Source organism: Sinohyriopsis cumingii, chromosome 5 (assembly GCF_028554795.1).
Source record: "Sinohyriopsis cumingii isolate HCF-2022 chromosome 5, ASM2855479v2, whole genome shotgun sequence".
NCBI classification, from domain to species: Eukaryota; Metazoa; Mollusca; class Bivalvia; order Unionida; family Unionidae; genus Sinohyriopsis; species Sinohyriopsis cumingii.
In genome coordinates, this window is record NC_142965.1 from 114,026,914 (window position 1) to 114,099,002 (window position 72,089).

A 72,089-nucleotide genomic window follows, 5' to 3' on the forward strand; every position below is an offset into this window, starting at 1 on the left:
CTTTTATTAATGTTACAAACGTAAGGGAATTTTGTATCTATTGAAAACAAAAACATAATGACATTATCTATACCATTTTCGAACAGGAATTGTAGGTAAGATAACAGGTGAAATGTAATAGAGAATGTAACACATGAAGAACGATTGATAATATATTTACTGCAACAGAAACTCTACTTTACTGTCTGTAAATGCGCGAACAGCCTTTGACATTCGCAAGCGTTTCATCATTACAAAGGGGTTGATGCGGGCAGCGAACAGTATATAGCCTATTTCATGCAGACTTCGGTGAACTTCGTAATTTGCTCGGAATTTTGATCACGTGGCGGGTGGTCAGCTCACCGTAATAGCCACTCGATAGGTGGTGGGCAAAATATGGCTAACGCTTCAGCATCAGCATAAACTTCTGTAATTACTTCAACATCGCTTATCGAGTTGAAAAATGCATATTCAACAGAGATGCTGCCGCAGATATTGACGAAATTTAATATTGCAGCCATCCTTTCTTATTTTCTGGAAACCAGGGCGGATTTCAAACCCATACGAGAGAGTAGCTTTGAGCCGTTTAAATCTGGACATGTACATGTAAGTAATTAAACGGTGTCGAAGTAAACAAATGTAATCATGACAATCAAAGAGCAAGCTGTTCAAACTATTTCTGTGCATCCGAAACGTCACTGTAATAAAATGCGTTTCATATGAGTTTATCAGATTTGTTTTTGAAAGTCTGTGGATAATTTACATATAAATTTCAGTCATTTAATTAATTTTATTTCTGAAATATTTCTAAACAACCATGGACGCCATTTTGTTATGTATTTGTACCCACCAGCGTTTGATTGGCTGGAGTATAAAGTAACTCGGGAAGTTATTCGGATAATTACGGAGCAAATCGGTTAAATGCGGTATGAAATGGGCTATTGCGTCTGGCTATTATTCAAGTCAAAACGTGACCTATAAGGCAATTTAGCGCACCAACAAGAGATTCGAGTCGAAGGCAGTCGCACATTTGAATTGCAAGCGTCGACTCAAAACAGATTGGTGCAAATTTTCATTATCAATGATTACACCTCAAATCAGTTGTTACACCTCAAGGAGCACTGTTCGTTAAATATTCATACATCTTACATGACTTTCTGTTTGATTCTAAATGTATAACGCTCGTTGTTAAATCTGAAACACAAATTGCATGGAGACCTTAAGATGCTTTCAAGTTAATTTATCTGGTAATGCGAGACTATGTACTGCTGTCAACGACGTGATGAAATTGGCTTAATGCACAGATAAGCATTTTGCAAGCAGTACTACCGTTCATTGTTTCAATCATTATAACATTAGGAAAAAAGCATGCACAATGCTGTGTACAGGGATATAATTGATCGAAGGCGTCACTCACTGTACTGCTGTGTGATAGTTTACTGTATAACATACTCTCTCTCTCTCTCTCTCTCTCTCTCGCTCTATCATATTGAAGTTGGACATGTATGCCAGTTGCTTTTAATGCTTTTAGAACTGATTCCAGATCACTCGAGCATGTATGGTCATGACAGTTAAGATGACTGACTTCATGTCTTATGCAGTATTTCACTCGTGTGCCATTTCTAAATTACCGATGTTATTCTAGTCTCATCTGTAATGATCTTGTAATGCAGTCTGTCCCTTTACCTTGAGCCATTACCTCCTCACTAAATGAGGGCTGGGTATCGTAGTTTGTGCCAGTCCGCGCAACAGTGCACAATGTTAGTAGCTTGGCAAGGTTCTAGAGGAACATGAACTGTACATATTGAGACATTAGATACGCGTGGTAGAGTATTATTGCTGTTGTTATGAAACGTGTAACAACCATCTCTATACAATGTTCCCGGCATGTGTTTTAATAAAATTGAAATATTCGTAATATGTTAGTAAATATATCAAATGATTAGAAAAATTATTTTTGTTCATTGTTTGACCTACAGTGATATGAATTAATTAAATAAGAGCTTGGCGTGCCTTACTGGTTTTTCCCTTCTAATGGGTAATCAAATGCGTGTTTGGTGTATTACTTGCCGTGTCTTTATCCTCAAACCCTGTAAAACCAAAATCTTTCTTTTATCTCGCCGACGTACAATGGGTACAATGATATATCAGCTATTGATTGCTAATGTAATCCTGAAATTGTCTATAATGAATTTTATAGGAAGTAACGTTTAACAATTAAACTTGCATAAATCTGTTTACTCTCTAACTAGAACTAAGTGAGAAATATTCGAGTAAATTCATGCCCGCATTCCGTGACAATTATTTCCTAACTGTAACGTAAAAAGTATGATTTATACTTAATTACAGGATTGTAAGCATTTGATCTAACAATACCCAATATATTTTAAAGCTAAATTGTTGAAAGAATCTATTGAATTTTGTATGACATACTTTCTACATTATGTCTTTATATCATCCAACGAATATGCTACGTTTAGGTCTGATTGGTTTAAATGGCTTAAACAATTCCCCTATAATCCAGTGAAAACAACAACAACCAGTCCCAAATGAAATAGCCTAATCACAGGGGTACAGAGTTATGCATCCACCAAATCGAATCTATGCTGACAATGCATGAAACAACGGAGATACTTTGCTTAAAAGCAGTAATGACTAAAGTCTTAAAATTGCACATAGGGAAAACGTTAGGAATATAACCACTATGTTGATATAAGTTATGAGGATTTTATGGCCTAATTAGAAAATTAGTCATCATGTGTTGGTTGGCAGAAGTCAGGCTGATTTAGATATTGTTCCCCTTTTGTTACTATAAAAACTGTGTGCCTGCTGGTTCTGGAGCTTGGATAAACTAGTCATTATGTAGACTAACGACTATTCGAATATAAATTTTCTTTCTGACTATTCTGTTTTCAATGTTCTGTTTTTCGTATTAGACCTAATAGGAACAGACAGGTGCTAATGCATTCATTAGAAGTGTATGTAGTATTTTTCTGATTGACAATTTGGCATATCGTGAGTTGATTCGGAGTGGCTTTTAAAAACACTAATTCAAATGGAGTACGTGACAACATTGAATATTCTGAATTTATATGTTGTTCTATGATAATAAGTAGGCTTGGTTATCTTTACTTTGGGGATATGACTAATGTATTGATAGTCCCAGATTAGTGTAAAAGGATTTCCATTTCAAACATTATTATGATCTTCATTTGTATTATGACAAAGGTCCTCGATCCATCTCTTAAGTGTAATTCATTCATTTTTAATTCTTTGTTTTGCAATTCTTAGACAGACAAAAATGCAATGATATGTATGATTATGGTTATGATATTTGCTATTACCATGATCGACGTCAAATGGATGTCTCTGTTTTTTGAACATACTAAAGCGAAATGTCCTCTAGCATCAATACTGACCACCTAATTGACATAATTGCAACATATTACACACATATGAGACTTCTTGATTAGTCTATATTATTACTGCTGGCGTTATTATAAAAAATTTCACTCGAGATGTCCAAAGCAATACACAGTTCCAATGGTCTGAAAGGCCCTCACAATGAATCGAATGTGGTCTTCGTTCAAGGAAGGTTACATTCCCCAAATTCGCTTAATCTGTACGCTTGCATAACACACATACCCGTACGTCATTGCTACAAAATGTGTTCAAACAGTAGTAGTTATCAATATATTTTGGTTGTTGTGCCATCACTAGTGCTACTACTCCTACTACTACTATTACTACTGCTATTAATGATAATAAAAATAGTGTTCATTTTGGCGTATTCTATCAACCATATTTAGCAGAGTTATTAAAAAGAAGTTTATTTTATCGTGTAAACTCCTGTACATTTATGCAAATAATAATAGTTTGACTTGCACGAGAAACTAATATTTAAATTTATAAATATCAACCCCGGAAAGTGAATATATGAAACAAATTGATTGTTTATTCTAGGTTTTAGCAATATTACTTAAAATGCTTGATCAGAAACTGACTTTTGTTTCTGAGGGTTATAACTTCGCCCTCTTAGTAAGAGGGGTGGTTAATTGGATTTGGGTGGCATTAAATAGGGAATTACCTTCCTTGATTCTATACCCCAGTTGGAGTGCACAGAGAGAAGATACACAGAGAAATGAGACAAGAATATTGGGAAGAAATAATGCAATACGAGCCCCCTTAGACAAGACAAATAACAAAATTTAATCAATACCAATTAATATCACCAACTCTAACTAGTCTAAATTATGTCAACATAATTTAATAGCAGTGTCTAATTTGGATGTATTTCATCATAATAATGAGTAGTGAAAAGAGAGCAATATCCATGACTGATTGCATCACCTTCCTCTTGTGACCCGTGTATCACGTCTTCCTTTTCTCTAGTCTTCATATTCCGAACGCTTAATATGTTCCTGGACACCATCTAATTCCAGACTTCTGACTTCCGTCTTCGGACTGTCCTGTCTCTCCCAGAAAGCCGTTTCTTTAAATGACACAATTACCTGTAAATCTCTATACGTATCACTTTATATACGTACATACAATTTCGTCACTTATGTTACTCAAAAGCATATATAGCTATAACCACTACATACATTCTGACCTAATTCGATAGATATCACTCTCGCTTCACAGCGACGGACCATAAATCAACACGTGAGCGGTGTACCTAACATCACCGTATTGCTTTACCTACTCTACCATATGCTCGATTCCTATCGCACAAAATTCACAGAAATCTACCTCAAAGCAATCCCTAACTTCCAAGATTATTTAAAGATTACACAATCAGAAATAAATATGCGATTATCGTTGACTCACTATAATCAGTATCATCTTAACAGAAAAAGGAAATTACTTTATATAACTCTATGAAATCCTACACATGAAAACGTGGATAACATGCAATCGTTAATTCTGTCAACGAGCTAGTAACTTAAAATTAAAGATTTAAATTGCGTATCATCTCTAGCATTAATCGATGTACATGAAATTGAATAAATGATACATAATATGGACACTAGTCATGTCAAACACATTTTGCGCAAAACAAACAAACATAGAAAATTACGTAAAAAAATTAAAATTCTATACATTAATGCTGTCTTCTTTCAGAAATTGTACATCCTAGCACTAAAGCCTATCATTTCATACAAGACAGCCACCTGCTCCCATTTTTGTGTTTAACGAGAAAAAAACCCAACAATTCTTTTCAGGCTTCCTCGGAACCAAACTTATTCTTTTTCAGGATTTCGACATAAGAATTTCGACCCAGGTTGTCACTTTAAATTCACATTCCTTCTAACGTGTACGCCTTAATTTACTCTGACCAATCGTACGAATCGGTTCATTATTTTCGCAAGATAATCATTCCCTTGGTCAGATTTTGTAGAGCCTAGAATATCTGAACTACGTTGCAAATCAATTTCACTTTGAAAATGATAATAAATAGTGAAAGGGGGCGATTCAGCGACAATGGGAATTAGCATTAAAATACCCCTTGGGCCTGTTTAGCGACAAGGGAAATTTAACATTAACCACCCTGGGCCTGTATAGCGACAAGGGAAATTTAACATGGGCAAAAATCCCTGGGCCTGTATAGCGACAAGGGGAATTAACATGGGGAATATATTTTGGGTCTGTATAGCGACAAGGGGAATTAACATGGGAATAAATTGTGGGTTTGTATAGGGACAATGGGAATAAATCGTGGGCCTGTATAGGGACAAGGGGAAATTAACATTGGATTTTTTTTTTTAAATTTTTCAAAAAAGGGTAGGCAATGGAAAGTCAATCTCTTTTCGAGACCTATGAGTGGCCCTGAAAAGGGCCTTTGGATTTATCTTAAAAGGGCCTTTGGATTTATGTTAATATGCCCTTAACATAAAGGACATCTGCGGCATCTTCTTGTCCTCAAGCTGCGTCTTACTCGAGGGCCATAAATCAGTGTCCTCTTGAGGCAACCTTGTCTCTCCACGTACACTCTTTGTATCCACAGACTGGTGTCTGACTTGTGGACAACTGTCCACTTGGATCGGACAAAGGCTTAAGGCAGTTAAAGTTGATTGCTTAAACTCACCCCTACACCAAAAAAGGCCCTTTTCAGGGCCACCCACGTCTCTCGAAAAGAGATACACTTTCAATTGCCAATAACTCATAAAAACAAAAAACAAACCATTTTACCCCTGTAGGACGTGTATTATGAAGTGCGTGAGTGTAGCTTCTTATTTAAAATCAAAACTCAAAGACACTTACCTTATATAATTAATTTATTCTTTTCTTAATAGTTACAATCCAATTCACAATTCACAACAGAACACTTTAAAAAGTTCATAGACTTCTTCTGCCTCATTGTTTAGTCTCTCTTTTTTTCAATTTCTTCACCTTCACAGTCTTTTCCTCTTCTTCCTCCTCACTTTCTTCCCTTCTTCTCCTGTTTCTTTTTCTTCACCTGGCTGCTTTCTTCCTCTGAAGAATCCCTCTCTTATGAAGAAGAATCCCTCTCTTCTTCTGAAGAATCCCTCTTTTCTTCTCACTCCTCTTGTTTCTTTTTTGGGCAATCTGGAGACCAATGTCCTTTTTCTTGACAATAATAACAGGTATCTTGACTTTTGTCTTTTCTAGCCCCTGTTTTTCTTTTTTGACGGTCTGGACACTCTGAAGACCAATGCCCTTTCTTTTGACAGATGTAGCAAGTATCTTGACTTTTATCTCGAAAGGAAGGAGAGTAGTCCGTCGGCTGGTCTGAAGAGAATTTTCTAATGACCCCTCGCAAAGCTCTGATGAAACGTTCGATTTGGCTAGTCTCTTCCATCGTTATGCTCGGTTTGAGAGTGAAATGAATAGTGAAAGGACAAGACACACACCCTTTTATATACGCTGGTTTGCCATGACTATAAATTAGTCTATGGTGTTTAAAGTTGAGTCATTGGACGTTTTGCACTCAAGATGAAACTATCCAATTCATTTGAGAAGAAAGAAGAAGAAAGTAAGAGGCAGAAACGTGATCTATCGCCTCGTACCAGGGCTGAAGTCAAATTCATGCCAGTGATTTTGAAGAGGACATGAGTGAACCAGAATCCGAACCCTCTAAACAAAGTTCACCACCCTTAGTCAACCCTGAAAAGTACTATTCCATTCAAGAGACGGAAAAGCGCTCCTCTGGAAAATTTAAAACCACGGCTTACAAATACACAGTGAAGTTTAAAGATTTCAAGGCTGAAGTACCGTTAGAGAAAGCAGAAGGGTTCATCACTGGGGTGTCGGATTCCTTGCTCACCGCACTCAAGCGGCAATGTCAACCCAAAGTTGACGATCGCTTGAGACTTTCCATACAACACGACGGTCTGAAATCCGTTTGGATCGAGTTTAGCAGACCCGCAGAACTAACTGCTTCCAAAGTCATGGACAAGATTCAACACGTGCAACAATCTAATGACCAGTTTGACATCACCGATGGAAAAGCCACACTGGACATGACCCACGTCTCTCCTCCTCAAGGGACTGGACAACGCCAACGCATTAAGGTGTTATTGGTGAACGATCTTCGAAGCACCAAAAAGAGTCTCGTCCAAATTCACAATTCTCAAGACCAGATGTGTTTAGCCCGAGCCATCGTGGTGGGACGAACCTATGCCAACAAGAACGACACGTTAAAATGGAAAAGAACCTGGAAAACTATTCAACGATCCGACCGAGCCAAACAACGAAGTGAAGCAGAAAATCTTTCGAGGACCGAACACGTTAGCCGATTTTGCCCAATGGGTCTTAGACCCCATCGACAAGACGTGGAGCCAAGATGATATCGAACGTTACGGAGATTGTCATCGTCATGCCACGGTGATGGCTCACAATTTCTCCGGATACGATGGACAGTTTCTTTTGAGATACTATACGGAACATGGCACCGAGCGTCCTAAAGTCAATTTGAACGGAACCAAAATCATTTTCATGCAAGTGGGACAAGTACAGTTTAAAGATTCGATGAACTATTTGGCCATGCCTTTGAGACAAATGCCTAAAACGTTTGGAATGACAGAAATGGCTAAAGGGTACTTTCCACACTTTTTCAATACGGAAGCCAATCAACACGCCGTTCTACCCATTTACCTGAGGCTCACTATTACGACCCCGACAACATGCGTACCGAACAACGAGAAGCTTTCTACGCTTGGTACCAGGCTCACGCCTCGGACCCTTTCGACTTTCAGGAAGAAATGCTAAAGTATTGTCGTTCCGACGTGGACATTTTACGGCGTTGCTGTGGAAAATTTCGAGAACTGTTCATGGAACACGGAGGGGTCGATCCTTTGAAAGAAGCTTGCACCATTGCCAAAGCGTGTTCCTTAGTGTACCGGCAACGATTCATGCCTGAAAACACCATAGCTGTCATCAGCCCTCAAACGACCAACTATGTCAAACGTCAATACTCGGTCAAAGCCCTACGTTGGTTACATTACTTGTGCGACAAGGAAGACAAGTGGATTCAGCATGCCCGCAACGGAGGAGGCGAAAAGACCATCGGAACGCATTCGGTAGATGGCTGGGACTTAGAAAACCCCAAGATCGTGTACGAGTTTAACGGTTGCTTATTTCACGGATGTCCTGTTATCCTGATCGTGGCACTAAAAATCAGTTTTTACAACGAACCATGGAAGACATGTACGAGGACACTTGTCAGCGACGCCTAAAGTTAGAACAGGAAGGATACCCAGTGGTGGAAATGTGGGAACATGAGTACGATCACCGTTTGAAAACCGATCCCGAGTTTAAGCGCCTCGTAGAAAGTGACCAGTTCATGGACCCCCTGAACCCGAGGGATAGTTTGTACGGAGGAAGGACCAATGTCACCTGTTTGCTGTACCAAGCCGACGAAGAGAAAGGAGAAGAAATCAAATACTTGGACGTGTGTTCGCTGTATCCCTACGTGTGCAAATATTGTCGCTTTCCTACAGGGCACCCACAATTGCTGACGGAACACATCGACCTGAAAAACATTCGACAATACGAAGGCTTGATCAAGTGTAAAGTTTTGCCTCCCAGGAACCTATACCATCCCGTCTTACCTCACCATTGTCAAGGCAAACTGATGTTTCCATTGTGCCGTACTTGTGCCGAAACGTGCAACCAAGATCAGCCTTGTCAGCACACCCAGGAAGAACGGGCCTTGACGGGGACGTGGGTCAGCGTAGAATTGGTCAAAGCTCTGGACATGGGATACCAACTGTTAGAAGTGTACGAAATTTGTCACTTTCCCAAGACACAACAATACCACAAGGGTGACCCCACTCAGAAAGGCATTTTCGCTGACTACGTGGATGCCTTTTTGAAACTGAAACAAGAAGCCAGCGGCTATCCTTCCTGGTGTGACAAAGTTCTGAAGACGAAAAGACATTCAATGAGAAATACTATGAACAAGAAGGTATTCCTTTAGACCACATCGAGAAAAACGAAGGCAGGCGATCGTTTGCCAAAGTGATGTTAAATTGCTTGTGGGGTAAAATGGCACAACGTCCGTGTTTACCTAAGACGGAATATTTGACCGAACCTTCCCGCTACTTCCAGATGATTCACGACAAAACCAAATTCATGAAACACGTGGACGTCGTTCGCGAGGATTTGATCTTGGTCAACTACGAAGAAGATCTGGACTTTGTATAAGACGACCCTTTTGGAAATGTCATCATTGCGGCTAACGTGACAGCTCATGCTCGCTTAAAATTGTACGAAGCTTTAGAACTGTTAGGGGAACGAGTCTTGTACTTTGACACGGACAGTTGCATTTACATCCATCACCCGAGTCAACAGCACCCTGACATCGAAGGAGACCGTTTAGGAGCCTGGACAGTGGAGCATCCCGACGACAAGATTCTAAGTTTCGTCAGTAGCGGTCCAAAAAATTACGGCTACGAATACCGGGACCCACAAGGAGAAGTGCACACGACGTGCAAAGTGAAAGGATTGACTCGGAATTATCGTACCAGTCGAGTGGTCAACTTTGGGGTACTGAAAGAAGCCTTGCAATCCGGAGAGGATGAACACTTTAAAGTGACCACCTATCAACCCAACAAGATTGTACGTTTACCCACTCACCACATCGTCAGTCGGCCCTTGGAAAAAGTCTATCAAATCGTGTACCAGAAGCGAGTGCGACTTCCCAATCATTTCACCTTACCGTATGGACACGTCGGTGTTGGTCTGTGTATAAAAAGGAACCCTAGGCAAGATCGATAGTTCATTGTGACTACCAAGACCAAGCGAACAAGATGAATACTTTCAGAGAAACACAAAACAAGTTTAGAAAGGCACAATTCAAGTGTGAGGCTTCTGAAGTGGAATGCGATTGTGAGCCTTGCGATGGGTACGATGCTGTACGTTGTGACCTTAGCGATGCCGTAAAGCATCAAGGGAACTTTAGTGTCACTACTCCTATCATGGAAAGTGATGCTGTGCGTGTCAAACCTGAGGGATGCGAAAGCGATGCCGCTTGTCCTCTTGGACATTTTTACTGGGTTTCGTTTTAAAGGTGGATGTTCACCTTCACGTCTACCCCCCTACGGATGTCATCCAGCCCTGAACAAACTCCTGACCATGTCACCCAACCCTCATCGAAACGAACCTGTGAAAGACGAATATTCGTTTCCTGTGCGTTTGTCGGAATACTGCGACTTTGAAAATCGTCTTCAATCGTTCAAAGGAAAATGGCCTAAGTATCTGGGAGGACCGACCCCCGAAGAATTAGCCAGAGCCGGATTTTTCTACTTGGGCGAAGGAGATAAAGTCAAGTGCTTCAGTTGCGGTGTGTCACTTCACCACTGGGAACCACAAGATTCGGCCTACGTAGAACATGCTCGATGGTCACCGAATTGTCATTACTTACCCTTAGTGGGACCGAGGCATTAAAGTAACTTACCATGTCGTTGACGAAGAAGAAACCAGTTTGACTAGGAGTCAAATGTTGGACATCACCGAGACCAGTATTTAAATTTCATTTCAAAAACGATATTGAATCATTGCCTAAAGAACTACAAGAGAAGATTTACAAAGAAGTTTGGCAGGGGTTCGCCAGAGTGAAATCTCAATGGGTCACTGTAGAACTTTTATGCTGAGAAATTCATAAGAGGAAAGTGAAAAAAGTCAACCAGTGTGTTAGATTTCTTTGGGTCAAGTGTGCATTCGTCCTATTGTATTACTCTAGACCGTTTACATCCAAAGAGTTCAGTGACATTCTTGGACGTTACCCTGAACGGCAGTGGCCAGAAATTACTCACTATGTGGATTACTTTTGCTCTAGGAGAAGATTGTGAATTGTACGGACTGACCTATTCATGGATACTTTACAAGAGAACATTCGTGCTTTGCCTGTGGAGTTGAGAGAACGCATTTGCCGAGAGCTGGTCAAAATACAAGTCAAACGTAAAGAACAACTGCATCCGTTACGTCACCAGATGTTTAGCCACTGGTACCTGAATGCTATAAGAGAACTGATTCTTCAGAACTTGTTTCAGTGGTCAGACCTTGTTCAATACTTCCAGGCCCCCGAAGATCCACGTGTTGATCGTTTTGGTTACTTCGAGATTCACCTAGTGCAACGCATTGAGGAAGACAAGGTAAAGGATTACCGACATATTTTACGTGGAATCTACTTAGCGGAAGAGGAAACTTCTAAACAAACTCTGACGTTTAGGTTACAGTATGCAACATTTAGATTCCCCACTGGAGAACGAAGATGTCAGGCTAGAAAGTACGTGTATTGTTTCCGAAATAAAGAGACTATAAAAACAGGCTGCCATGCCACGACTTATCTCGTATGTAATCCAACAGATTCCGTGGAAGGAACTCAATAACCATATTCAAACCGTGGATCATTACCATCGATTATTACAAGAACTGTATCCATTCAATTTGGGTCGACAAGTGGTGTGTGTCTTAGTGACTTATTTTCTGGGATTTCGTTTACCAGCCGATTCTTTGTGGACTCTTTACGAACAGTACTTACCACCCATTCAACATGAAAGTGGTGCCTTTAAATGTTCACGAGAGACTCCTTTTGCTCAAAGCCTTACGTTTTCATCTGAATACTTCTCGACCTCTACGGGAAAAAAATATTCGTCAACTTTTACCTACCCAAGACTTGTATGACGATGTGTGTGTAGCTTGTGACTTACACCCCCATTGGACAGATGTCCGTGCCTGGAAAAAGAGGGGTTTTGAGGCTTGGACCCAAGAAGTGGCCCAGTATGCATGAGAGTTGTGATCCTTCCTTCCAACGTCCAAAGAAAAAAGTTACTTTTCAACCTGTGTTAGTGACGGTGCCAGAAGAACCCGTCACCCAGGACAGGACTGTCGTGGACAGGCCTGAAAGACCCTTTCGGGAGGACACTTGTGTGACCTTACCCCCTATAGAACTGGTCAGAACTATACCCAAAACATGTTGTACAGACACTTGTTTCTATTCCACGTTGATGGTTATCATGTGCCTTTTATGGTTGTACTTAAGCCTTTGGCTTTTATGTATTTTTGTCTTGCGTATTCATGTTAAAAACATTCAATAAACGTGTTCTGAAAAAAAGTATATAAACTCTCGTCTTGTTTGTTTTCGTGTCACAAGTGACATTCCTAACACTATGGCTACCTCTGCTGTCTCTGCTCCCTCTTCCTCCACTGTCAAAGTCGTCGACAAACACTTAGATCGTGCCAGTTGGGAGGCTTTGTATCTTAGCCATCCCTTTAACATGCTCATTGCTGGACCTAGCGGTTCAGGCAAAACCGAATTCGTCAAACGTTTGATCGAACATAAACATCATTTGATCGATCGACCACCTCAGCGGATCGTGTGATGTTACAAAGAGTGGCAATCGGCATACAGCCTCTTGCGAGAAAGTCAAGGCGATTCCATCGTGTTTGTGGAAGGCATTCCTAAAGAAGACGACGGCATCGTCTCTGACTCCCGTCAAACCCATTTGGTCATTTTCGACGACATGTTAGGAGAAGACGAAGAAGAAATTAATCTGTGGCTCACGCGCAAAGGGCATCACCGTAATGCCAGTGTCGTTTACATCACCCAAAATTTGTTTCAACAAAGTAAAGCCCATCGCACCATCAGTCTCAGTGCGCATTACGTGGTCTTGTTTAAAAGCCCTCGAGATAAATCTTAGCCAAACAGTTAGGAACGCCTTGGCTGACTCAGGCGTACGACGATGCCACTCAAACGCCACACGCCTATTTACTCGTCGATCTGAAACCTACGACCCCCGATGATTTGCGATTTCGTACCCACTTGTTTCACCACTGGGGCCAAGACGGAGGGCCTGTCCTGTACACGTCTCCGTCCTCGACTTAATTTCACTCCACAAAAAAAATCTATAAAAACCTCAGACCCTTTTCGTCTGTCTCACACACATTTTGAACATGACGTCCCTTCAGTCGCATCTTCCCGTCAAATTGATTCGTGCCTTGTATGGCATCAGTCGGGAAAAAAATCCACAAATACGAGCTCGTGTCTTAGAAGCTAGTCTCAAAGAAGTCTTACGATGGTTCACGGTGACGGCACGTCAATTACTCCAAGGAATCATTCAGATTCCTCATCAAACCAAACGCTTTTTTGATCGAAACAAAGTCGCTTTGACCCAACTGGCCGATCCCCGCATCGACACTCAAAACAAAAAACAAATCATTTTGAAACGTGGAGAGAGCGGTACTCTAGGAGGGGTCATCATTCTCTCTCTCTTAAGATGGGATCCTAATGCCCCCAAACTTCTCCCCAAGAAAAAAGTCAAACGAAGCTCCAAGAAAAATAAAAAGACCAGGTCCCCAAGGAGAACTTCTTCAGTGGCGGGACCCTCCTCTTTCCAGACACCACCCCGGAAAAAGAAAAGAAGCCCCCAGAAAAAGAAACAGAGAAAAAGTCCCAGAAAAAGAAAAGCCCACAGAAGAAAACTAGTCGCAAGAGAGGCACTTCGGCCAGGACGCAACCTTACACTCGCAAACCACGACCTGCCACGGCGGTGACTGCGTCTCCGGCAGCCTCACGTTCATCCACTTCTCCGTTGATGACACCAAGAACTGAAGAGTACTTGGAGACGTTGATCACACCAAGAACTTCTCCGTTGATGACCCCAAGAACTTCCCCAGTGGCAGTCCCTCCAATTTAGCGGCAGTGGCCGCTGCTCACAAGGTACCTTCTCCCAAAATCAAAGTTCAAGAAAGATCGATCATGTTACAAAGTTTACTGGATTTGTCCAAGCAAGAACTGGCTCGATTTAGTCCGTTACGTACCCCTGCACGACGTGTCATGCCTGTCCTGAAGTTGATACGACGTAAAGACAATCAGTGGCGACGCGTTCCAGTATAAAATAGGCCTGTGACCAAGTCGGAGGTATCAGTGTTTTTTGGTGCTGAAGACTCAAAGATGTTACCCTCCAGAAAACATCCCTCTTCTAAACAGCCCCAAGGAAAGAAAAGGAAAGAACTGCCTCCTCGTTTGGTCAAATATGGGGACATGTTATCTGTCCTGTCCAAAGCTTCTCCAAGCCTACGAAAAAAACTCATTCAATCAGCTTCCAAAAAGGTCATCGATACCGTGTGCGAATGCTGTTTGAACGTCTTGAAAGGCACGATCCCTTTGTCCAAACACCAGAAACAATGCTTAGGCAAACATCGTCACGTACTTCGCCAAATGGTTCAAAAGAAAATTCCCATTCGTCAAAAGAAGATGTTGGTCCAACGTGGAGGTATTTTACCCCTCTTGTTAGGCCCCTTACTGAAAGGATTCTTGGGAAACATGTTGGGAGGACTGGTGGGAGCAAGATAAAAAGGCTCTCGGAAGTCCCAAGATCTCAGAATCGACCCCTGTCAACCCCATGGAAGGACGAAAACTAGCTTTAGTGCCTTACAATACCATCGTTGGCAAGAACAACGCACCCCGCATTTACCTCTCAATCCCAATTTGAGCGAGATGTCCCAGTTACAACACGAATTGCAGTCCTTGATGGATCGCCAAGATTTGTCCGAAACAGAAAAATCGCAAAAGTACGGTGAACTCTTGCAACGACTGCAACTCTTTCACCAGAAAGCTTTAGACGAAACAGTTCTACCCACTGTGAAAGATTTTAAGACCTTGATGAAAAGTCCAGCACCATCATCACTACCACCACCACCACTACTACCATCCCCAGGGGTCACCAGAGATGCTACCTCACGAAGACCTGAAGAAGAAGAGATGCGAGAAGTGTTTCAAACACCGTCAGCAGCTCCCATGTCTAGTAAGATTGCAGCATGCTTGTTGACCCCATCCCCCACATACCAACGAGAAGAAATGAAAGCTTGGGTTAAAAAGATGATGTCCACTCCTCCTTCGACAGAAGTGAAAAAGAAAGAAGGGAAACCAGAAGTGAAAAAAGAAAAGAAGACAAAAGCCATTCCATTGCCACCTCCACCACTACTACCTTCGACTTCTACTCCCGTAGCCCATCGGACACGTAAATCCGTTTCCAAACCACCCTTTCGTCCCACCCAAAGTAGCATCACCGAAGAGTGGGTGACTTATTAACACCAAAAAAATAAAAATGGAGAAGGTGTTAGCCAGCATTTACTACGATCCCTCCCATCCTGCAGGTTACGCAGGAGTTCAAAAATTGTATCGTGCTGCCAAAATTCGACTGAAAAGTCTCCGTTTACCTCAAGTGCAACGATGGTTACAAGAACAAGCTACCTACGCTTTACACAAACCCATTCGACGCAAGTTTGCCAGAAGTCGCACCCGAGTGGAAGGCATCGATCATCAATGGCAAGCCGATTTAGCCGATGTCTCTCATTTGGCCAGCTACAATCGTGGCTACAAATATTTGTTTTGTGTCATCGACGTCTTTTCCAAATTTGCCTGGGTGATGCCTTTGACTTCCAAATCGAGCAGCGAGTTAGTGCGAGCCCTGCAACGGGTGTTGAAACAAAGCGGTCGTCACCCTCTTCGATGGCAAACGGACAAAGGTACCGAATTTCTGAACCAAGCTTTCCAAAAAGAATTAAAGAAACGTGACATTCATTTTTTTACCACCGAGAATCTCGAAACCAAAGCCAGCATCGTGGAACGTTTTCAACGCACTTTGAAAGAACGTATGTGGAAATATTTTACGCATCACCACACTCTGAAGTACATCGACATCTTACCGCACCTGGTGCAAGCGTACAACCAATCTTACCATCGAAGCATCGGACGTGCCCAGCAAGAAGTGACTCCCGAGAACGAAGTGTTGGTGTTTGAGCGCCTGTTTGGTACGTCCCCGACGAGGGCTGTCCCCAAGAAAAGTGGAGAGTTGACCGTAGGATATTGGGTGCGCATTGGCAAAACCAAATGGACTTTCGACAAAGGTTACTTACCTAACTGGACGACCGAATTGTTTCGTGTCACTGGACGAGTGCATGGTCGTCATCCTGCCGTCTATAAATTGGAAGACATAAACGGAGAAGTGCTCAAAGGAACGTTTTATTTGCCCGAGTTACAACGTGTCACCAAAAAAGAAGACGACGTGTACGACATCGAAAGCATTCTCGAACGCAGAACCCGTAAAGTAGGCAAACGACGTGTCAAAGAAGTCCAAGTACGTTGGAAAGGATATCCGCCCAGTTTTGATTCTTGGATCGACGCTTCGCAAGTCATCGACTATAAAAAGAAGTGACCATCATGCCCTTTCACACAGACGCAGCTACTACGGCTACCACTCCTTCACCTAGTTCTTCTCTGCAAGATTTACAAAAACAACCTTTGTGGGTGTGGTGTGGAGAACGTGTGCCTAAAACGCAAATCATTTTTTTCTGCCAAATCTTCGTGGTGTATTGTGTCATCGGGGCAGCCATTGCCAATTTGAGTTTGCAACAAGGAGACAAACAATTGTGGATCATTTTATTAAGCACTTGCATCGGATACCTGCTTCCCAATCCCTCCATGAAATTCTCCTCGAACGGGAACCACGGAAACCTTGTGTCCAGTGCCAGTGCCAGTCACCACTCCAACAACAACAATAACCGCATTTTGGGCGGAGACACGCCTCTGACGTCCAGTAACCCTTCGGACAGCCACAGAACTCTGGAATTATGAGTCACCAAAACCAATTTTACTTAACCTTACCCAGTGACAGTTCCATGGAGGTGTTTCCCCACAACACGTTGTGCTGTTACACGGCCAAATTACCTCAAGCCATCCAATCAGATCACGAAGCCCATTGGGAAGTGGCTTTGGTAGAAATGATTCACCCTACACAAATCCAAAACATCACTGAAAAGCAAAACACTTTTGAGGTCGAAATCCTGAACCAACAATTGCAAGACACCATGAATGACATCGGGTTTTCAGGTGACATAAGACCAGCCAACAATCCAGCCTTCAGTATCTACATCTTGAAAATTCCGGCAGGGTTTTATTTTAGTGGCCAACATTTGGTGGACACCATTGCTTCCAGGTTCGACTTAGCCTTTGGCAAAGCCCTGAACAGAATAAAAAAAAGTGTAACCCTGGAGTACCATAAAGTGGCTCGTCGCTTACTGATGAAATTTCAGGACACCCAAACGTTGTCCATCAGTTTTAATCGTGACTTGTTTGATGTTTTAGGTGGAGACACAAAAATGTCTCCAAATTTTAAACCGAAGATCAACAGCAATACGGAATTTTACAAGTTTGTTCGATTCCCTGTAGAACTGAACCAAGGACTGAATTTGATGTTTGTGTATTCCGATGTGGTGGAGTACAACGTGGTGGGACACACCTCCGTACCGTTACTGCGTGTCATTCCTTTCAAAGTGGATAGTACCACGACCAGTGACCAGGAAGGTGGAAACACCTATCACGTTCACCGCGAATTTGTACATCCTCACTATTTGCCCGTCAGGAAGTCTTATTTGGACACAGTCAACATTGCTATAAAAGGAGATCTGGGACAAAATAGTCCATTCACCAAAGGAAAAGTCACGGTGAAACTCCATTTTAGAAAACGGTTCTCTCACGATTCGTAAGTCATGTATCCAGTGTACCGAGGGGTTGCACGACAGCGAGGACACGGTTTAGGAGATATGCTAAAATCCGCCTTTCGTTCGGTGGCCCCAGTGTTGAAACCGATGGTGACACGCTGATTGCACGCCTTGAAAGATGCGGCATTGACACAAGGCAAAGAATTTCTCCAAAATGTCATCATCGACCAACAAAACCCCAAAGAAGATTTCATGAGGGCAGGCAAAAATGTCTTGCTACAAACGGGTAAAGACCTTTTGGGCCGACGAGAAACACCTATAAATGCCCTGCACGCTACCGAGTCAGGCATTCAGCAAGGACAAGGCAGAAAGGGACGACGAAGAAAACACCCTTTCACCAGACTTCACACGTCTAAAGCTAGAAAGGCAAAGGAAAGAAGAACCGTTCGAGACTTAGACGTTTTTGATTATTGAGACACAGCAACAACAAAAAAAAAATGATGCACCGAGAGTCTTGCGCCTGTTCTAAGTCGGAACTGGATCTGTTTGCCATGCCCCCCACCATGATGACCATGCAAGAATCCCAGTGGGTGGAATTTCATCCCGTCTCCTCATTGACCGATTCCGCTCCCATCGAGTTTGAAATCAAAGGACAGCCCGAAGATTACATCGATCTGAATAGCAGTTACTTGTATCTGAAAGTCAAAGTTCTAGATAAGACAGGAGGCGATATAGACACTGAAGCAGTAGCTCCCGTCAACAATTTCATGCATTCCTTGTTCAGTGGAGTGGACTTGTACTTGAATAACAAACTAGTCAGTAGCAGCATGGATACTTACCCTTATCGTGCCTACCTGGAAAATCTCTTGACTTACGGAATAGACGCCAAGAACACTCATCTCAATGCCTGTGTGGTATGGGAAGCTGACGAAGCAGGCCAGTTTGAATTTTTGGAAACTGATACAACTGCTAAAAAGAAAGAATACAATGAGGGATTTGTAGAACGAAGAAACAAAATCATGGGACTTAACAAAAGTTTAGAACTGATGGATCGTTTGCATTTGGACATTTGGTTGCAAGAGAAATATTTGCTAAACGGTGTGGATGTCCGCCTGAGACTGAATCGTAGCAGTACCGCTTTCCATTTATTGGCTAGTGATGACGATTACAAAACCAAAATCCAAGAAGCCAGACTCTACGTATGACGCGTGGAAGTGTCACCCAAAGTGGGAAACGACATTAGTCAGACGTTGAGCAGAACGACTGCCAAGTATCCGATCCTACGTGTGGAAGTGAAAACTTCCAAGGACAGCTACCCAAACGTTTAATCGTTGGTATCGTCGAGAATGAAGCCTTCAACAAAGCTATCGCTAAAAATCCTTTCTACTTTCGACACTTTGGGGTGTCCAAGATCGAAGTCAGTCGCGATATCAAGACCTTGTGTACCCGACCTTTTGAACCTGACTTTGAGAAGAAGAATTACTTGAGATCGTACTTGTCCCTGTACGAAGCCACCGGACAGTTAGGAACCAACACCAGTCACGGCATTACGTACGAGGATTATGCAGGAGGTTATGCTTTGTGGGCTTTTGATTTCACTCCGGACCAAGGCAGCGACGAGGGTCATTTCCACCCTATAAAATCCGGCCAGATTCGTGTGGAAATTCAGTTTAAAGACCGAGACCCTAATGTAACGGTGAACGTCATCCTGTATGCAGAATTTGATAATACCATATAAATCAACAGTTTGAGAGAAGTCATTCTAGATTATTAGAAACCATGGAAGACTGTTATCCCTCTTTACCTAGTGGAGAAACTTTAGACATGGAATGTGAGGAGACCGTGGAAAAAGAAGAAGTTATCATGATGAAGTCAAGATGGCCAGAACAAGAAGCCCATTTAGTCTCCTGTTTTGCCAAACACTTGGTGAAAAAATGACGGAATTGATCAAGAAAGATTGCTATGGATGTCAAAACGATCATCCCAGTCAAATTCAACACGATAAATGCCTGATGCTGAGTCAAGAAGAAAAATTGGACGAGTATCTGGACGAAGCTTGGAGTCTCATCTCGGACGAAGTCGTGTTGCATCAGTGGTATAAAGACTTGCGTGAACATTCTTGTCCACCATTAACCACTCAAGAGATCGATCGTATCAAAGTTCTCCTGAATCAGAGTGAGGAGACGAAGCGAAGAAACGGTTATTTGTCAGACATTTTCAAGTAAAAAGTCAGGATCGAATTGATGACTTATTATTACCTGTGAAGAAGAAAAAAACATGGATACCTGGGAACTTTATTACCTTTTGAACCACAGTTCGTATACAGCTTCTTGGAATCCTGTCGTCTGTGCTAAAGATGAACTCCCTCATCGCAAACCTCAAGACCATCTAGCTTATGTGATCAACACGGACGACAGTCATCTCCCAGGAACCCACTTGGTAGCCGTCTACTTTCCTCAAGAAGGATGTGTGGAATATTTCGATTCGTACGGATTGCCCCCTTTGGAAGACGATATCATTGACTTCATGATAAGAAATGCTCAGACTACCCGATTCAATAATGTGAAATTACAAGGCACAGATTCTTTGGTGTGTGGACAATATTGTGTGTATTTTCTGCATCATCGCAGCCTGGGCTATTCCTTAGAACATTTAGTGACTCATTTTGATCCTCGTTCTTCTTCAAGAAATGATGTGAAAGTAGATCGATGGTTTTGTGACCATTATGCTTATCTTTTGTCTCAAGCTAGGAAACGTAGTGTCCATCAATGGCCTAATGACTTCCAACAGTGGAAATCACAATTTCATTCACAACGTTGTCAACCCTGTTTAAAGTAGAATGTGAATTGAAAAAGTGTTTGAAATTTGAAAAAAAATGTTTGATGTTATATTGTTGGATTATTGTTAAAAATGTTATAGTTGTTGGTTAGTGTTAAGTGATTTTGAATAAATAATTGTTGTGTTTTGAAAAGAAATGCCTTTGTCTTTTGTTTGGCTATAAGAATGTTGATTCATGCTCTTTGACTTCTTACTATCCCTCTCATGACACTCATTGAACGTTGCGGCTCGAAAACCGTGTGGGGATGTTTTCCTTCACGTCCGCGCTTTAACTTTAAGAACCGGGGAAGTTTCCAGTCTAACCATCCACTGTCGACTCATCCTCCTACGAAGATGTGCTCCAAACTAGCTAAGCTAAACGAAGCCTACGTGAATTTGCTTTGGGTCAGACAGTCTGATACCGAAGCCAGAAGAGATAGAGAATGTGAGAATGTTAAAAGTCACTGAAGACCTGATAGAAGAGCTCTTCAGAGACGAAGTGAACAGGGAGAAAGAAGAATGGACAGAGAAGTACAGACTTCAGAGACAGCAGCAACAGCAACAACAACAGCAGCAGCAACAGCAGCAGCAGCAGCAGCAGCAATCTGAACCTGACAGAGGCTTTGTCGATTGTCGTATCGACACCAAAGAGTTCTTCTTCTCTTTCCGAAGAAACAGACCTATCGTCAGAAAGTCTATCCTCAGAGGACGTCGCATTCTTAGAAACTAAATGATTGCCATAGCAAACAAAAAAAAAAAACAGCCCTTTTCAGGGCTACCCAATACTCTAGAAAAGAAATAACAATCAATTTGCCAATGTGTGTATGTAGAGTAGTGTGAATATAAACACTAACTCTTTTTATAGTGTGAGGGTATGTGTTTGTGTACAAGATTGTGTGTTTGTAAGTGCTCACGTACGTTTCTTGTGGATAGTAGATTGAGATCTTTTTTTTTTGCTGTTTGACGTGTGGGGAGAGTAGATTTGGGGTTTGATTGCTTTGCTTTGCGTATGTGGATAGTATATTATTAGTTTAATAAATTTTTTAGAATAGTGATGAGCAGTATAAAAAAGTGAGTGTTTCTTTTAGGTCCGCGCGTTGTTTGGTCATGATCTAGGTAAGATCAATTTTATGTCTTAGGGGGATGTTTTCCATCACGTCCGCGCTTTCAGTATAAATTGAAACTCGCTGGGCAGTCTAGCTACCCTGTTCATTCGTTAACAAGACAATGAATGCCAGAATAAGCAAACTTCTTGAACTCCAGATACATCTGGAATATGTCAGGCGCCTGTTAAATGAACTGGCCGCGGAGGCCATAGTAGAAGAGGAAAGAATAAAGAAGGAAGAGGAAGAGAGAAGACAGAGGGAAGAGGAGGAAAAGAAAATAGGAGAGAGGATGGCTTACAAGATACCAGAGACAGAGGATTGGGGTGCTGAAGCCAATCATCCTTCCTCTGCGCTTTCAAGAAAAAAAGTAAAAGGAGACTGGGGAAGAAGATGTGTGTGTGGTGCCAGGCCTGGAAGGTGCTATCATTAACCAGGTGTCACTGGAGTTAAAAAACAAACAGCCCTTTTCAGGGCTACCCAATACTCCAGAAAAGAAATAACAATCGATTTGCCAATGTGTGTATGTAGAGTAGTGTGAATATAAACACTGACTCTTTTTAATAGTGTGAGTGTATAAGTTAATGTATATGATTGTGTGTTAATAAGCTCTAGCATAGGTTAGTGTGAATAGCAGATTAGGGTTTAATTTTAATGCTTTGCGTGTGTAAATAGTAGATTAGGGGCTTGTTTATTGATGCTTTACGTATGTGAATAGTAGATCATATGAAACGAGAAAAGTAGGGGATATTTTCCTTCACGTCCGCGCGTTGTTAGGTAATATCAATTTTATGTCTTAGGGGGATGTTTTCCATCACGTCCGCGCTTTCACTATAAGAACCCACAGTATTCGTCGTTCAAACCATTCTACAAAGAATAAAAAAGAAGATGGAAGTGTCCCAACTGTTCAGTGATTTAAAGCATGTTTATTTTTGGATGGTGGATGGTGAATATGGAGTTGAAAGGATTGAAAGAGATTGGAGGTTAAGAACCAGTGTGCACTACGTGAATGAACTAAAATTAGCCAGAGAGATGATAGAAGGATTAATTGAAGAAGAAGTGAAGAGACTGAGAGGGCTAATAAATCCCCCTTATGTCAGAGTGGGGACATTAAAAGAGGCCCTGGAGAAGGTAGAAGAAGTAAGAAGGTTTTTGGAAGAGATAGAAAAAAGGTCAGAGTGGCCCTTTGTCAATAGGAGTGTTGAACAATTGAAAAAAGGGGAAGAAAAGATGAGAAAGGTGATAGATGAAGAAGTGGAGAAAATAAAGGACAGGTGGGCAAAAGATAGAAAAGAAGAAGAAAATAGAAAGAAAAAGGAAGAACTAGAGAAACTGAACGCTAACTGGATAAATATCCAACAGAAGTTCCGAGCCAAGGGTCACCCGGACTGGATACCGGAAAATGAAAAGAAGAAGAAGAAAGGAATGATGGAAAAAATAAGCGGATGGATAAAGAAGTGGAGGAGTTAGAAGAAGAAGAAGAAGAAGAAACCCAAAGGCCCTTTTCAGGGCCACTCATAGGTCTCGAAAAGAGATTGACTTTCCATTGCCTACCCTTTTTTAAAATTTTTTTTAAAAAAAAATAAAAAAATCCCATGTTAATTTCCTCTTGTCCCTATACAGGCCCACGATTTATTCCCATTGTCCTTATACAAACCCACAATTTATTCCCATGTTAATTCCCCTTGTCGCTATACAGACCCAAAATATATTCCCCATGTTAATTCCCCTTGTCGCTATACAGGCCCAGGGATTTTTGCCCATGTTAAATTTCCCTTGTCGCTATACAGGCCCAGGGTGGTTAATGTTAAATTTCCCTTGTCGCTAAACAGGCCCAAGGGGTATTTTAATGTTAATTCCCATTGTCGCTGAATCGCCCCCTTTCACTACTATAATATGACATGGGTTCCTATCAAACGGTTATGGTTGGTAGTTCAGATGTTTAGTTTCTCAGGACAGCGTTGCAATGCTTGATCAAATCTCACTGAGTCATATATGCTAGCCTTTCAAGTTTGACACTGACATGGAGGGAGAAAAGAAGAAAGGTCGAACTGACCCCTCACAAAGATTTTTCTTGCTTAAATATGATAAAATTTTAATGCTCAATGCAATGAACCTTAAGGTTCAATACTATTCAGAATTCGACACTTTACAAGGGTGCAGTGTTAATGCGTGACTAAATTTGCGTAAAAGGTATGATCGATTTTAAACTTTGAAAAAAGTGGATGTGTCAAAATTAGAAATCAAATATACCTCAGTGAACACAATTTTTATATTATAAAGAATACAGATTATTATGGGATGTAGAGAAATATATATGTTGAGGTTGGTACATTAAACATTCATTTGGATGTTTCTACATGTGGAAGTTCTAGCTATAAATATAATATTGAGCCAGTTAGATGTAGCAGTGGTATTGTTTAGAGAACGTTCTGCAATTTCTGTTCCAGAAATAATTAAATATTAGTTCATGACGAAAGCAAGGCATTTTGTTTCTAAATTAACCAAATATTCGAGAAAACATATTAAAATAAACGCTGGTTTGCCCGTCCATCTTTAGAAATTGATATAGCTTGACAAAACCGTATACATAATATCAAACATTTACACTATAAGAAGTACATTGAGCTACAATATATGCGTTATGGGACGGTAGCCTATATGTCTGGTACATTTAAACGAAATTTATCTCCCTTTCGACTTGTAGGAAGATGACATCGTAGCTTCCCTTCCAGTTCTATATTAGCTGGAGTTTCTTTTAGAATCTAAGGTAATCTCGCTCCAGACACGTCTTCTTTGCTTATATTGAAGAAAGGCAAAGTTGGTTCGCAGGATTTAAGACGTTGCCCGCGAGGTACTCTTAGGCATGAAATCGTTACGCGTCGCGTCACATAATCTTAAGTCGTAGCCTTACCATCAATGTCACCTAAACAAACCCTGCCGTTATTACTATAACATATAAATGTATATGTGTGTGTGTGTGTGAGAGTGACTGAAGAAAGCGATTTGTGACTTTTTGTGAAAAAGAACAGAAAACAAATTAGCAGCTATCATTGGTAGCGATAAGAGAGCAACAGAGAGTTGCCAAACTTATTCTAGCTTGATTTAATCAATCGAGGATAATTACTGGGGCAACATATGCATATGCCGTTAGCATCCATGATTATGCATATGAGAAACAGGTGAGGCACTTAGTAGAAAAAACATTTTTAAAAATGTTTATCAATTCTACACCCGAAAGGAAAAGAACATAACTTTAATTTGGATTTATTTTTTGACTGGAAAAACATTAACAACAGTGTTGCAAGATATCCCATATCCGCATCTGGTATGTTTCTAAAATATCAATGTTACTCTTCTTTTTCTGGGAACGAAACAAGGCCGATCTGATTCCGACGTTGGTACATTATAGCTAGGCGATATATCATGTCACTTACAGCAATGGTTCGATTCACGCTTGGAATATTTTATAAAATACTAACATGTTGGATTCTATTTTTTCACACATGCGCATTGTGAATTGCAATACAACGATTTTACATTCATATGAAATTCGATATGTACCATTACGCCCTGTGTGGGTTGGTCTCCTGCTCAGAACGAACTTTGATATATACGGGCAAGTGGGTTACCGACAATTGTTCTTTTGGTGCGTTACATTAGAGACTACTCTAAAAATATTGGCAATGGCAGCTACCCTATGCTAAGATAATCTGACTAGCAATGGTTTTTACCACACTAATAAATTTTGTCTTTTCTGCTTGATACCATCTTCTTCTGTTTTTTCAGACGATTTCTGGTTTTTGGTCTTTAAGTTTCTGTCCTAATCGTAAATGAATTAGTGTCATCCTTCCATCAGTTTGTTCGATGAATCTTTGTTTGTAATTCTGCTTGAATAGTATCAGTTTTATATTATTCATCTCTTTCAACTGACTATGATCTTCGCCTTGAATTGTCGTGATAAGAATGACTTTACTTTCTTCAAAGAAACAACACATATGCGTTTAGTGCACGTTTATGGTTACTTTTATCATACTGTCGATTGTTGAAATCGACGATGTTAAATACTAGTTCAAAAGAGCTAGGATTGTTTCCTACAGTAATATACATTTTGTTCCAATCGCATTCACATTCCTATGTTCTATAGCAACCTTTTCTACTCGGGTGCACTGACAATGTTGTAAGGTGCATGTGGAATATTGTGTAATTTGGTCTTATAAACATAACGTGTATAAGCTATTTACGTTATGAATCCCGCATAGTACCATACATGGCTACAACAACTCTGACAACCTTACCTTGGTTTGGCAATATCGCAAATGATTTGTCTGCCGCTTGAACATTTATTGTCATAACTGGATGTTGCACATCATATCTGATTAAATCTGAGAGAGAGAGAGAGAGAGAGAGAGAGAGAGAGAGAGAGAGAGAGATCGGGGGGAGAAAGCAATATCTGCATGTAAAATATGCAAATAGTAAACACTCGCTAATAGATTTTCAAGGAAAATAACACAACTCGGAGCATATACATATACTTGTCTCATAAGCAAGTAAATGCATTCCTTCGTAATATTGTTTAATAGTTTATTGTACGAATTTAACAACCACTATTGCATGCATCATTTCATTGAATGGCAAGAACTGACCTGAAATTATGGTAGTGAGCGATCATTCGAGCGAGTGGGGTGGCAATAAGGCGACTGTGGTTTGTATTACCAGATTACGAATCCTTCAATAATCGCTATGGAATGACCCATTATGTTAATTTGCGTAAAGTAGGCGAATCCAATTCATTCAGAAATAAAATAAACTGGTAAACGAAAGATAATTTGTGTTGTAGAAATAAAATTAGTTATACATTGCTGACTTAAACAAAAATGTTTGATCTATCTTTTCTAAACAATACTGGTCATTTTGCGATCTGTGGCAACCTTTTTTTTATTTATTTGTTGACGTCGGAGTACATTGCAGACGAGATATTTTATAGTAGAAGTAAAAATGACAAATTGCAGCGGTAAATGGACTCAGCCCCAGAGAAACACAACGACCAGTTAACGGAGTTTGAATTTAGGAAACTCGTCCGATGTAGAGGCGGTGATGGTGGTTAATAACTGGTTGACCTCTTACTTACTAGAGTTTTGCAATTAATTACAACGTTCTTTGTCATTTTATGAAGTATGAATAGGAGTGTTCAACATATTCACAACGTTATTATTCGTTAGCTCGATCAGACGAGAGATTTCACAGCTGAAGGGAAAATGTCGAATTGCAGCTATCATCCAGGGATATATTATCTTGTAAATGGACTCAAGCTCAGGAAAACTCAAAGAACTAAAATTGACTTTATAAAACCCACTTAAGGGGGAACGGGAAGTAATAGGTGATTGAATGAGTTGATTTTCCAATGTTAAATTTCGTTAAAAAAGACAACATTTCGCATGCAACCAATTAATAATCGCATATCTCCTGTAATTATAAACGTCATCGAGTAATATTTCGTTTTTGAAACCGTTTTAAGTTCAGATTGGTTATAAAAATGTTAAAGAGTTTGTTCAGAGTCTCCACAAAATATTATGATTGTTTCAAACATTAATATCTAATATCTGCAGTAACATTATTGTACTATAATCTTTATATGATATAATTTAAATACGCTTTTTCTATCCCACTTCTCATATGTACCATTAAGCTTTCCACGGGATTTAGAAGGTTCAACGTTCTCGGGTGATGGAAGGAATGTTTCCTTATATACATCAGTCTCTGGGAAAATTGTAGGCTTTGCTCTTTTTAATTTTGTTTGTACAACAATGTATTTCATCACGGTAGGAGGTTGTTAAGAGCAACTGTCCTTAAAATGCCGTATGCACAAGCGAGGAGAGTGATTTCATTAATTGTAGATTTGTGATTAAGGATATATATATATATATATATATATATATATATATATATATATATATATATATATATATATATATATCATATCTCTGATAGAATCAATGATCAAAAAAGGAAAAAAGAACCTTGGAAATATTGCGTTATTACATAAAAACAATGTTTCGTGCGATGGGTAAGATAACGTTCTTATGCTGGTAAATAACGAATAACTGTCAAATACCTGGAGTTTTCATATCCCACTTAGTAATGGAGAATTTGTACGTACTGTATTTTATGCCGTAATATAAACATCTCTATAAGTGTTCCAGTATAAATGAGAGTTAGTCCCGATTATTCATAACTTGATTTGCTGCAGAGGCTCTACAGGTTTATTAAACATAATTTTATCTTCCGCTGCTTTCTGCATTTTACCTGGTCATTTATTCCAATATTTAATTTTAATATGGAATAATTCAAACAATTGAACAGCAAAAAACAAGTTATCGAAATCAATATTATTCCCCGGCTTTTCAGATAAAAACAGAAATCAATTTCCCATCTTCTGAAAATTCACCTTGAAATATTTCCAAACAACTTTGAAGAAAGTTATTTCCTGGTCTTTTCCCCAAGGACCATAATACTTTATGCAAAAGGAATAATTATGCAATGCGTGGTCGCTTTTAAAAACTAAAAAAAAAACATATGTCTGCAACTGTATGATTTATATTTTCTTGTCATCTGCAAGTATTTGATATAACTATACGTCATTGTGAGTAAAAAACCAGAGATACCAAATGTTGGTACCACTTCGGTGAGCAGTGAATCAGTTAGTACAAGCGCCTGCGTGACTTGATCAAATTCTGGATTTAGGGTGCAGTTTGCGGTCAAGATCCACGACGGGAGATGATATAGCGCTAAGGCTCCTGTTGTTGTTATAGGGTTGTTCTGCGGTTTAACGCCATGTATCAGCACAAGAAAGGCTAAACATGGCGGCTAGTATTAATGGTGGAGGAAGAACCCGGGAAAACCCCAGAAAGAACCACCGACCCACCAGAAGCTACCGGCAAGCTTTCTCACATATCCACATTGGCCGATCTCGAGACTCGAACCCACGCACATAGAGGTGAGATAGCAGAGGTCCGTGACGGACAGCGCCTTAGACCACTCGACCACTCGGGGCCCCATCGCTAAGGTTCCAACACAGAACACACCGATTAGAATATTAGTCTTCATCGTCGTGCAAAACTGTATTACTTCAAATGGGTGGCAAATGCAAATATAATTCGCTATCGTGACCATGACTACCAACCACACATAAACAGAACCGCAAATGCAAGTGAAGAAGATGCAGAGATGGCAAATAACATTTATCTTCATTATGTAAAGGTCAAGCACCCTGCTGATCTAGGATATGAAGATTATAAAAAGAAATCCGTTGTCGTAGACCGCTGCCAAGTAGAGATTGCATGTCTGAAGCTGATTTTTTGAAGAAATACGATTTGCGCAAATCGTATTTCCAAGAAGTCCCAAAATGCATAACACTGGTAAACAATACTTCTCGATTTGGTGTGTCATCGATGTAGCGCCGACTTCATTCTGGATGTGAGCAGATTATGTATTTGTCATTAGAAGTGTTTTAATGGCATTGTTTAGGAGTAAATCAACCATAGATGCATTGTGACTATACATGGCCATCGGGCTCTGAAGCAAAATTTGCCAAAATGTAATTAAAACTCAGTCTATAAAATAAAATTGATATTGTTTACTCCTCATTACACTAATAAGACGAAAACTATAAACATAAATCAGATAATAATTTCCATCATATGACAATTATAGCAAAGTATAAAAAAAGATTAAAAATTCCTAGCTGACTCATACGTTATTGGCGGAAGACTCTAGTAGTGACAGAACTTATGTTGCGATTTGAACTTTTTTATCACCTGCATCTTGTGCTATGAAATCCATGTTGATTTTACGTTCACTAGACCCTAGACGTCCAATCTCTGGTTATATCCTGCGCCTAAAGAATCATAATAGTCTTATGTATGTACAATAAAAGGTCAAGGTGCTCAGTTTTCATACTTAGTGTCAAAGTAGATGACATTTAATTTACAAAATGAACCACTTCGGGTCCGCAACTTAGTTCCATTGACACTTTGAATACAACATCTAACCTTTGCATAGGCTGAGAGGTAAGTGACAGTCAAGGATTATCGTTTATGTTATAACGAATGATATATCTCTCTCTCTCTTTCCCTATGTCTGTCTGTCTGTCTGTCTGTATGTATGTATCTCTCTCTCTCTCTCTCTCTATATATATATATATATATATATAGCTAGATAGATAGATAGATAGATGGATAGATAGATAGATAAAGAATACAAATGTACTGGATCCAGCAAGGGATCACGTGTGTCAGTAATCGACTAAGATAAATGCAATATACTAACAACGAACAGTGCAAAACTAGTATCTAATTATCGTGAGCGGTTTCGACTCTTAATGAGTCTTTTACAAAGGCAAATACAATGCAAAGACAAGACAAACAACAAATAAAAACGCAACAGAAAATCAGTTGTGTTTGAAAAACTTTACATGGCTGTTTCTACAGGAACTAAACCTTTAAATTTATTATGTTTCAACTAGTTTATTCCAAATCAGTGGAACTGCAATGGGTACAAAAATGACCCCTTAATATTTATATGGAAAAACTGGAGGGTCAGCTTGTAGCATTGGTTGAACTTATACCATACCAGTGGGTACACTATATCGATGATATAGAAACGAAGTGGCAACAAGGAGGAGAAAGTCTAGATGATTTTATATCCAAGGCAAACAACTTCCATCCTTCAATAAAATTCACGGCAGAAGTCTTTAACTCAAACCACGTTTTCCTGGACACAAGAACCACACTGGTAGAAAAGAAACTCCAAACAGACATCTACTCGAAACCAACCGACAAACACCAGTATCTTCTCCCAAACAGCTGTCATCCAAAACACTTAATTGGGAACATCCCGTCTTGCCAGGCACTGAGGATACGCAGAATTTGCTCCGACGATGAAACATTCCTAAAAATGTCTGAAGATCTATCTAAACATTTAATTTACTGAGGCTACGACAAAGACCTGATTGTAAAGACAGCCAAAATGGCTAAACAAACAAACTGCGATGACGTACTAAAACATGGAAAGAAGGACAACGCTGATAGGATTCCATTTACACTTTCCTACCATCCAGACAACACCAGAGTAGGTAAAATCATCGTGAAACACTGGCCCATCGTGGAATCGTCGGACGCACTAAAGTTAATCCTCCCGAACAAACCTTTAATAGCCTACCGGAGACAAAACATCCTCAAGGAAATCCTAGTCAGGGCGACGCTAACGACAATCACTAATCAAGACCACCCTAGTTAATCTGGCCCGCTAGGGCGATTAAAGGTGCAAAACCTGTCAACATATGATAGTGACCAGGACATTTTCTAGCATTGTGACTAGAGAAATGATAAACATACATGGTCCAAATAAACCGTGGAAAACAGAGAACATAATTTATCTCATCACATTAACATCTGTAGCCTTCAGTATATCGGAGAAACTGAAAGGCTACACAAAAGGATTAACCTTCATATATCTGATTGGATGCCAAAGAAGCTGTACAGAAGCCCGGTCTGATTGCTGTAGAAACAGCCATGTAAAGTTTTGCAAACACAACGGTTTTTCTGTTTTATTTGTTTGTCTTGTCTATGTATTGTACTTGCCTTTAAAAAAGACTCATTAAGAATCGATAGCGCACAGGCAATATATATATATATATATATATATATATATATATATATATATATATATATATATATATATATATATATAGATAGATAGATAGATAGATAGATAGATAGATAGATAGATAGATAGACAGACAGACAGGCAGACAGACAGATAGGGACAGAGAGACAGAAACATACAAGTATATTGTATATTGACACATACAACATTGATTAGAAAGCTTAACATACTTTCTTGATTAAACTTGAGGAAACCCTTTGTTATATCTTATCTATGCAAAAGTCAACCTTCACAGGAACATAAATGATATGCTGCCCAACTCGATTTTGAGAAATAGTTAAAATGTAGGTACACACTCTAAAACAACCTACACAAATAGATCTCTAGAATCAGATAACAGCTTTTCGGCGGCAGCATGAAAGTGTTTTAAGTTCCAGTCCCGTTAATACTTACAGTTTACCCATACATATGTTTTAGGCACCGAATAAAGAAAATGTTAGTTGTTCCCGGTAGTTTTTCTTAGCCAGTCAGAAGCCGTCAGTCTTTCATATAGTATTTTATTTTCCACCATTCAAAGACTGATTCTGTAGCTAGCAAATAATTAGGTGCCTGAAACCATCTGTCATACTGCGGGGTAGACGCAAACTTAAGACACTGACGAGTACTCTTCGGATGAATGCTTAGGAGCCCACACAAAACTATTCTCTTCACGCTTTTAAATAGTTCACTATCTCACGCATTAGGTCCACAACGTATGTACTGAAACTTAAATGTGCTTAGCTGTAGATATTCATAAATTCAGCTTATTAGTAGACTAATGTACTGACATTTGATAATGAAATAATTACATTAATTGAAATTGTAATACTAGGATCATAGTTAACTATAAGATACAGTTCATCACAACTCAAGTTTCACAACTCAAGTTTGCAGAAGCAAGGGATAGAATGTTTCGAGAACCAAACCAGGCGAAACAGTAACTCTCATTCCAGCGCAAATCAAAGCCCAGGATATTTGATTATGGACACGGGGAACAGAGTAGTACCAACCAAATACAGAGATATTTGCAAGAAAAAAAGACTTTGAAAGAAGATATCAACTCATTGTTAACAGGAGAGGACTTGGATGGGGTAGTATCAGTAACTGTATCTAAATTATTTGTCTAAACGAAAACCAGAACTGAAACGAGAACTAGAAAACGGAATCAAGGATACTATGATATGTTTGCAAGCAATAATGGATCTCTTAATTTTGAAAATGAACAATCGGAGATTGCGAATTTGAAAGAAAACCTAGACACAACAACACATGGGAAAAACGGAGATGGCAGTAGTGAAAGGGGCCACTTTGGCAACAATGGGAAATTTAACATTACGTAAACCCCTGGGCCACTTTATCGACAATGGGAAATTAACATGGGAATATATTTTGGGCCTGTTGAGCGACAATGGGAAATTAACATGGGAATATATTTTGGGCCTGTTGAGCGACAATGGGAAATTAACATGGGAATATATTTTGGGCCTGTTGAGCGACAATGGGAAATTAAGATGGGAATATATTTTGGGCTTGTTGAGCGACAATGGGAAATTAAGATGGGAATATATTTTGGGCCTGTTGAGCGACAAGGGAAATTTAACATGGTGGGAAAAAAAAAGAAATTCTAGGGACAAGGGGAATTTAACATGGGATTTTTTTTGTTTTTTTAAAAAAATAAACAAAATATGAAAAAGGGGTAGGCAATTGAAAGTCTATCTCTTTTCGAGAGATGTGGGTGGCCCTGAAAAGGGCCTTTGGGTTTCTTCTTCTTCTTCTAACTCCTTAACGTCTTTATCCATCCCTTTATTTTTTCCATCATTCCTTTCTTCTTCTTTCTTTTCTGTTTCCGGTATCCAGTCCGGGTGACCCATGGCTCGGAACTTCTGTTGGATTTTCATCCAGTTAGCGTTCAGTTTCTCTAGTTCTTCCTTTTTCTTTCTATTTTCTTCTTCTTTCCTATCTTTTGCCCACCTGTCCTTGATTTTCTGCACTTCTTCATCTATCACCTTTCTCATCTTTTCTTCCCCTTTTTTCAATTGTTCAACACTCCTTTTGACAAAGGGCCACTCTGACCTTTGTTCTATCTCTTCCAAGAACCTTCTTACTTCTTTTACCTTCTCCATGGCCTCTTTTATTGTCGCCACTCTGACATAAGTGGGATTTATCAGACCTCTCAATCTCTTCACTTCTTCTTCAATTAATCCCTCTATCATCTCCCTGGCTAATTTTAGTTCGTTCACGTAGTGCAGACTTGTTCTTAACCTCCAATCTCTTTCAATCCTTTCAACTCCATGTTCCCCATCCACCATCCGAAAATAAACTTGCCTTAAATCATTAAACAGTTGTGACACCTCCATCTTCGTTTTGATTATGCCGTATAATGGTTCTAACATTGAACCATGTGGGTTCTTATAGTTAAAGCGCGGACGTGAAGGAAAACATCCCCTACTTTTCTCATTTCATATAATATACTATCCACATAAGTGAAGCATCAATTAACAAACCCCAAATCTACTATCCACACACGCAAAGCATTAAAATTAAACCCTAATCTGCTATTCACACTAACCTATGCTAGAGCTTATTAACACACAATCATATACATTAACTTATACACTCACACTATTAAAAAGAGTCAGTGTTTATATTCACACTACTCTACATACACACATTGGCAAATCGATTGTTATTTCTTTTCTGGAGTATTGGGTAGCCCTGAAAAGGGCTGTTTGTTTTTTAACTCCAGTGACACCTGGTTAATGATGGCACCTTCCAGGCCTGGCACCACACACACATCTTCTTCCCCAGTCTCCTTTTACTTTTTTTCTTGAGAGCGCAGAGGGAGGATGATTGGCTTCAGCACCCCAATCCTCTGTCTCTGGTATCTTGTAAGCCATCCTCTCTCCTATTTTCTTTTCCTCCTCTTCACTCTGTCTTCTTTCATCCTCTTCTTTCTTTATGCTTGCCTCTTCTACTATGGCCTCTGCAGCCAGCTCATTCACTATACGCCTGGCATATTCCAGGGGCATCTGGAGTTCTAGAAGCTTTACAATTCTGGTATTCATTGTCTTGTTAACGAATGAACAGGGTAGCTAGACTGCCAAGCGATTTTCAATTTATACTAAAAGCGCGGACGTGAAGGAAAACATCCCCTAAGACAAAAGTTATATTACCTAGATTATAACCAAACAACGCGCGGACCTAAAAGAAACACTCACTCACTTTTTTACTACCCATTACTATTTTAAAAATTTTCATTAAAAATAATATACTATCCACATACGTGAAGCAGCAATAAACAAACCCAACATCTATTATTCACACATGCAAAGCATTAAAATGAAACCCAAATCTACTATTAACACAAACCAACGTAAGCTCTTACAAAACCCAATAATCTACTATCCACACAAACGTACTTGAGCGCTTACAATCACAAACACATACAATCACATCAGAAAAGAGTTATTGTTTATATTCACACTACTCTACATACACACATTAGCAAATCAATTGTTCTTTCTTTTCTAGAGATTTGGGTAGCCCTGAAAAGGGCTGTTTTTTTGTGTGCGAAGTTGAAACTAGGGCGATCTTTTATATTCTAAGAATGTGACGTCCTCTGACGATAGACTTTCTGACGATAGGTCTGCTTCTTCGGAAAGAGAAGAAGATCTCTTTGGTGTCGATACGACAATCGACAAAGCCTCTGTCAGGTTCAGTTTGCTGCTGTTGTTGTTGTTGTTGTTGCTGTTCTCTCTGCTGTTTCTGAAGTCTGTACTTCTCTGTCCATTCTTCTTTCTCCCTGTTCACTTCTTCTCTGAAGAGCTCTTCTATCAGGTCTTCAGTGACTTTTAACATTCTCACATTTTCTATCTCTTCTGGCATCGGTATCAGACTGTGTCTGACCCTATGCAAATTCACGTAGGCTTCGTTTAGCTTAGCTAATCTGGAGCACATCTTCGTAGGAGTATAAGTCGACAATGGATGGTTAGACTGGAGGCTCTCCCCCCCCCCCCCCGGCTTTAAGGTTAAAGCGCGGACGTGAAGGAAAACATCCCCACACGGTTTTAGAGTCGGAACGTTCAATGAGTGTTATGTTAGGGATAGTAAGAAGTCAAAGAGCATGAATCAAAATTCTTATAGCCAAACAAAAGACAAAGGCATTTTTTCTTCAAAACAACATTTTTTAAATTCAAAATCACTTAACACTAACAAACATACTCTAACATTTTTAACAATAATCCAACAATATAACATCAAACATTTTTTTCAAATCACAAACATTTTTTTTCAATTTACACATTATTTTGGACAGGGCTGACAACGTTGTGAATGAAATTGTGATTTCCACTGCTGGAAGTCATTAGGCCATTGATGGACACTACGTTTCCTAGCTTGAGACAAAAGATAAGCATAATGGTCACAAAACCATCGATCTACTTTCACATCGTTTCTTGAAGAAGAACGAGGATCAAAATGAGTCACTAAATGTTCTAAGGAATAGCCCAGGCTGCGATGATGCAGAAAATACACACAATATTGTCCACACACCAAGGAATCTGTGCCTTGTAATTTCACATTATTGAATCGGGTGGTCTGAGCATTTCTTCTCATAAAATCAATGATATCGTCTTCCAAAGGAGGCAATCCATACGAATCGAAATATTCCACACATTATTCTTGAGGAAAGTAGACGGCTGCCCAGTGAGTTACTTGGAGATGACTGTCGTCCGCGTTGATCACATAAGCTTGATGGTCTTGAGGTTTGCGATGAGGGAGTTCATCTTTAGCACAGACGACAGGATTCCAAGAAGCCGTGTACGAACTGTGGTTCAAAAGGTAATAAAGTTCCCAGGTATCCATTGATTTGTGTGTTTTTTCTTCTTCTTCTTCACAGGTAATAATAAGTGATCAATTCGATCCTGACTTTTTGCTTGAAAATGTCTGACAAATAACCGTTTCTTCGCTTCGTCTCCTCATTCTGATTCAGGAGAGCTTCAATACGACGGATCTCTTGAGTGGTTAATGGTGGACAAGAATGTTCACGCAAGTCTTTATACCACTGATGCAACACGACTTCGTCCGAGATGAGACTCCAAGCTTCGTCCAGATACTTGTCCAATTTTTCTTCTTGACTCAGCATCAGGCATTTATCGTGTTGAATTTGACTGGGATGATCGTTTTCACATCCATAGCAATCTTTCTTGATCAATTCTGTAATTTTTTCGACCAAGTGTTTGGCAAAACAGGAGACTAAATGGGCTTCTTTTTCTGGCCATCTTGACTTCATCATGATAACTTTTTCTTCTTCCACAGTCTCCTCACATTCCATGTCCAAAGTTTCTCCACTAGGTACAGAGGGATAACAGTCTTCCATAGCTTCTAATAGTCTAGAATGACTTCTCTCAAACTGTTGATTTCTATCGTATTATCGAATTCTGCATACAGGATGACGTTCACCGTTTCATCAGGGACTCGTTTTGCAAACTGAATTTCCACACGAATCTGGCCTGATTTTATAGGGTGGAAATGTCCCTCGTCGCTGCCTTGGTCTAGAGTGAAATCAAAAGCCCACAAAGCATAGCCTCCTGCATAATCTTCGTACGTAATACCGTGACTGGTGTTGGTTCCTAACTGTCCGGTAGCTTCGTACAGGGACAAGTACGACCTCAAGTAATTCTTCTTGTCAAAGTCAGGTTCGAAGGGTCGAGTACACAAGGTTTTGCCATCGCGACTGACTTCGATCTTGGACACACCAAGTTGTTGAAAGTAGAAAGGATTTTTATTGGCAGCTCCGTTGAAGGCTGTATTCTCGACGATACCAACGATCAAACGTTTGGGTAATTGTCCTTGGAACAGATGATCTTCGATCATGGATCTTTGCCCCTTGGGAATGGTGAAGGTTTTCACTTCCACGCGTCGTATCGGATACTTGGCGATCGTTCTGCTCAACGTGTGACTAATGTCGTTTCCCACTTTAGGTAACACTTCCACACGGTGTACGTAGAGTCTGGCTTCTTGGATTTTGGTTTTGTAATCATCGGCACTATCAGCCATTAAATGGAAAGCGACACTGCTACGATTGAGTCTCAAGCGGACATCCACCCCGTTCAGCAAATATTTCTCTTGCAACCACATGTCCAAATGCAAACGATCAATCAGTTCTAAACTCTCTCCGTCTTTGATTTTGTCTCTTCTTTCTACAAATCCCTCATTGTGGTCTTTCTTTTCATCAATTTCAGATTCTTCAAATTAGCCCGCATCGTCAGGTTCCCATAACACGCAGGTATTGAGATGAGTGTTCTTGGCGTCTATTCCGTACGTCAAGAGATTTTCCAGGTAGGCACGGTAAGGGTAAGTATCCATGCTGCTACTGACTAGTTTGTTATTCAAGTACAAGTCCACTCCACTGAACAAGGAATGCATGAAATTGTTGACGGGAGCTACTGCTTCAGTGTCTATAGGACCTCCTGTCTTATCTAGAAGTTTGACTTTCAAGTACAAGTAACTGCTATTGAGATCGATGTAATCTTCGGGCTGTTCTTTGATTTCAAACTCGATGGGAGCGGAATCGGTCAATGAGGAGACGGGATGAAATTCTACCCACTGGGATTCTTGCATGGTCATCATGGTGGGGGGCATGGCAAACAGATCCAGTTCCGACTTGGAACAGGCGCAAGACTCTCGGTGCATCATTTTGTCTGTTTCTCAATAATCGAAAACGTCTGAGTCTCGAAAGGTTCTTCTTTTCTTGGCCTTTTTAGCTTTAGACGTGTGAAGTCTGGTGAAAGGGTGTTTTCTGCGTCGTCTCTTTCTGCCTTGTCCTTGCTGAATGCCTGACTCGGTAGCGTGCAGGGCATTTATAGGTGTTTCTCGTCGGCTCAAAAGGTCTTTACCCGTTTGCATCAAGACATTTTTGCCTGCCCTCATGAAAGCTTATTTGGGGTTTTGTTTGTCGATGATGACATTTTGGAGAAATTCTTTGCCTTGTGTCAATGCCGCATCTTTCAAGGTGTGCAATCCGCGTGTCACCATCGGTTTCAAGACTTTGGCCACCGAACGAAAAGCCGATTTTAGCATATCTCCTAAACCGTGTCCTCGCTGTCGAGCAACCCCTCGGTACACTGGATACATGACTTACGAATCGTGAGAGAACCGTTTTCTAAAATGGAGTTTCACCGTGACTTTTCCTTTGGTGAATGGACTATTTTGTCCTAGATCTCCTTTTATAGCAATGTTGATAGTGTCCAAATACGACGTACTGACGGGGAAATAATGAGGATGTACAAATTCGCGGTGTACGTGATAGGTGTTTCCACCTTCCTGGTCACTGGTCGTGGCACTATAAACTTTGAAAGGAATGACACGCAGTAACGGTACGGAGGTGTGTCCCACCACGTTGTACTCCACCACATCGGAATACACAAACATCAAATTCAGTCCTTGGTTCAGTTCTACAGGGAATCGAAAAAACTTGTAAAATTCCGTATTGCTGTTGATCTTCGGTTTAAAATTTGGAGTTATTTTTGTGTCTTCACCTAAAATATCAAACAAATCATGATTAAAACTGATGGACAACGTTTGGGTATCCTGAAATTTCATCAGGAAGCGACGAGCCACTTTATCGTACTCCAGGGTGACACTTTTTTTGATTCTGTTCAGGGCTTTGCCAAAGGCTAACTCGAACCTGGAAGCAATGGTATCCACCAAATGTTGGCCACTAAAATAAAACCTGACGGAATTTTCAAGGTGTAGATATTGAAGGGTGGATTGTTGGATGGTCTTGTGTCCCTTGAGAACCCGATGTCATTCATGGCTTGTTGCAATTGTTCGTTCAGGATTTCGACCTCAAAAGTGTTTTGCTTTTCAGTGATGTTTTGGATTTGTGTAGGGTGAATCATTTCCACTAAAGCCACTTCCCAATGGGCTTCGTGATCTAATTGGATGGCTTGAGGTAATTTTGCCGTGTAACAGCACAACGTGTTGTGGGGAAACACCTCCATGGAACTGTCACTGGGTAAGGTTAAGTAAAATTGGTTTTGGTGACTCATAATTCCAGAGTTCTGTGGCTGTCCGAGGGGTTACTGGACGTCAGAGGCGTGTCTTCGCTCAAAATGGGATTGTTGTTGTTGTTGTTGAAGTGGTGACTGGCACTGGCACTGGACACAAGGTTCCCGTTGTTTCCGTTGGAAGAGAATTTCAGGGAGGGATTGGGAAGCAGGTAACCGATGCAACTGCTTAATAAAATGGTCCACAATTGTTTGTCTCCTTGTTGCAAACTCAAATAGGCGATGGCTGCTCCTATGACACAATACACCACGAAGATTTGGCAGAAAAAGACGATTTGCGTTTTAGGCACACGTTCTCCACACCACACCCACAAGGGATGTTTTTGTAAATCTTGCAGAGAAGAACTGGGTGAAGGAGTGGTCGCCGTAGCTGCGTCTGTGTGAAAGGGCATGATGGTCACTTCTTGTTATAGTCGATGACTTGCGAAGCGTTGATCCAAGAATCAAAACTGGCTGGATATCCTTTCCAACGTACTTTGACTTCTTTGACACTCGTTTGCCCACTTTACGGGTTCTGCGTTTGAGAATGCTTTCGATGTCGTACACGTCGTCTTCTTTTTTGGTGACACGTTGTAACTCGGGCAAATAAAACGTTCCTTTGAGCACTTCTACGTTCATGTCTTCCAATTTATAGACGGCAGGATGACGACCATGCACTCGTCCAGTGACACGAAACAATTCGGTCGTCCAGTTAGGTAAGTAACCTTTGTCGAAAGTGCGTTTGGTTTTCCCAATGCGCACCAAATCTCCTACGGCCAACACTCCACTTTTCTTGGGGACAGCACTCGTCGGGGACGTACCAAACAGGCGCTCAAACACCAGGACTTCATTCTCGGGAGTCACGTCTTGCGGGGCACGTCCAATACTTCGATGGTAAGATTGGTTGTACGCTTGCACCAGGTGCGTTAAGATGTCTATGTACTTCAGAGTGTGGTGATGCGTAAAATATTTCCACATGCCTTCTTTCAAAGAGCGTTGAAAACGTTCCACGATGCTAGCTTTGGTTTCGGGATTCTCGGTGGTAAAAAAATGAATATCACGTTTCTTTAATTCTTTTTGGAAAGCTTGGTTCAGAAATTCGGTACCTTTGTCCGTTTGCCATCGAAGAGGGTGACGACCGCTTTGTTTCAAGACCCGTTGCAGGGCTCGCACTAACTCGCTGCTCGATTTGGAAGTCAAGGGCACGACCCAGGCAAATTTGGAAAAGACGTCGATGACACAAAACAAATATTTGTAGCCACGATTGTAGCTGGCTAAATGAGAGACATCGGCTAAATCGGCTTGCCATTGATGATCGATGCCTTCCACTCGTGTGCGACTTCTGAAAAACTTGCGTCGAATGGGTTTGTGTAAAGTGTAGGTAGCTTGTTCTTGTAACCATCGTTGCACTTGAGGTAAACGGAGACTTTTCAGTTTTGGCAGCACGATACAATTTTTGAACTCCTGCGTAACCTGCAGGATGGAACGGATCGTAGTAAATGCTGGCTAACACCTTCTTCATTGTTTTGTTTCTTAATAAGGCACCCAATCTTCGAGGATGCTACTTTCTGTGGGATGAAAGGGTGGTTTGGAAACGGATTTACGTGTCCGATGGGCTACGGGAGTAGAAGTCGAAGGTAGTGGTGGTGGAGGTGGCAATGGAATGGCTTTGGTCTTCTTTTCTTTTTTCACTTCTGGTTTCCCTTCTTTCTTTTTCACTTCTGTCGAAGGAGGAGTGGACATCATCTTTTTAACCCAAGCTTTCATTTCTTCTCGTTGGGATGTGGGGGATGGGATCAACAAGCATGCTGCAATCTTACTAGACATGGTAGCTGCTGACGGTGTTTGAAACACTTCTCGCATCTCTTCTTCAGGTCTTCGTGGGGTAGCATCTCTGGTGACCCCTGGGGATGGTAGTAGTGGTGATGGTGGTAGTGATGATGGTGCTGGACTTTTCATCAGGGTCTTAAAATCTTTCAGAGTAGGTAGAGCTGTTTCGTCTAAAGCTTTCTGGTGAAAGAGTTGCAGTCGTTGCAAGAGTTGACCGTACTTTTGCAATTTTTCTGTTTCGGACAAATCTTGGCGATCTATCAAGGACTGCAATTCGTGTTGTAACTGGGACATCTCGCTCAAACTGGGATTGGGAGGTAAATACGGGGTGCGATGTTCTTGCCAACGATGGTATTCCATCCATTGTTTGCAAGGTACTAAAGCTAGTTTTCGTCCTTCCATGGGATGTCAGAGGTTGATTCTGAGATCTTGGGACTCCAGAGGGCCTTTTTATCTTGCTCCCACCAGTCCTCCCAACATGGTTCCCAAGACTCCTTTCAGCAATGGACCTAACAAGAGGGGTAAAATTCCTCCACGTTGGACCAACATCTCCTTTTTTTGACGAATGGGGATTTTCTTTTGAACCAGTTGGGGAAGAACCTGACGATGTTTGCCTAAGCATTGTTTCTGGTGTTTGGACAAAGGGATCGTACCTTTCAAGACGTTCAAACAACATTCGCACACGGTATCGATAACCTCTTTGGAGGCCGTTTGACTGAGTTTTTTCGTAGGGGTGGAGAAGCTTTGGACAGGACAGATAACATGTCCCCATGTTTGACTAAACGAGGAGGCAGTCCTTTCCTTTTCTTTCCTTGGGGCTATTTAGAAGAGTGATGTTTTCTGGTGGGTGACATCTTCAGGAGCACCAAAACACTGATACCCCTACTTAGTCACAGGCCTTTTTTATACTGGAACGCGTCGCCACTAATTGTCTTTATTTCGTATCAACTTCAGGACAGGCATGACACGTCGTGCAGGGGTACGCAACGGACTAAATCGAGCCAGTTCTTGCTTGGACAAATCCAGTAAACTTTGTAACATGTCCGATCTCTCTTGGACTTTGATTTTGGGAGAAGGTACTTTGTGAGCAGCGGCCACTGCCACTAAATTGGAGGGTCCTTCTACTGCAGAAGTTCTTGGGGTCATCAACGGAGAAGTTCTTGGTGTGATCAACGTCTCCAAGTACTCTTCAGTTCTTGGTGTCATCAACGGGGAAGTGGATGAACCTGAGGCTGCCGGAGACGCGGTCACCGCCGTTGCAGGTTGTGGTTTGCGAGTGTAAGGTTGCGTCCTGGCCAAAGTGCCTCTCTTGCGACTAGTTTTCTTCTGTGGATGTTTCTTTTTCTTGGGACTTTTTCTCTGTTTCTTTTTCTGGGGGCTTCTTTTCCTTTTCCGGGGTGGTGTCTGGTAAGAGGAGGGTACCGCCACTGGAGAAGTTCTTGGAGACACGGGTCTCCTTGGGGACTTGGTCTTGACACCGTGGCTCTTTTTCTTCTTCTTGGAGCTTCGTTTGACTTTTTTCTTGGGGAGAACTTTGGGAGCTTTAGGATCCCATCTCAAGAGGGAGCGAATGATGACCCCTCCTACAGTACCGCTCCCTCCACGTTTCAAAATGATTTATTTTTTGGTCTGAGTGTCGATGCGACGATAGGCCAGTTGTCTCAAAGCGACTTTGTTTCTATCAAAAAAGCGTTTGGTTTGATGAGGAATCTGAATGATCCCTTGTAGTAATTGACGTGCTGTCACCGTGAACCATCGTAAGACTTCTCTGAGACTAGCTTCTAAGACACGAGCTCGTATTTGTGGATTTTTTTCTGGACTGATGCCATACAAGGCACGAATCAATTTGACGGGAAGTTGCGACTGAAGGGACGTCATGTTCAAACTGTGTGAGACAGACGAAAAGTGTCTGAGGTTTTTATAGATTATTTTGTTGAGTGAAGTTAAGTCGAGGACGGAGACGTGTACAGGACAGATCCTCCGTCTTGGCACCAGTGGTGAAACAAGTGGGTACGAAATCGCAAATCATCGGGGGTCGAAGGTTTCAAATCGACGAGTAGATAGGCGTGTGGAGTTTGAGTGGCATCGTCGTACGCCTGAGCCAGCCAAGGCGTCCCTAACTGTTTGGCTAAGACTTGCACTTGCGATTTATATTGATGGCTTTTAAACAAGACCACGTAATGCGCATTGAGACTGATGGTGCGATGGGCTTTACTTTGTTGAAACAAATTTTGAGTGATGTAAACGACACTGGCATTACGGTGATGCCCTTTGCGCGTGAACCGCAGTTTAATTTCTTCTTCGTCTTCTCCTAACATGTCGTCAAAAATGACCAAATGGGTTTGACGTGAGTCAGAGACGATGCCGTCGTCTTCTTTAGGAATGCCTTCCACAAACACGATGGAATCGCCTTGACTTTCTCGCAAGAGGCTGTACGCCGATTGCCACTCTATGTAACACCACACGATGCGTTGAGGTGGACGATCGATCAAATGATGTTTATGTTCGATCAAACATTTGACGAATTCGGTTTTGCCTGAACCGCTAGGTCCAAGCAATGAGCATGTTAAAGGGATGGCTAAGATATAAAGCCTCCCAACTGGCACGATCTAAGTGTTCGTCGACGACTTTGACAGTGGAGGAAGAGGGAACAGAGACAGCAGAAGTAGCCATAGTGTTAGGAATGTCACGTGTGACACGAAAACAAACAAGACAAGAGTTTATATACCTTTTTTCAGGACACGTTTATTGAATGTTTTAAACATGAATACGAAAGACAAAAATACATAAAAGCCAAAGGTTTAAGGACAACGATAAAAGGCACATGAAAACCATCATCGTGGAATAAAAACAAGTTTCTGTACAACATGTTTTGGGTAATGTTCTGACCAGTTCTATAGGGGGTAAGGTCACACAAGTATCCTCCCGAAAGGGTCTTTCAGGCATGTCCACGACAGTCCTGTCCTGGGTGACGGGTTCTTCTTCTTCTGGCACTGACACTAACACAGGTTGAAAAGTAACTTTTTTCCTTGAACAACTCTCGTGCATACTGGGCCACTTCTTGGGTCCAAGCCTCAAAACCCCTCTTTTTTCCCCGTCACGGACATCTGTCCAATGGGGATGTAAGTCACAAGCTACACACACATCGTCATACACGTCTTGGGTAGCTAAAAGTTGACGAATCTTTTTTTCCCGTAGAGGTCGAGAAGTATCCAGATGAAAACGCATGGCTTTGAGCAAAAGGAGTCTTTCGTGACCATTTAAGGACATTTGGGTGGTAAGTACTGTTCGTAAAGGGTCGACAAAGAATCGGCTGGTAAACGAAATCCCAGAAAACAAGTCACTAAGACACACACCACTTGTCGACCCAAATTGAAGGGATACAGTTCTTGCAATAATTGATGGTAATGATCCACGGTTTGAATATGGTCACTGAGTTCCTTCCACGGAATCTGTTCAATCACATGTGATAAAAGTCGTGGCATGGATTCCTGTTTTTATGCTCTCTTTGTTTCGGAAGCAATACATGTACTTTCTAGACAGAGATCTTCGTTCTCCAGTGGGGAATCTAAATCTTGTATACTGTAACCTAATCTTCAGAGTCCGATTAGAAGTTTCCTCTTCCTCTAAGTATATTCCACGTAAAATATGTTGGTAATCCTTTAACTCGTCTTCCTCAGTGCGATGCACAAGGTGAATCTCGAAGTAACCAAAATGATGAACATTTCGTTCATTTACTAACTCAAAGTGTTGAACAAGGTCTGACCACTGAAACAATTTCTGACGAATCAGTTCTCTTATACCATTCAGGTGCCAGTGGTTAAACATCTGGTGACGTAACGGATGCAACTGTTCTTTACGTTTGACTTGTATTTTGACCAGCTCTCGGTAAATGCGTTCACAGGCAAAGCACGAATGTTCTCTAGCAAAGCATCCATGAATAGGTGAGTCCGTACAATTCACAATCTTCTCCTAGAGCAAAAGTAATCCACATAGTGAGTAATTTCTGACCACTGCCACTCAAGGTAACGTCCAAGAATCTCACTGAACTCTTTTGATGTAAACGATCTAGAGTAATATAATAGGACGAATGCACACTTGATCCAGAGAAATCTAACACACTGGTTGACTTTTTTCACTTTCCTCTTGTGAATTTCTCGACACACAAGTTCTACAGTGACCCATTGAGATTTCACTCTGGCAAGCCCGTGCCAAACTTCCTTGTAAATCTTCTCTTGCAGTTCTTTAGGTAATGATTCAATATCGCTTTTGAAATGGAGTTTAAATACTGGTCTCGGTGATGTCCAACATTTGACTCCTAGCCAGCCTGGTTTCTTCTTCGTCAGCGACATGGTAAGTTACTTCAATGTCTCGGTCCCACTAAGGGTAAGTAATGACAATTCGGTGACCATCGAGCATGTTCTAGGTAGTCCTAATCTTGTGGTTCCCAGTGGTGAAGTGACACACCGCAACTAAAGCACTTGACTTTATCCCCTTCGCCCAAGTAGAAAAATCCGGCTCTAGCTAATTCTTCGGGGGTCGGTCCTCCCAGATACTTAGACCATTTTTCTTTGAACGATTGAAGACGATTTTCAAAGTCGCAGTATTCTGACAAACGCACAGGGAACGAATATTCGTCTTTCACAGGTTCGTTTCGATGAGGGTTGGGTGATATGGACAGGAGTTTGCTCGGGGCTGGATGACATCCGTAGGGAGGTAGACGTGAAGGTGGACATCCATCTTTAAAACGAAACCCAGTAAAGTGTCCAAGAGGACGAGCGGCATCGCTTTCGCATCCCTCAGGTTTGACACGCACAGCACCACTTTCCATGATAGGGCTAGTGAGAAAAAAGTTCCCATGATGCTTTACGGCATCGCTAAGGTTACATGTACAGCATCGTTCCCATCGCAAGGCTCACAATCGCGTTCCACTTCAGAAGCCCCGAACTTGAACTGTGCTTTTCTGAACTTGCTTTGCATTTCTCTGAAAGTATTCATCTTGTTCGCTTGGTCTTAGTAGTCACAATGAACTATCGATCTTGCCTAGGGTTCCTTTTTATATAGAGACCAATACCGACGTGTCCATACGGTAAGGCAAAATGATTGGGAAGTCGCACTCGCTTCTGGTACACGATTTGATAGACTTTTTCTAAGGGTCGACTGACGATGTGGTGTGTGGGTAAACGTACAATCTTGTTGGGTTGATAGGTGGTCACTTTAAAGTGTTCATCTTCTCTAGACTGCAAAGCTTCTTTCAATACGCCAAAGTTCACCACTCGACTGGTACGATAATTCTGAGTCAATCCTTTCACTTTACACGTCGTGTGCACTTCTCCTTGTTTGTCCCGGTATTCGTAACCGTAACTTTTAGGAGCACCACTGGCGAAACTTAGAATCTTGTCGTCGGGGTGCTCGTCTGTCCAGGCTCCTAAACGGTCTCCTTCGATGTCAGGGTGCTGTTGACTCGGGTGATGGATGTAAATGCAACTGTCCGTGTCAAAGTACAAGACGCGTTCCCCTAACAGTTCGTACAATTTTAAGCGAGCATGAGCTGTCACGTAAGCCGCAATGATGACATTTCCAAAGGGATCTTCTTGTACAAAGTCCAGATCTTCTTCGTAATTGACCAAGATCAAATTATCTCGAACGACGTCCACGTGTTTGATGAATTTGGTTTTGTCGTGAATCATCTGGAAGTAGCGGGAAGGTTCGGTCAAATATTCCGTCTAGGGTAAACACGGTCGTTGTGCCATTTTACCCACAAGTAATTTAACATCACTTTGGCGAACGATCGCCTGCCTTCGTTTTTCTCGATGTGATCTAAAGTAATGCCTTTTTGTGCCCAGTATTTCTCTTTGAATGTCTTTTGGTCTTCGGGAGTGTGACACCAGGACGGATAGCCGCTGGCTTCTTGCTTCACTTTCAAAAAGGCATCCACGTAGTCTGCGAAATGCCTTTCTGCGTGGGGTCACCCTTGTGGTATTGTTGTGTCTTGGAAAAGTGGCGAATTTCGTACACTTCTAACAGTTGGTATCCCATGTCCAAAGCTTTGAACAATTCTACGCTGACCCACGTCCCCGTCAAGGCCCGTTCTTCCTGGGTGTGCTGACAAGGTTGATCTTGGTTGTACGTTTCGGCACAAGTACGGCACAAAGGAAACATCAGTTTGCCTTAGCAATGGTGAGGTAAGACGGGATGGTATAGGTTCGTGGGATGCAAAATTTTGCACTTGATCAAGCCTTCGTATTGTCGAATGTTTTTCAGGTCGATGTGTTCAGTCAACAATTGTGGGTGCCCTGCAGGAAAGCGATATTATTTTCACGCGTAGGGATACAGCGAACACACGTCCAAGTATTTGATTTCTTCTCCTTTCTCTTCGTCGGCTTGGTACAGCAAACAGGTGGCATTGGTCCTTCCTCCGTACAAACTGTCCCTCGGGTTCAGGGGGTCCATGAAGTGGTAGCTTTCCACGAAGCGTTTAAACTCGGGATCGGTTTTCAAACGGCGTTCGTATTCGTGTTCCCACATTTCCACCACTTGGTATCCTTGCTGTTCTAACTTTAGGCGTCGCTGACAAGTGTCCTGGTACAAGTCTTCTATGGTTCGTTGTAAAAACTGATTTTTAGTGCCGCGGTCAGGGTAACAGACAGGGCATCCGTGAAATAAGCAACCGTTAAACTCGTACACAATCTTGGGGTTTTCTAAGTCCCACCCATCGATCGAATGCGTTCCGATGCTCTTTTCGCCTCCTCCGCTGCGGGCATGCTGAATCCATTTGTCTTCCTTGTCGCACAAATAATGTAACCAGCGTAGGGCTTTGACCGAGTATTGACCTTTGACATAGTTGGTCGTTTGAGGATTGATGACAGCCACGGTGTTTTCAGGCATGAATCATTGTCGGTAGACTAAAGAACACGCTTTTGCAATGGTGCAAGCTTCTTTTAAAGGATCGACCCCTCCGTGTTCCATGAACAGTTCTCGAAATTTTCCACAGCAACGCCGTAAAATGTCCACGTCGGAACGACAATACTTTAGCATTTCTTCCTGAAAGTCAAAAGGGTCGGAGGCGTGAGCCTGGTACCAAGCGTAGAAAGCTTCTCGTTGTTCGGTACGCATGTTGTCAGGGTCGTAATAGTGAGCCTCAGGCAAATGGGGTAGAACGGCGTGTTGATTGGCTTCGGTATTGAAAAAGTGAGGAAAATACCCTTTAGCCATTTCTGTCATTCCAAATGTTTTAGGCATTCGACTCAAAGACATGGCCGAGTAACTCACAAATCTTTAAACTGTACTTGTCCCACTTGCATGAAAATGATTTTTGCTCCGTTCAAAGTGACTTTAGGACACTCGGTGCCTTGCTCCGTATAGTATCTCAAAAGAAACTGTCCATCGTATGCGGAGATCCGTAACGTTCGATGTCCTCTTGGTTCCAGGTCTTGTTGATGGGGTCTAAGACCCATCGGGCGAAATCGGCTAGCGTGTTCGGTCCCCGAAAGATTTTTTCACGCCCTCCGGGAATCTTACTGCAGTGAGAGAAATGACTGAAAATAGGTTCTTGAATGCACTTCTCGCACGCTCGATGAGCCACGCAGAAATTAGGAATGTGAATGCCGGTCTCTTGCATGCATTCGAAATCGAAAAAGATCAAATTTCCTTTTTTATTCTTGTGACCGTCCTCTTTCTCTGGTTGGGATTTGTATTTTTGCACGTAGCATTGGTGTTCCAAGTCCACGATGTGGTGACAGATGTGACATTTTTTCTTTCCTGAACATACGTGTGCCTTGGTATTATTGGTACGTATGCCTTGTCCACACGTAGGGCACAATCACAGCAGTTGACAAGCACATTTCTGCTGTGAACCTTGCGTCTTCAAATGTTGTTGGTAACAGGCAGGGCTGACAAATGTGCGCAGACAAGCAGAACAATGCACTGGTTCTTGTCCTTCGTTCAGACAGGGTGGAGAGGCCAAACATCCTGCGCATTTCGATCCACAATGCTTGTCTTGTTCTCGAATGTTATAGCCATAGTCATATTTCTCACAGTAATATCTGTATCCCAGGAATCCGGTGATACTGGTAATGGTATCGAAATGGTCATCGTGATAATGGACATGAATGTATTTTCCATCCTTAAAATCTTTCCCTCGAAACAACAGAGGCCCACGCATTTCTTGAGGGTGCACTTTCACGGTGTAGCGTGGAGCTAGGACGTCTTGCAATGTTTGCATTTCAGGAATGCCACAGGGTGTGTCTTTGGACAGATCAGCTTGTTGTAACAGGAGTTCTGTTTCACTTCGTTGTTTGGCTCGGTCCGATTTTTGAATAGTTTTTCAGGCTCTTTTCCATTCTGCCGTGTCATTCTTGTTAGCATAGGTTCGTCCCACCACGATAGCCCTGGCTAAACACATCTGGTCTTGAAGGTTGTTAATTCGGACGAGACTCTTTTTGGTACTGCGAAGGTCGTTCACCAATAAGATCTTGAGGAGGAGAGACGTGGGTCATGTCCAGTGTGGCTTTTCCATCGGTGATGTCTAACTGGTCATTGGATTGTTGCACGTGTTGAATCTTGTCCATGACTTTGGAAGAGGTCAATTCTGCAGGGCTGCTAAACTCGATCCAAACAGGGGATTTCAAGCCGTCGTGTTGTATGGAAAGTCTCAAGCGATCGTCTTCTTTGGCTTGATATTGTCGCTTGAGTGTGGTGAGCAAAGAATCCCACATCTCGGTGATGAACCCTTCTGCTTTCTCTAACGGTACTTCGGACTTGAAATCTTTAAACTTCACCTTGTATTTGCAAGCCGTGGTTCTAAATTTTCTGGAGGGACGCTTTTCCGTCTCTTGAATGGAATAGTAGTTTTCAGGGTTGACTAAGGGTGGTGAACTTTGTTTAGAGGGTTTGGATTCTGGTTCACTCATGTCCTCTTCAAAATCACTGGCATGAATTTGTGCCAAGACTTCAGCCCTTGTACGAGGCGATAGATCACGTTTCTGCCTCTTACTTTCTTCTTCTTTCTTCTCAAAAGAATTGGATCGCTTCGTCTTGATAGCAAAACGTCAAATGACTAAAGTTTAAACACCATGGACTAATTTATAGTCATGGCAGACCAGCGTATATAAAAGGGTGTGTGTCTTGTCCTTTCACTATTCATTTCACTCTCAAACCGAGCACAACGATGGAAGAGACTACACAAATCGAACGTTTCATCAGAGCTTTGCGAGGGGTCATTAGAAAATTCTCTTCAGACCAGCCGACGGACTACTCTCCTTCCTTGCGAGAGAAAAGTCAAGATACTTGCTATATCTGTCAGAAGAAAGGGCATTGGTCTTTAAAGTGTCCAGACCGTCAAAAAAAAAAAAAGGGGTTAGAAAAGACAAAAGTCAAGATAGCTGTTATTATTGTCAAGAAAAAGGACATTGGTCTCCAGATTGCCCAAAAAAGAAACAAGAGGAGTCAGAAGAAGAGAGGGATTCTTCAGAGGAAGAAGAAGAGGAGGAACAAAGCAGACAGGTGAAGAAAAAGTAACAGGAGAAGAAAAGAAGAAGGGAAGAAAGTGAGGAGGAAGAGGAGGAAAAGACTGTGACGGTGAAGAAATTCAAAAAACAGAGAGACTAAACAATGAGACAGAAGAAGTCTATGAAATTTTTAAAGTGCTCTGTTGTGAATTGTGAATTGGATTGCAAATGTTTATAAAAGAATAAATTAGGTATAAAAAGGTAAGTGTCTTTGGGTTTTGATTTTAAAATAAGAACGTACACTCACATTCATACACACGTACTATAGGGGTAAAATATTTTGTTTTTTTTTCGAGTTATTGGCAATTGAAAGTCTATCTCTTTTCGAGAGACGTGGGTGGCCCTGAAAAGGGACTTTTTTGGTGTAGGGGTGAGTTTAAGCAATTAACTTTAACTGTCTTAAGCCTTTGCCACGGCCAAGGCTTACTTCTGGACTGCGTACTGTTGATGATGATGATGATGATTTGGTTGAAATCACTAAGGGTGGCACGGTAGGCTTAGTCACAGGGTTGGAGTGTTTAGCTCGGGAAGGTCGTATTCTCTTCGGTCGTAATAAAGAAGAAAAACATTTGTTTCAGACTTCTTCACTCCGCTAAAATGTCTAAGAGTACCGTGACCGTTTGATTTTCACACCCTTGTTTCTTTGCTGCTGCTTCTTCTTCTTCTTGTTTTTTTCTTACCTCTTTTTCTTGCTGTTGTTGCTGTAGAAGAAAAGCTTGTTCCGCTTCCTTTTGCTGTTGTATAAATTTCTCCAATTCTTCTTTCTCTCTCTGTCTAAAATTCTCCACGTGCGGTAATGAAGGAGAAGGTACCGGAACAGATTCTTGCGAGGTAAGAAAATCCACAAAATCCCAGTTCACCTCTTCTGAAAGTAAGTCCTGGTTCCCTTGGGTGGTTTCCACTGCTGGTGCACCGCAATTTATCGTTTTCTGAGTTTCCGTCATGTTGAATAACTGTCGCATGAATTGACTGCACACAGGCGCTAGCGAATCTATATAGACCACGTGACGTCACAGACTGCTCTCTTCGGATTGGATGCGGGCTGACTGAATTTTGTAACGCGTGTTTGGATTGGTCAACAAACTCAATCCGTTTCAATCCTTTCTCTCCCTATAAATAAGTGCAGTTCACTGCATTCCTTCACTTGTTCTCGGCGCCTCAACATGTGGACCGATGTGCAATCTTCAACCCTTGTATCTTCGATCATGTTCAGGACGGACATACCGATGTATGTCCGATCCGAGTGGACAGTTGTCCATAGGACCGCCACAAGCCTACGGATACGTAGGATTTACGTGGAGAGGCAAGGATGCCTCAAAAGTGTTTTAGTCTATGGACCTACCATTAGACGAAGCCTAAGACGAAGAAGATGTTGCAGATGCCCTTTATGTTAAGGGCATATTAACATAAACCCAAAGGCCCTTTTCAGAGCCACCCACATCTCTCGAAAAGAGATAGCTTTCAATTGCCTACCCCTTTTTTATATTTTTTTTATTTAAAAAAAAACAAAATTAAATATCCCATGTTAAATTCCCCTTGTCCCTAGAATTTCTTTTTTTTCTCCCCTGTTAAATTTCCCTTGTCGCTCAACAGGCCCAAAATATATTCCCATGTTCATTTCCCATTGTCGCTCAACAGGCCGAAAATATATTCCCATGTTAATTTCCCATTGTCGCTAAAGTCGCCCAGCGGTATACGTAATGTTAAATTTTCCATTGTCGCCAAAGTGGCCCAGGGTGGTTTTTAAGGCTAATTCCCATTGTCGCTAAAGTGGCCCCTTTCACTACTGATGGCTATCCAGATAATACTCCCGAAGACTCGATTTAATAACAGTGAACAAACGTAACATGCCAGAAACACACTTGGAACATGTACAAAGCCAAATGACTCAGCTAAAGATGTTACAAGTAAACACATGGATCGGAAGACATACGTGCCTTTAAGAGTATCAATCCCTGTAATAATTAAGCTGCAAGATTATGTGTACAAAGCATTCTCTGTTAGGACATAAGGAAATTGAAAGAAAAAACGGTCAATCCAAATGGCAGAAAATTAACAGGCTCACCAAACTCTCAGTCAGACTATGCCTCGTAATTTAATCACCGAGCCAAATAAAGGAAGAAGACTTAGATTTGAATTTTTTATGTTACTGATGCAGTGAATAATTCCTAATCATATAGCTCATATGTTTAGTTAAACGGTTTCGTTGGATATGTTTTCTATGTATCTAAAACGATCATAGAACCTTGATATGTGTAACTTAATTCATACCATGTTATGATTGTGATTGGGTTTTAATATAATTGTTCTCATCAATGGTTAGATAACACTATCTTAATAAGCAAACAAACAAACCAACAATATAAGTAAGAATCCCAAAAATGTAGGTAATTACTTAATTATGTGAGAAAGACACGATCAGTAAGTAAATTCATAATTACTATGTAACTAACTTATTTCTGCTTCAACCATATTTCAGTCCAAATTTTACCAACTATTTGTTTTGTTTACTGTTGATATCTGAAATTACTTTTCTAAGCTTAAAAGCAGTGTATTAAAATATGAAAATGCAACCTCCAAAATGTGCTTGAACGAATTCTTTGGACTACAAAAAATTATTTCTTTCCATGATATAATTATAGGTTACTGCATTTTTATGGGAAAATATGAACGAGTTTTTCTGATGTGAATACTGAACGATCTTGTTAGTGCAGTATATCCATGCGACATAAGGAATCTATATTTTACCATGCTAATGCAGTAACCTTTTTTTTATACGCTCATTTTCTTACTCTACCTTAGGCTTAATTATATAAACAAAAATACGCTACAAGAAACAAAGTAACTGAATGAATGCCGTATTCCAAACTCAATACACAAGCGCAGATTCATCAGTACACAACAACATTATTACTGCACACATAACTCCGCCCAGATAAATTTGAATTTAGTCGCGCACTAGACATAACATTGGAAAATGAAATGGCGTTTTGGTCTACTTAAAATTGAAATTATGAGTCTTATTGTGAATGATTGCGCATTGCAACAACTTTGCTATTTGATCTGGAATGAATAGATTTTAGTATTTGTGCCGTTTCTACGAAATTTCGTGATTATGGACTGGATTTATCTGTGCCAATTCTACATGATGTACTTCGGATTTCAGTGGCGACAGAGAAGCGTGTTGACATCTGCAAGTGTGTTCCTGTTCTGTCATTGCCTGTTTGAAATCATACTGTGGGAAAATATAAAGTCTTTCAATTGCAATTATCAAAAAGACGTTATGGAATATAATGTTTATTTAATTTTTGAGTGTAGTGAGGAGGATGTAAATGCACTTGGAATAAAATTGAAATTAGAGAACAATTTCGAAATGTGTATACAAGCTTGACAACCCATGACAAGGCTCTTGTACTTCGGATTTGCGGAACTAAGAAAGTTCTTATTGAGGAAAGTCAGGATGTAAAACTAAAGATAATTTCGGGTACTCTTATAACCATGTAAAGAAGACAGTTTGTGCCTTGTCACTTGAATGTTATTTGTTGGAAACCAACAATTTTATGAAATCTGGCCTCTATCGCCCGCATAAATAAAAAACATTGCATCAAAAAGTTGACACGAAATGTGACAAAGCAGCTGCTGTGTGGGAGTCCACGAAACATCTGCTTTTGTCATTCAGAAACAAATTTAATCAACCAAATAATAAAGCACCTACTACGTGGGGGTACATGATTTGTTTACAAAGTAGTTACCATACAGCCATCGATGCAAGTTTCTGATATCACGTTTAGTCGCCTGCTTCGATTTTTGTGTTGTTTATTTTAGTCTATGAATTCATTCACGTTGGCATCTGTATATTCAAACGGCACAAGCAGTTGGTTTACTTCAACCACAGACAAATAAAATAAATCAAAAGTGCTGGCGTCTGCTCCATTGTTTGTTTACAATGGAAAGTAGTTCCATTATGAGTTCAGTATGGATTGTGCGCCCTATGCAATATCGTAAAATGCTGAACGATTCTGGCAATGTAAAGTGAACGGAGACAAAAATGAGCATATAATAATATTGTTATATTTTGCTTCCACTAAATGTAAGTACGTTTGCTACATTGTCTGATATATCTTGATGCCATTATCAAATTCTCAGACACGAAGCAACATCCACTTTGTTCCTCTTTGCAAAACAAGACAATATAAATTATTTTGAAGATTGCTCTGGATAGAATGACCGCTTATATTGCAGGCTTTATCAAATAAATGTACATTGTTAGTGTTTGGATGAATGAATAGAGATAAGCTTTAGTACGAATACAAGCCTGTATATAGTATATAAAAATTACATCGCATAAGAAACAAAATTTGTTTTACCCATTCGAACTGTATATAGTTTTCGAAAGTCAACATCAACCGATCTTTATCATCAAGTACTTCGGACAACAGGTTCCAAAATATTTATGTTATACAATTTCGAAATTGTGATGTCCGTCTGGCATTGATTTTTTCTGGATATTTTTTCAAACGACCTCAAGCAGCATTAATCGATTGTTTTCATTTCATAGCGGAAATTCTTCTAGAATCATATGTAATATATGTTCAATTAATTAAAACTTTGGACACCAAACACGACAGGCTAACATTGGTCCTGTAAGTGCAGAATACTGCTAAGTTATACAAATACTACTTGTGGATTTAATATAGAATAACACAAAGGCTCCAACACCAAACATTTTCTTGGTTTTTTTTCTTCAGTTGCATCATTTTGGTCCATACTATTAGTACCTCTGAATCATTTCCTCTCGGTAATCGTCTGTGCTTTCGATGGATTGAATTAAAATTACAATAGGTAAAATTACATGAGATTTTCTAACAGTGCGAAATGGAGAGTCTGAATATCGTTTTCCATTCTTGTCTCTTATTGCTTTACCTCCATCATAGCTTTATATTTTTTATGTTTTATTAAATAAACTGCGTAAATTTAATCTCACTCCTCTAAGCTAGCATTAATTCAAATAAAATGCAGAGCAAAAACTATCAGCAAACGATCCTCTCTGTGGACCGAACATATTGACCTTTTATGAACAGTTTCTCATATCAACGATAAGTACTGTCCTTTCTGTATATCGCTGATCTGACACGGCCATGCGATATTTTCTGTCTAAATGTCAAATTATGTGACCGCCTAAAAACTCAGATATGGATATGCTCACACTAACTAACAATAACCTCTCCGGATATTATTTAATACAAATCCAATATGCTACTGCACAGGCAAAAACACTCCCTAAGTGATTATAGGATCATGATTATGTACATTCAGATTTTGTTTTTGATCATTATAAAAGGGAGTATGTATGCAATAAAGTTCTTCATTTCATTTCCAGAGACCCGACATGTTTCAAAAGTCTCATATTCGTTGCCTCACAACATCACAATGATCGTGATAGTTGCTATATCCGTCGCATAAATTCAGGGAAATAGGTTAGCAAAAAAGTATGCGTCATCAAGAATCTTTAAATATGGTAGTTGCTACAATCGTTTGCAGTGAAGAATCTTTAAAACTCTGACTGTTTCAAAGTAAAAAAATTATCAGATCTTGTTTGTACCTTAGGGCAACATGCAGTGGAAGAGTACACTAACAAAATAGAGACCATGTTAAATTGAAAGAACATATACCCATATTGTTTATAGAACACTTATTTCAATACACAAAATAAATCTCTATGTGATATATTCATTAAATTATATCTGGGCTTTACGTTCTAAATCCAACGATACTAGGCGAAAGGTTTACAACGGAAGTTTTTTGTAAATCAACCAGAACGGATAAAGATTTTTAGGAATTTAATTACAGCATGCCGATATGTGGTAAGGAAAGTTTAAAACAGAAGTAATGTAGGCATTTGGAATACACTAATGCCCTTTCTGCCTACAGAGATTAAGACATTATTGGAGATGTTTTGCTCTGGTGTGTGTGTGTGTGTGTGTGTGTGTTGGGGGCGGGGGCGTGTTAAGTTGCGATGTAAGTGGCAAATTTGTTTGCCAAAACCTTCCAAATCAGTGAGTGAAAATTTGATTCCTTGCAGTACACTCGCTCGGTTTAATATTATTAAATACAGAATAGTCCAATAATCTGCACTTGTAATAATTCTGGCATCCGTGTCTATTGACGCTTACAAAAACAACATTAAATCAGTTACATGACGTGCAATTTGTTGAATTCCAGTACAAGTTTTATCATTTATGTACATGTACCTGTTTCCTTGAACCTGATTATTAGAGAGCAGATTAATGAATTAAATTTCTAGTTCGGTTAATGAATATATGACCAGTTTGGTCAGGCTACTCCGTTCTAGGGTATTCATTGTGATGACCCTTACTTAAAATATGTTTTACCTTTTTGTCCTATAACGGTTTATACTAAATACCTGTATGGTACGGTATATGATTGGTTCTCGTCTTACACACAGTATAAGCTCCACTGCATATAACATTTATTTATAGGGTGTAAGTGGTGGGAAACGATTACTGGTAAATGTTACTATGCTTTGCTGAACAGGTATGTCACATTCAGGATGTAATGTGGGGAGAATATATATAACATTCTCTCTTTGATTGATATTGAGACGAAAGACGTAGCAATTTCAGTTGATACCTTCTGGTGTTATTCTAAACAACAAATTGTCTACAAGTAATTAAGGAAGAAAGTTTCTAAATAAATGAGACACTAAACAAATATACAACAAAGAAAGCGTCATTCTTACCAATAGTTAACCAACAATCGCTTAAGAAAGAAACAAACGCATAATGAAAGTAAGTAATTATGTAAGTAAGAAGGAAAAAATCAGTACATCTCTGATCCGGCAAGGTCATGCAATATTGTTTGCACATCCCAATCATTTTCTCACAAAAGTCGTTGAGGTATTCAATGATTTCATGACGAAGTCTACATGAGGCTTTAGAACATTGGCGGATCGAAAGTCATAATATGGATTGTATAGCACAAAGCGAATTACAATACACAAATAACGTAGGTGTACTCATAATACCACAACACTGTCAGTATGCTTTCTAGATTACAAAGGCTATATAATGTCGTTAAATACACGTTAGGCTGACTACAGAATCAGGAAAGCACATGTTGAACCCATTTCCTATAGATAGAACAGAATGAGTTTGGTAGCTCTAAACACAAGACAGCACATTTCGCAAGTCAGTCATTCAACAGAAGCAAAACAACAACAAAAGGCTACGTCAATAAAAACAACACCAAAAAAATTAATATAAAACAGAGCAAAGCAACACAAAGCAAACCAGATATCATAGGCATTTTAATGTCGGGCTTGTGGTTATAGTCATTGTTTACAGAAGTTTATATTAAACAACAATGGATTTCTATCAACAGCGTCTCTATACTTCGATGGCATAATGGTAGTTTGTTTGCAGTAACTCGCTGATTCTGCGGCTATTGCCTTGTGGGTATCAGATTTTGTATGACAAACAAGGATCCGATATTCCGTAATTTTCCTTCTGTAATGAAGCTTTATGTTAGACAAATTAAGGCCTTTCGTTACTGGTATCTACTTTACGTAGAACTACATCAGAAAATTGCTTTTTAAATGAAGAAATGCAAATTAATTAAAGAATTTTTTGTTATGAATAGTAGTGAATTGTATTGCTACTGGGACAGCCATCAATACTAGAAATGAACACAAATACTCTGTTGAGAGCAATGTCATCTGCACGAATACAAGACATATCATTCAAGCCATATTCCAGTATTCAATCTAGAATTCGGAGAAATGGCTATAATTGCCATTTGATATATTCTAAAGCCGTCAGATCAAGTTTTAATGGAACAATATTTCATCTTATTTCTGCCCTTTTAAAATGGGGAAATATGATCTATTCATTCAATGTACTTTTTGATAATGAATGTAAAACATTAACTTTAAAAGTCGTTTCCTCGTTTCAGTAAATCCTTCATCTCCATTCTTCCCATATTAAGTTAAAGTCCACTATTATGATTATTTGTATTCTTCTTGGTACAAGATACTCCGTAAGAGTCAAAGTGCTGATTGATATGTATATTTTAATTTGAGATCGGTAATACTAAATGGACTGAATCATTTTTGTACATGCAATGCTTTGAAAGTATGGAAAATTAAATCTCGATACGATTTCCAAAACCATAATATCCTTCCCCCGAAAAGTTAACCTCTCGTTCAAGAACCATGTTTCATTTCCATTGTTCGTCCTCTCCGATTTAGGGTAAAAGAATAATCAATAAATGTATAAGACAAAATATTCATCATGCTATTTCCATGTTAACATCTTTTCTTCTGACTCTTGTTTACAATTTGTATATATCTTGGAAGAAAGGAAACTGCTTATGCCAATCTATAAAATGTGCCAATTGATGTAGCACAGTATCCTGATTATTGCATTTGGAGTTCTATTCATAAATTCAGTATCGAATGTAATTAAAATGTGATAGTTTCTTTAGGGAAACGAGATAGGACTATTATTACGGCTTTGACTTGTAACCCTATATAATTCACGTGCGTTTACAAATGAATACAGCATTATGTTTTGGTGCATGATTCATTTATTTCTGTCATTAAGGATATATCTAATTAGGTGGTCTCTAGAATATCCATTATTCTTGTGACAGTGATATCAGGTATTTGTTTCATAGAACTACTTATATTATATATATATATATATATATATATATATATATATATATATATATATATATATATATATATATATATAATATTTGCCGTCGTCCAGGAATTAATTTAGGATAAAGAAAAAGAGACAATAAGTGCCAGTTCCAGAATTAACTGTCATTTCATTAACTATGATAAAAGTTATCAACTACCATAACGAAATAAGATGTTTATACGACATGCTGCGCCAAGAATATGTCTCCAGTGTCATGTATGACCAACTTATACTGGTTCTGGGTGCTTGAGATTGATACCATGCTGTTCGGCATGCTGTGAGGTTTACAGCCATAAAGAAAACTAACTTGATGTTGTCCAGAGTTTAACACGATTTGTTCAAAGAGGAGTTTGGGATTAATTCCGCCACGAGGCCTTAATCAGGATGTTCAGGGTTAGTTGCTCGAGGACGCGAACTGAGGCGTAAAAGATTACGCTTTGTCTTGAGCAACTGTAGTCCTAATATACCTTATATGTATTTTTATATATTACATGCAAAGCTGTGAGATATATGTAAGGACTCATTGGTCTATTATTTTAAAATCGAAATGATGTCAATTTATGATGTTATTTTTTTGCTGGAAATAAATTGCAAAATTCATTTTAGAGAATTTAGTTAAACAGAGATTACGTTCTACATATTGGAACTGCAATAAAAAGCAATCTGTCATGAAACATGAATAATATATACTTGACTGATGTGCACTGAATACATGGCTCTTACAGTGTTAAAAACGTTGTTGTAAAGAGTTGAAACTTAGTAAGTTTGACTCATTATTCTAAAATCACTTTCATTTGTGGTTTAGTGAGTTTAACGTCCATTTTAGTATGTCATAGTTAGACACGAAGAAGAGTAAGAACCCGAGAAATCTCATCGCAGAACTACCGACCGATGCGACGTTACTAGAAATGATCCTAACACATCCACGTTCGTGGAACCAGCACTCGAACTCACGAGAACAACGATGTGATGAAAGTGATCTGTAAAGATGAGCGCCTTAGACAACTCGGCCACTTCGGCCTTTCTGAACACAAGAGACAAGGCTTCTCATTTCAAGGCTTCAGGTCAACATTCGAGCGCAGCACATATGAGAAGTAGCTAGCAATGTACATGATTTGTATAATACTGTACAGGTAAGAAGAAGCAAACCATTGTTTTGGTGCATTGATAACATATTTTAACAACAGATAATGTGTGTATTTGTGTGCGTTTATTTCTGTTTCTGCAAATCAAAAAACGAGAGAGAAAGAATGTTAGAGAGGATGTTTGTTATTGCTCCGACGAAAACGAATGGTAATGCACTGACTTGTAGTACGATCAGATATCATTCTTATAATATACTTCCTTCATATATAAGTTAATTCTAATAATTATGAGGTACCATCAGAGCCGCAGTAAGAGGTAATGACTCCGCAAACGGCAAAGGAATAATTTGGTTCTTCGCATTATGCTAAAGAAACTTTCTAATTTGACCCCCTCATCAGCAAACCACATATGAAAACTAATTGCAGTTGCACATTAGTACACACCCATATTTTCACTAGTAGTAACTATGAACAAAACCAGTAATAATTAAGATGAAATCTGGTATTTGATTAGATCAGATCTAATATGAAGGTGTTGTTCTATAATAGTAAATTCGATAGCTTTAAATGATCTACAACTAACAAACCAAATAATAAAACAATACCCAATGCAAGCGAGAACAATTGGAGCCTGATGCAACAAGCTTTATATTAAATGGGATAATGTTCGCCATACTGAAGAAACTGTAAGAATAGTATACTTAATAAGAAATATTCCAGCTTTTGAAGTTCATCCTACGCCATGTGATCTGTTGTCGCCTTTTCACAACAGTGGGCGTATTGTTTGAGTCTCCCATATGGATATATGAAGGTTGGCCCTTGTCTCCGCAACATATGCCTTGGCGGTCTTTTAGCTTAGGTTACGCGAGATGGGTCAGCATGCGCAACTTGTCCAAAGCAATTCACCAGAGGGAAAGATTTCAGGTGCATTCGCTCCGGCTTCCACTTATTTAGCCACTCTTGAGGGAGAAGCTTTTCTCGGTCTGCTCTCCGATTTACTTTCTTGCGATGCTTCTAGGAAAACCTGTAGCTCTGTGTAAATACAAAGAGTTTGTATTTTGAGAAAGAGTTTAATCGTGTGTCCTTTCCTGATCCGCCACCGACATTAAGATAGCAAGTTTTATCGGTGTGCTACATGGTACATATAGCCAGGCCAAAATATACCGACGCATTATTTCAGATGATTGTCAATTACAAAATTTGTTGAATAAATTACAAACATATTTCCAAAATAGAAATTATCCTACACATATAATTGACTCTCCACTGAACAAAGCCAATAATCTTACTCAACATGAGGCTTTAAACACAGCATAATGTAAAATAGAGAAAAATATAATTTTTTTCACAATACAATATAATCCTTCATTACCTCATATAGGTCGTATAATTAATAAATATTAATGTCTTCTAAATTTATCAAATAAAACTAACGTAAACTCACTTTAATAAAATAAACCAATTCTTGCTTATTGAAGACCCAATAATTTGCAAGATTTTCTAATTAGAACTAAACAGACAGAAAATAAAAAAGACAATTTTCGTCATCTAATTATAACAGAGACCGGTGCTCTCAATGTGCAAACATAAGAGAAAGTACATCTTTCAGTAGATCGAATACAAAAGAGGTATTTTCTCTACGTAATAAAACTAATTGCATATCAACTGATGTGATTTATTTGATAACCTGTAAAACATGTAGCATGCAATATGTTAGTCAAATATTTCAACAAGTTACTAAGAGAATGAATAATCATCGCTTTCATATAAAAATATAGAGATCCTCAGTTTTCCTGTAATATTTCAACAGACTTTAACACCAATAATCACTCTCTACTCGATGTTTCTTTCATGTCAATAGATATTGTCCATGGTGACATGAATAGACTCATAAAAGAAACTTATTGGATTCATAGATTAGATACTTTGTATCCTAATGGCCTTAATGCCAATGTACTACATAAAATTGTATAATTTAAATTGATATATTTTGTATATCCTTTATAACAATATAATTATATGCATGACTGTTTGTCTCTATTTTATTATATTATTTTACTACCTTTAACGTGAGAAAGTCAAACTTCGACTGAATTACAGGCTTGTAAGTATTGAATCTAATAATGCCCAAAATACAATAAAGATATATTGCATAAAACATTTTTGAATTTGATATGACCCAATTCTACACCGTCTTTTTAGGACATGCCATGCATATGCCACTTTCAGTCTTGATTATTTATAATGTTATACAAATCTCCACCAGTTCAGCATAAACAACAATAATATTTTGACTTGCACGAGAAACGAAAACTTAAATTTATAAAGCAACCCTTGAAAGTAAATGTGTGAAACGAATCTAATGTTTGTTTACGACTTAGCAATATGACTTAAACCGTTTGACCAGAAACCGAGTTTTACTTTTGCTGATGATGTGATTATGTGTCGGAAAATATGCGAGAAAGATAGAAGCGACTGAACATGTTTAAAAAGATTGGATATGTTAAAATTGGAAATAAAAAATAAATCAGTCAACATAATCTATTATATTACAAAGAAATCAGTCAACACAATCTATTATATCACAAAGAATACAAGTCATTCTGGAATGTTACTAAATATCTATGCAGAGGTTGAACCTTTTACTATTCCTTTGCTCTTCTCGATATTTCGAAGTTCTAGCTATAGATATAATATTGAGGCCGATAGCTATAGGTATGTAGTGAAAGAATTTGTAAGGACGGAGGTCTGCGTATTTATTATAGGTATGAAGCACTTTTATAACGCATTGAATGATTAGAGTGTGACCAAACTGAATCAATATTCATTGAATTTAATTATTAATCATTCATTAAGTTTTATAAGTACCAACAGTAGTCCAGCATGTTCCTAGTGCTTCTTCTTCTTCTTCTTTCTCTCTCTCTCTCTCTCTCTCTCTCTCTTTGATGAGGGAAAAGTATACATTGGAAAACCGAATCTTCTTGGTGTTGTTTTCAAAACCAAAATGATATTCGACCATTTCTTTCAGACCCGATATTTAACTTAGGACAGTGCACGTCTTTTATATTCAAAACTATTTATAGGTAGAACAGCCACATGTAGCCTGATAGGCCAACACGAAGCTACCCAAAGTTACGATAGCCAAGATAGAGACAGAGGACCTGAATATAGATCTATCATAGCTGCTGTTCTATCAGAATAATCTCTTGAATTTCAATAAAATTCTATTTTCGATATATTTAGATTGACTGATATATCGCAAAAAGAGGGACTCGCCGGAAGATGTTGAACTCAGTCACATGCTTAATTATGCTAAGCAAAATTTAAACCATTTCAAAACTTGTACAAAACTTAATTTCTTTGTTATCAGAGATTATAATTCATTTTACTAAAATTTAGTTAATAATGTTACAACCTTGAAATGAAAGAAACTGTAGGTCTCCTTTATTATAGGTCTGACTTACCATTCTAATGCTTTTAATGTTTAGCTTGTGACTAAACCGAATCAATATTCACCGCATTTTGCCTCAATACACGTGGGTGAAGTTTTCTAAGTGACAACAGTAGTGTATTGTAACACTTGTCTGAAAATGGGGAATTATGTATTATAATGGGTATGTAGATTTGTGTGACAAGATGGGGAATCCTATGCGAAACTATCTATAAAGGTTTTACCATATGGGGTTGTATGGTAGGTAGTACATGAAACACTATATTATTATTATTATTATTATTATAGGTCTTTCTGGACGAAAATGTAACATGCTGTTATGTCAGAAGTCTAGCGGGAATGTAATTACATAATGTCTATAGGTGTAATCTGTTTGTGTGATTTTAGTTGTTAACGTATCTTTAACAATTTTTCAGTCATATACAATATCTGCAGTGTGGCAGCTTATAGTGATTGTGACGTTTGCACGCATTGGGGTGGGGTTCTTCCAATATATATTAATTAAATTATGATGAAAGTTCCACCCTGGCTCGTGAGGTTAGAAAGTTAAATTAGTGACGAGGTAGATTTACAGCTCTGATCCCCCAGTCAGCAATGCCGACGGCTAAATTATACAGAACAAGAAGATGAAATTCAATTAATAACAATTTAATAAATTCGATAATTTAAACGATAAACTCTCAATCACCCGTCTTTCCCTCGACCAAGTGACAGCCTAATTCATCCCGTGATTTACAGTGTGAGTTCGATTTTCCCCCTGTCCTTGCGTCTACTCATCTCTTTCTTTCCCGCTAATTCCTTCTAAGATTTTCCCGCCAATAACGAATGGCTATTCGGAGTTACGCTAACCTCCTCTGGGTAATTTCTCTTAGCGAACTAATTCTTGCTGGAAGACGCGGAGATATCATTCTACCCAAATCATGGTCTCTCCCCTATCACGATTCTGATTGGGTGGCGCTGTGACCCTGTCCAATCGTCTTAGCGGCCAGTTTAACCTGGCTGGCTGTCTGCAGGGAAAATAAGTTAAGACACTCCCACTTCTTCAGACAACTTCTTTTGATCTGGACAAACGTTTCCACATCTAGGTGATAATTGGCTATCTGGCGTCCCAGCAGCTCCTAGGTCTGGCTCTCCACTTCTAGCCACGGGAATCTTACGTAATGGATTAGTGCTAGTCTTCGGCAATGTTTAACATCAAAACAATGGCTTGTCAGAATTACCTTGATTATACAAGTTTCAAACTAGGGGCTTCTCTGGGTCGGGGTAAACGTGACACCGACGTATAGCACAGGGGTATCATGCCTTTGATATTTTGCATTATGTCCACCCAGTCACATTATACTGACATCAGGCCGTCAAGGCTTAACACTAATCTCTTAATACTGACCGCCTAGCGAGGTAGCTGTTAGTACCATTTTTATAAGTCTTTGATATGACTCGACCGGAATTCGAACACGCGACCTTCGGCAAACACAACATACCTATTTACTATCAGATGCGGAAAGAAACAAGAGTAGTGAAGGGGGATATTATAGCGTCAATGGGAATTAGCATTACAGACCCCCTTGGGAACATATAGCGTCAAGGGAAATTTAACATGGAGAAAAATCGTGGGAACATATAGCGTCAAGGGAAATTAACATGGAGAAAAATCGTGGGAACATATAGCGTCAAGGGAAATTAACATGGAGAAAAATCGTGGGACAATATAGGGTCTATGGGAATTAACATGGCCGTAAACCCTGGGACAATATAGGGTCTATGTAAATTTAACATGGTCAAAAACCCCTGGGACTATATAGGGTCTATGTAAAATTGAAACAGGGAGGGTCTCTATCTCTAAAAAATAAAATAAAATAAAAAAAGGGGTAGGCAATGGAAAGGCTATCTCTTTTCGAGAAATATGGCTGGCCCTGAAAAGGGCCTTTGGTTTTTCTTCTTCTTCTTCTGCTTCTAATTTCTTCTTTTTCTCAACCAACTTCTTATTTTCTCTCCTACACTCTTTTTCTTCTTTTTTTTCTCCTCCTCTTCTTTCTTCTCTTCCTCTTCTTTCTTCTCTTCCTCCTCCTCTTCTTTCTTCCTCTTCTCATTTTCTTCTTCTTTTTCAATTTTTTCGTTCCATTTTGTGACGATCGTCGATAAATACCTATGTATCTATAATCAGCTGAAATTCCTATGAAATCCCACTATCTATTTATAGCTCCAACTTGTGGGTTTTTCCTTTGGAAAATCCCACTATCTTTTTATAGCCTCAGCTTGAGTGACGTTCCTGTTTATGAATTCTAGTATATATGTATAGCTACAAAATGTGGAAATCCCCAAGTCGATATTTATAGTCTCGAAATTTCCAGCGTCAGTGACGTCACTGTACTGAACACTATGGATAAATATCAACAGTGTTGCAAGTGGCTGACCTGAATACGCGCTACTGTAGGTAGGTAGGTAGAGTGTATCTGATAGGGATAAAGTGAGTTTTATACGGACAAACAGAGACCAATAGACACACACAACGTACGCGCGCAGACAAACACACACACACACACACAAACACACAAACACACACACACACACACACAACGTACGCGCGCCGACATACTCACACACACACACATGCTCACACACACACACACACACACACACACACACACAGAGAAACACACAACGTACGCGCGCAGACATACTCACACACACACACACACATAAACACACACACTATAAAATAGATAAAATTAGTAACTACTTACAATATCAACTTCTGTGACGATCGTGGATAAATACCTATGTATCTATAATCAGCTGAAATTCCTATGAAATCCCACTATCTATTTATAGCTCCAACTTGTGGGTTTTTCCTTTGGAAAATCCCACTATCTTTTTATAGCCTCAGCTTGAGTGACGTTCCTGTTTATGAATTCTAGTATATATGTATAGCTACAAAATGTGGAAATCCCCAAGTCGATATTTATAGTCTCGAAATTTCCAGCGTCAGTGACGTCACTGTACTGAACACTAGGGATAAATATCAACAGTGTTGCAAGTGGCTGACCTGAATGCACGCTACTGCGGGTAGGTAGGTAGAGTGTATCTGATAGGGATAAAGTGAGTTTTATACGGACAAACAGAGACCAATACACACACCCACACAACGTACGCGCGCAGACATACACACACACACACACACACACACACAAACACACACACACACACATACAGAGGGAAGAGGAAAAAACAAACCCCAAATATACTATCAACACAGAAGGGAGATGATACAAACCCCAAATAAACTATCCACACAAACGTACGCGAACGCATACAAACCCCAAATATACTATCAACACAGAAGGGAGATGATACAAACCCCAAATAAACTATCCACACAAACGTACGCGAACGCATACAAACCCCAAATATACTATCAACACAGAAGGGAGATGATACAAACCCCAAATAAACTATCCACACAAACGTACGCGAACGCATACAAACCCCAAATATATTATCAACACAGAAGGGAGATGATACAAACCCCAAATAAACTATCCAAACAAACGTTCGCGAACGCATACAAACCCCAAATATACTATCAACACAGAAGGGAGATGATACAAACCCCAAATAAACTATCCACACAAACGTACGCGAACGCATACAAACCCCAAGTATACTATCAACACAGAGTGAAGAAGTAAAAGTTTTTTGAAAGCACCTAAGCCCTCACCTGCAATGACCAACTCTGCCAAACACCTACACCCCACCCCACCCCACCCCCCCACTCCCAACACTACAAAACCCATTTAACCCGTTATTTTATGGCATCAGTGTGTGATTAGGAAACATCAAGACACAAAATAATGGAGGAATAGACTGACTATTGTTTACCGACTTGCATGCCTAAAGAGCGTGCGTGAAGGAAAACATCCTTCCATTTCAATTCTAACTAAAACATGATCCAGAGGGATAGAGATAGGTGAAAGGGCACAATTTCATAAAGTGTGAGTAGAAAACAAAACACGCCATCCTTATTATACAATGTCAAGACCAAGAGACACTTACGTGTTCTTTCTGGTCTATTCTCTTTTAGAAGGTAGTATGAAATTTCACATCAGGGCCAACGCATCGGCTCACATTGTCAATTTTTCCATTTCCATGTCTTTACTGGCACAAGTTCTTCATCATCTTCAATTTCTTCTTCTTCTGAATCCCTCTTCTCTGTTTCGTCTTGTTTTTGTTTATTCTCTTTTCTCGTAGGGCACTCTGAATTCCAGTGTCCTTTCTCCTGACAACGATATTAGGTATATTGACTTTTGTCTCTCTTTCTTAGACGAAGCAGGTATTCTGGAGACAAATACCCATTTACCTTTGCAGATATAGCAAACTTCATTAGCACTTACACACTTTCGTATGACTCTCATCAAATCAACGACCAAAAGAGTAAGTTTTGTTGCCACTTTCGCATGTGAATTATGCTTTCGTATGACTTTTAGCAAATATTTGACCAGCAGGTCGATCTGTGCTGACTCTTCCATCTTTGATCTTTTGAGAGCGGAATGAATACTCTGACGCTAAGACACTCTCCTTATATACAGAGACCTGCTGCGTATGAAACCTAGTCAAATGTAATTTTGCAATAAGATGAAACGATTTCATTGAGGAAGTAAAAGGCAATGATGTACCGTATCGCCTCACACAAAACCTGAAGTGTTAGTTCAAATCCGTGTCAGCGATTTCGAAGACGACATAACTGGCCTTTAATCAATGCTCTCCATTTCTGCCACAAAACCACGAGTCCTGATTCACGCCAAAAGAAATTTCGTTCGGTCCATAAAAAATAGTATCACATCTGAGAAACGCAAAAACGAACTTCCAGAAAACTGAGAACGACGGCTTACACCTACAACGTAAATGTATGAGTTCAAGTAGTGCGTAAAACCTAGTCAAATTAAATTTTTATAGTCAAGACGAAACGATCTCTTTTCGAAGAAGAAAGCAGACACCAAACGACAATGGCGATCCGTGTCACACAACACTTTTCAAAATGTGTATGATCAGAGGTTTATTTAGCGATCTGCACGGTTAAATTAAATGTTGATGTATTTTACAATAAGACGGACACAATTTCCATGGGATCGCCCATGGTACGATTGTTCGTGCATTAGTTTAATTTTTAAAAATATTTTTTTATATAAATCGCCTATAGGATAGACCCAGAAAAGCATGGCCATTCTCGTCACTGTCTGAATAGCTACTCAAGTCAATTCGAAGCGAACGCGGTAAGAAAATAAGTATAGCCAATGAAATGGCTTACAACGGGTGATGCATTGTTTTGTTCTAGGACTGTGTGGCATAATAATCCTATGTTCTTGCGTTGTTACCATTACAGTGCAGACACTGAAATGTGAACTTACAAGCCCTCTTTGTGTGTGTGTGTTGTACCATTTCCTCTTACCACATCAAAATACTGAGCGTCACAGTATTGGTTCGCGTTTTCAAGCTGACCATTTTTTTATATCTCACTTAAACATTTCGACATAAACACTCACACTCACATCGGTAGAATCAGAACAGACGTGTTACAGTATTGAGGGGCATATTATCTTTTTTTTTCAAACCAATAAATTTGGGGTTTGTATGAAGTAAAGAACCGAAAGTACAGTGAAACTCAAGGATGATGACCCAATCTGTCTGTCTATTGATGCATGTATTTACTTAAGAAGAAATATGACCTCTAAAACACAAAGAGATACGGCAAGCATGATTAGATTAAACACAACGATGTTTTTCCTTCACGCCTGTGTAATTTAGAGTTTCAATCGTCTTTGAACACAAACTTGGTCTCCTTTTGTAGGGCTTGAAATAATAAAAAAAGCTGAAAAATCTTAAGCACTTTGCTATAGATAATTTCATCAACAGACTAAACAACATAAATACCGTTACAACAATAGAAAGCCTTAAATCTTCTATCAAAAAGAAATGCATGAAAAAAATTAAAGATTAACGATAATTAACCAATGAAACCGAATTTAACAAAGGCAATGACATGTGAAGAAATGCCTCTCACTTTGGAAAGGTAGGCGAATGTACTCTGTCATGCACCATCAACTTGAAAAAAATTATAAACAGAGAGAAACCTGAATTCAAAATTCAGTTGTTTTTTTGTTTTTTTTTTTTCCAAAATTATTTCGTTTCTTTTTTCTTTTTTTTGGAACAAATCTAAGCACTAATATAGAGTGGAAAAGGGAAAATGCACATACAAGCTTTGATATTTCTGAAAAAATGAGGGGATATTCCTAACGTTCATAACCACCTATATATGCTTGGACTTGTCTGTGACTTATCCACAAAACAAGATGTACATATTTCTGGTCAAGCTGCAAGTGTGTGCGTGTTTTTGAAAATGGTAAAAACTTGGATATACAATTTTCTCGTGACACTTATAAAGTGAAGAGTCTGTGCAAGTGTCAAAAGCCAAAGTCATATAAGTTTTGTATTTTGTACGGCTTGTAAAGATTTCCACTTTAGGAAATGTGAAGTATCATAAGTTATTATCACAAACAGAAGTGGAACATAGGGGCTTGCAAGAAAGAAAATAACCCAGACAGTTGGTGTCATCAAGAGTGCTAGAGATGGTACCCGAACTTGCTTGCTTGCTTACTTGAATTAAAGTGATTTTCGCTCTAATGGAGCATGTATCACTGGTTTAATAACGCACCGCGTGATTTTTAATTACTCCTGGGGAAGGAAAGAGAGCCTCATCCCCCAGGCTTTTATGTACTCACAGACTATTTTTAAATTTAGCCACTCAGGTGTAGGACTAACTAGTCCTTAACAACCTGACTGAAAGGCTTTACACATGAGTGGGAATTGTCTCACCACACACTCATTTTTCTGTCCGAGCTTGGTAAAGGAGGAAAAAGGTGCTCAGCAAGACAGTCATGGATGTTAAGTACTCACCAAAACGCTAGCCCGTACTTATTTCAAATCAAGTCGTGTCACCAAAAAAAACGACGTGTACGACATCAAAGGCATTGTCAAACGCAGAATGCCTCAATGCTAACTGGCTAGGTCTGCATTTCTTGCTCCCGCTGCTGTTGCGTATATTTCTTCCCTCCACACCGAGTTCTGGGCCTAATTATTTTAATTTCGTTGTACCCGAACTTACATTATCCATATTATCACCAACAAAAAAAAAACAAAAAAAAAAAAAAACGCACAGACCTAAAAGAAACATTCACTCACTTTTTTACAGAATATTACTATTTTGAAAATTTTGATAATCGACGGAAACGAACAACTTAGAGTCACACTTTCTAACCAAGATAAAGAAGTCATGTGCTGATAGACTCACTTCTGTATTTTTTCTTCTAACTGACTAACATATCATAGGCAATGGAATGTTATTTCTTTTCGAGAGTATGGGGTAGCCCTGAAATTTTTTGGGAACTTGAAGCTATGGCGATCGCTTAGGTTATAAGATGGCGACCTCCTTTGACGACAGGCTTTCTCACAGGATAAGGTCTGCTTCTTCGGAAAAGAGAAGAAGAACTCTTTGGTGTCGATGCGACAATCGACAAAGCCTCTGTCAGGTTCATGCTGCTGCTGTTGCTGCTCTCTCTGCCGTTTATGAAGTCTGTACTTCTCCATCCATTCTTCTTTCTCCTTCTTGAATTCCTCCTTGAAGAGCTCTTCTTTCAGGTCTTCAGTGACTTTCAACATTATGATATTGTCTATCTCTTCAGGTCTCGGTATCAGACTTGTCATGACCCTATGCAAATTCACATAGGCTTCGTTCAACTTGGCTAATCTTGAGCACATCTTCGTAGGAAGATAAGTTAACAATGGATGGGCAGACTGGAGACTTACCCGTTT

General features: G+C 39.8%; 1 protein-coding gene across 1 annotated transcript; it reads right to left on the reverse strand.

Moving 5' to 3' along the window:
- Positions 1-4,367: 4,367 nt before the first annotated feature.
- On the reverse strand, positions 4,368-29,318 carry LOC149800013 (uncharacterized). The gene is made up of 3 exons (XM_089958329.1): positions 29,160-29,318; positions 28,535-28,688; positions 4,368-4,471 (listed from the first exon to the last, which is right to left on the reverse strand). The coding sequence occupies exons 1-3, from the start codon at positions 29,316-29,318 to the stop codon at positions 4,368-4,370; spliced, it is 417 nt and encodes a 138-aa protein (XP_089814455.1).
- Positions 29,319-72,089: the final 42,771 nt, after the last annotated feature.

What these genes read in the sequence shown, in the direction of transcription:
- LOC149800013 (XM_089958329.1), bottom strand. Translation starts at nt 29,318, where the DNA reads ATGACACACCAAATCGAGAAGTATTGTTTACCAGTGTTATGCATTTTG. An exon ending in ACGGATTTCTTTTTATAATC is followed by an intron (nt 28,689 to 29,159) that starts TTCATATCCTAG and finishes GTTAAACCGCAG; the next exon opens with AACAACCCTATAACAACAAC. An exon ending in CGAAGTGGTACCAACATTTG is followed by an intron (nt 4,472 to 28,534) that starts GTATCTCTGGTT and finishes TGTCATTTAAAG; the next exon opens with AAACGGCTTTCTGGGAGAGA.